This window comes from Nuphar pumila, chromosome 16, assembly GCF_984573655.1.
Source record: "Nuphar pumila chromosome 16, dmNupPumi1.hap1.1, whole genome shotgun sequence".
NCBI classification, from domain to species: Eukaryota; Viridiplantae; Streptophyta; class Magnoliopsida; order Nymphaeales; family Nymphaeaceae; genus Nuphar; species Nuphar pumila.
The window spans coordinates 8,588,946-8,661,034 of NC_143264.1; the positions used below are offsets into that span (position 1 = coordinate 8,588,946).

Consider the following 72,089-nt stretch of genomic DNA (forward strand, 5'->3'; position numbering starts at 1 on the left):
ATTGGATTACGAGGAAATTTGAGATTAGATCACACAAATATCTGAGTTAGTGGAAAAGTGCTTCCTTCCCTCTTCTTCTTCTTTATTATTATTGTTGAGAATAGGTGGTTTTAAGTGTAAGTCTTTTTATATTAGAGTTTTTTTTGAAATTTTGTTTTCATAATGGGCTTAGATGTAATTATTCTTTTTAGCCTCTCTCTATTTAACATAGAGAGAAGCCCTAATCCAAGTTAACGTGTTTTATCTGTGCAGCCGTCTCTCCCTCTCTCTCTCTCTCTACCTAGGGTTCAGTGCTTCTCTCTCTACATGGTATCAGAGCTATCGATCGTGATCAAACTATCGTGGGAGCGTGAACGAAAAGCTTTTTTTTAATAAGGTCAGCTGGTTAGTTTTCTGTGTAAGATCTGATAACAGATCTGGGATTTGACCAAGGTCATGGCTCAGATCTGTCATCAGATCTGAGGAAGCAGGATGCGTGCTGCTGGTCTGGTAGCTCCTCAAATTTTTTTTGCCGTGATTCCCTGTTGCTGAGTTTTATCCCTGCCGTGATTTTCTGCCGTGATGTCGTGATTCCCTGTTGTCGAGTTTTCTATTGTCGTGATGTCGTGATTCTCTCTGCCATGATTTCCTGGATTTTCTGCCGTGATGTTTTGTTGCCGAGTTCTTTTATTGTCTTGATATCCTAATGTTTGGGCCATTCTCCTTGTCGTGGTTTTGGTATCTTCTGTTTTCGTGACTTCCTGTTATTTGGGAGAAACAACAATTGCACTGGTTGTGCTGTTGATCGTGATTGAGATATTATGACTGACTGCTGGTGTTGCATTAGCTGGTTTGCTGGGAGTTGTGAGAGCACAGGGCAAGCCACTAAGTGACTTCGTGAAGCAAAAGATTGTTGTTGTGGGAGCAGCCTCTATTATGATTCAGTTTCTGCGTATGCATAGTTATGCTGTTATGATTCAGTTTCTGCGTATGCAGAGTTATGTTGGTCGTGATTCCCTGCTGTGCTGAAAAAAAAATTACTATTATTCATGTTTGTGGGTTGTTGTCCACTACTGTTGTGGAAACTGCAGGCTTGATTCCCTGTTGTGCTGGGAAAATATTCTTCTTGTGGCCTGTTGTTCCTTACTGTCGTGGTTTTTTTTTGTGTGTGAACAACTGCTGGTTGTCGTATCGGTTGATGTGTGAGTGTAACACACGCTATTTCTTGTGTTGATTGAAGTCTGTCCAGATTTTTATCTCTGCTGAAACAGAAGTATATCTTCAGTATGGTTGAAACTTCGAAATGTGATTCCAAATTGGAACATATTGGAGAATATAAGGCATTTGCCAATCCTTTTTCGTACGACTCTTCTGTAAGGTTGAATGAAGCGAACTATGCAAGGTGGTCCAGAACGTTTATGATGTCTGTATCTGGACATCGTAGAAAACATATCTTGTTGGAAGATGAACCCACTGAAAAAGTGGGAAAATATGTTACCTGGGATGAAGATAATCACATAGTTATGTCGTGGATTATGAATAGTGTTGAACCCCCTATTGCAGATGGTTTAATTTATTATAATACAGTCAAACAGATGTGGGACAATCTTCGAGATACGTACTCACAAGAGACTAATGTGAGTCGTATCCTGCAAGTTGAACAGGAGATATATAATTTACAGCAGGGAGATCAGACATTGGCCCAGTACTATGCCTCCGTCAAAGCTGCCTTTGAAAGACTTAATGCTCACAGACCCCTCTGTTGTTCGAAACAAAAGGATCATCAAGAGCAAACTATGGTTGCTCGATTTCTTACAGGTTTATCTTCAGAATTCTTTGTTGCAAAAGTCCAAATGTTTACTGGTTCAGATGTACCTACTCTTGCTGAGGCATATAATCGTCTGAGTAGACTTGCGGTCTCTCTTCCACAATCTCAGCTTGTGACTCAGTCATCTGCTCTAGTTGTTTCTTCTGGTTATGGGCGTGAAAATCTTCAGAATATCCGAGGACGAGGTCGTGGACGAGGTATGGGAGGCAAAGGAAAGCTTCAATATACATTCTGTGGAAATTCTGGACATTTAGAAGATCATTGCTGGGATAAGCATGGCCGACCAACCTCTTCTTCATCAAAGTCATATGCTCCAAAAGCAAATGTTACCACTCTCGAGGCAACAAAGGTACATGAAAATATCTCTGCAAGTGACAGTAGTATCACCCTCAGTCGTGCTGAATATGATGAGCTGATAGCTCTTCGTCCTTTGAGCTCCACCCCTCCTGTAGCTGATGTTGCCTATTCATCCAGAAATCATCTTCATCCGACTGACAGTAAGTGGATTATTGACTCTGGTGCATCCAGACATTTGTGTGGAAATTCACTTGTTTTCTCATATATAAAGGATATTAATGCTCATCGAGGAGTCTCATTAGCTGATGAGAGTTCCTCCCCGGTTGTTGGTCAGGGAAATATTTCTATATCCTCCTCATTACAGTTGCAAAATGTTCTTCATGCTCCAAACTTTTCTCAAAGTTTACTCTCTGTTAGTTGCCTTATAAGAGAACAAAACTGTAGAGTAATATTTGATCCGATGGGTTGTCATTTTTAGGATTTGCTGACGAGGAAGAAGATTGGTGGAGGCTATGAAGAAAATGAAGTTTACTACCTACATCATCCAATGGGTAATGTTCATGCTGCAGTGGAACACTCATTCAGTCCTGTTCAGTGGCATCGCCGTCTTGGTCATCCTTCATTGTCAAAGCTTCGTTCAGTCTTTCCTCAAATTCCTTCCACCACACCATTTCAGTGTGAAGCATGTCAGTTGGGAAAGCATCATCGAAGTTCGTTCCCTTCGAGTTAGAGTCAGTCTAGTAATAAAGTTTTTGAACTTCTTCATGCAGATATATGGGGTCCTAGTAAGATTCCTACTAGGACTCAGTGTCGTTACTATCTTGTTATTGTTGATAATTTCTCTAAGTTGTCATGGGTGTTTTTAATAAAAGAACGATCTGAAGTTCCAAGTATTATCAAATCCTTAATTCTTGAAATAAAAACTCAGTTTGAATCTATTGTCAAGATTGTTCGCACTGATAATGCTCTCGAGTTTAAATCAAAAGGTCTGTTACAATTTTACCAAGATCATGGCATCCAACCCCAAACTTCCTGTGCCTATTCATCTCAACAAAATGGGGTGGATGAGCGAAAACATCGGCATCTGCTTGATGTTGCCAGGATCATTATGATTCAATCCAATGTTCCTGCGTTATACTGGGGTGATGCGATTACCACTACTTGCTATCTGATCAACCGCATGTCTTCGTCTTCTGTGGGTGATCAAATTCCATTATATATCCTAAAACCTAATGCCCCACTCTTTTCTTTCTCACCAAAAATATTTGGATGTGTTTGTTTTGTACACAAACTTGGCCCTGACCGTGATAAATTAGCTGCTCAAGCTACAAAATGCATATTTATAGGTTATCCCAAAAATCAAAAGGGATATCGATGTTATGATCCTATTTCTCGCCGAGAGTATGTCAGTGCAGATGTATCTTTCTTGGAATCCACTCCATATTACTACAGTAACGATTCCCCGCTGCAGGTTGATCAAGTTGAGTCTTTTCCATTACCTATACCTCCTTTTCTTTTGGAATCTATGCCCTCATTACCGAACCAAACTTCATCTTCTTCCAGATTTAATAATCCTCCATTGGTATATGTGCGTAGAGCTCCACCTCCGCAAGAGCCTTCATCTTCTTCTTCTCCTGAGGTAAGTTCTACTGACAATAGTGATCTTCATGATGATGATAACATGCCTATTGCTCTACGAAAGGGGACACGACAATGTACCTTATATCCCATATCTCATTTTGTCTCCGATGTCAAAATTGGAAATCAGATGAAGTCTTTTATTTCAGCCTTATCTGCTGAAACTATTCCTCTGAACTATCAACAGGTAGAGCTTGATAATCGCTGGAAGCTGGCTATGCAAGAAGAAATGGATGCTTTAGTATCTCAGCATACATGGGATCTAGTTGATTCCCCAGCAGATGCTGACATTGTTGGATGTAAATGGGTATATATAATAAAGTACAAATCTGATGGTTCTATTGAAAGGTACAAGGCCAGATTAGTAGCGAAAGGGTATACTCAGACATATGGTATTGACTTCTTTGAAACCTTTTCTCCTGTTGCACAGATGGGTACCATTCGTCTTGTTCTCTCAGTAGTTGTTCAGCATGGTTGGAGCTTGTGCCAATTAGATGTGAAAATTGCATTTCTGTATGGGGATCTATTTGAGACCGTTTACATGCAACAACCTCTAGGTTTTGAGGTTGAGGGGGAGTGTCAGAAGGTGTGTAGACTGCAGAAAGGCAATTTATGGCTTGAAACAGAGTCATCGTGCATGGTTTCAAAAGTTGTTTGAAGTGATGTCATGCTTTGACTTTAATAGGTCAGCGGCAGATCATACTCTATTTATCAAGAAAACTAACTCAGGCATAGTTGTTATGGTGGTATATGTGGATGACATCATCCTTACAGGAGACAATGTGAAAGATATTGAAAACACAAAGACTCATCTTCAAAAACACTTTGTTACAAAAGACCTTGGTTCACTTAGATATTTCCTGGGTATAGAAGTTGCTAGGAGCCGTGAAGGGATGGTTTTGTCTCAACGGAAGTATGTTCTTGACTTATTAAAAGAAACGGGAATGTTGGGAGCTAAACCAACAAATATTTCCATTTACCATAAAGTTCAGTTGTTTAAAGAAGGGTCAAAACCAGTTGATAGCAAAAGCTATCGCTCCCTAGTAGGGAAACTATTATATGTAACTGTGACCAGGCCGAATATTGCTTTAGCAGTAAGCAAAGTTAGCCAGTTTATGGACAAACCAACTGAGGTACACTGGAATGCAACCATAATGATTCTCAGATATCTAAAATCCTCTCCTGGAAAGGGGTTATTGTTCAGGAAAAGTGGAACTCTGGAGATAGTAGCCTATTCTGATGCTGACTATGCTGGATCTGTAGTAGATAGAAAATCTACCACAGGATTCTGTGTGTTTTTAGGAGACAACTTGATTTCTTGGAGAAGTAAGAAACAAAATGTGGTTTCCAGGTCGAGTGCAGAATCAAAATATCGGGCTATGGCCCAAACAGCTGCTGAACTGATGTGGGTTCGTACTGTTCTTCATGATCTTCAGGTGAAGGTTTCCTCTCCCATGACCATGATGCGGGATAACAAAGCGGCAACATATATAGCGAACAATCCTGTCTTTTATGAGAGAACAAAGCACATTGAGGTTGATTGCCACTATGTAAGAGATATGGTTCGAGATGGTCATATCACTACCAAATATCTAAAGTAGGAAGACCAAGTTGCAGATATGTTTACAAAGCCTCTTGCTAGGCCAAATTTCTCAAAATGTTGTGACAAGCTGAGCATGATTGATATCTATGCTCCAGCTTGAGGGGGAGTGTTGAGAATAAGTGGTTTTAAGTTTAAGTCTTTTTATATTAGAGTTTTTTTTGAAATTTTGTTTTCATAATGGGCTTAGATGTAATTATTCTTTTTAGCCTCTCTCTATTTAACATAAAGAGAAGTCATAATCCAAGTTAACGTGTTTTATCTGTGCAGCTGTCTCTCCCTCTCTCTCTCTCTCCCTTCTCTCTCTCTACCTAGGGTTCGGTGCTTCTCTCTCTACAATTATTATTATTATTTTCCTCTTTTGGATAGTGAACGTAGGGTTACCCTCAGTGTGATTTTGAACTCAAGATTAGTTGATCAAATTGTGCAATTCTAACTGGTGCAGCTATGTTATTACTTTTCATTTTCTGCAATCTTATTTTCAGATGTTTTTAACAGTAATTGGTCGGGGTATTTTCGGGTTCTACTAGTACTTTCAGATTTTCAGGTTCATAGGGATGGAGTTTCTCCATTCCTGTTTCAAAGGGATGCAATTTGAACAATTCTCTAATTATGTTGATGTAGATGTTGGTTTTATCACTTTAACATCTCTGTTGCAATGATTGCATGCATGCTATTCTTTATTAATCCATTACCATGAAAATGATCAGCAGAGATGCTAAGATTGAACCAAGGTTGCCCGACTAGGAAGCGGAAATGAGAAACGATACGGGAAGCTAAAGCAAGAAGCGATGCATTGTAAAATGTATAAGAAGCGTGAAGCGAGGAATAAAAAAAACAATATAAGAATTGAATGGAAATCGAAATGGAACACAAATAAAAACTAAAATAAAAGTAACTATTCTTAAATTACATGATTTTTTAATATAAAAATTAATTTTTTAACAAAATCTAAAAACGATGACTGCCAATTTAGAGAAAACACATGGAAGTGAGTGAGAAGGTAGAGAGGAAACATAAAAAACATGAAAAGTAGATTGAGAAAACATATAATTAGAATAGATGAAGCATGTAGAAAGCATAGGAGAAGTGTAGGAGAATCGAGATTCTCATCAAGTTTCGAAAGTGAGGTGTATTGTGCTTTCGAAGCCAGTTTCCAGGAAACGGCCTTCCCACCTATCTAACAAGCTTCCGGTAACTTTGGATTGAACTTTGTGTACTGTGAAATTTGCTTGTGGCTTTTTGTGGTCTTTGTGAAATCATTGACTAAAGACTTGAGGGTGTAAGAAACATGCAGATTCTTGGTTCAAGACTTGCTGTTGTCCAACAACACAATTCAACAGATATGCATAAAACTTGTTCTCCATTTTATACAGGGTTTTTGGCAAAGTTGAACCATGAAGTTTTCACCAGTCATGGCCTATCCAAGACTGGGCACCAAGTTTGCTAACCATGTGTGCAGACAAGCCAGTTAAAGTCGATCGAAATATCTCCTAATTAGGGTTATATGGGCAAAATAAAACCCTGGCTTGACCTAATCACATGAATTCAAGTTGCAAGTACTGGTTAGAGTGCCTTTGTTTCATGGGTAGGTTCCTAGTCGATATTTTTGCAGGCATAGTCAGATGTTTTAGTGCAAGCAGCTCTTAATCACTAAGGGGCTGTTTGGATGACGGGCCAAAAGCTACTGTTTGGCAAGCCAGGTTTTGCCTCAAACCAGGTTATTGGCAAACATGGCTTGCCAAAAACCAGCCCTGTTGGGCTGTTTGGGTGACCAAAAATCTAGTCACAAAAAACCCCCAAAAAAGGGAAAAAAGGTAGGGCGTTTCTCAGCCAGTCACTGGCCGGTGGTTGCATGGAAAATGGCCGGCCAGCCATTATCTTTGAAAAAAATAAAAAAAGGGGAATGGCTGGCTGGTGGCTGGCTGAAAAAATGGCTGGCTAGCCATTTCCCGGCCCGTTAGCCAGGTCAAAAAATGAAAATATAAACGTAAAAACAAAAAAGAATGGTTGGCTGGCCATTTTGCAGCCAGCCACCACCAAAAACACAAAAAAGTTTTCCAGCAAGTCGCTGGTTGGAAAGTGGCTGGTGTATTGGGAGGTGGGGAGAGGAGAGAGAGAGAGTTGGGAGGGGGGGGGGGGTTTCACTTACCCAAGTTTTAACAAATCTCGGTTTTTGGGCACAAAAGGCAGCTTACACCCAACCAACCTAAAAGATTTTCAGATAATTAGATAAGGAATCGAGGTTTCTGATAGGCGCCACAAAGTTTAAGCGTGTAAAGCAATTGCTTAAGATAATCAAGTTGCTGCTAACTAGTTGGAGGATTGTATCTAGGAAATTGGTTCCTCCATTGTGTGATAACATAGCTTGGTTCTTGATAAGGTGGATTATCAATTTGTTCATCTAGAAAAGAATTGATAAAGATAAGTTTCATATTCAGGACAAACTCATGGTACTGGTCTTAAACCATTCATAATTTCTATTGAATTACAAAAAAAGAAAGACGTGTATGTAAGGTTGTTTGGTTGGACTTGGTAGAAGAATTGGAGTCAAAGTTTGTCATTTTTGCGTAATGTATCAACCTGATGGATGCAGAATGCATCATCTACAGTTCAGAAACATGAAACTACTGAAACAGTTGCAACAGCATGATTCACGCTTTTCAAGTCCTTAACAGACTTGATCCAGTCCCAACTGTTTGCTGTTATATTGTACAAGTAGACTGTATTTGACATTTCAACTCAAGCAAGATACATCAAGTAGCACTTCTTAGCTTAAATTGTACAAAGACCTCAATATGCACTGTCCATATACAATGTTTAACACCAAAAATTAAAGATTCACAGAAGCAAATCCCAATGCTTTTGAATTAATATAGAATATCTTTTGGAGTTCTCTAACACAGTCTATCATCATTGGTCTCTCACTACTGTCAATACGTATGCATCGAGATGCAAGATTTGCATACATTGCAACAGATTCCAAAGTGTATGAACTCTTACTAATGTCGGGATCAATCACCTTAAACAGCTTCTTTCGGTCATTCAGCATGTGTCTAACCTGAACAATTTTCAGTCGTCTTAAGGCACCTGTGAAGAAATCAGCTACTGTGTTTTCTAAGATGCAAAGAAAAGTTGTACCTGTAATACAAGGCTTTGATCATTTGGTCCTTGGTTCATGTCCACTGCTCTTCTGCCTGTCAACAGCTCCAGAAGAACTATTCCAAATGCATATACATCGCTCTGTATCGTAAGTTTTCCTGTCTGGAACAACATGAAGACCAATGAGAACTAAAAGATTTGAAAGGCACCATGTCACGATGTATAGAAGTTTTATCGAGCCCACTAATCTAGACATTTCATTAAAGCGCACATAGGCTTTCAGGTATTTAAGCAGGAAAAACTCCTGTACAAATTTGTTACCTTTGCAACTTTAACCAAGCCACACTTTACAAACTGTAACGTTTTTTTTATGACTAGGAACCCTCGCAGAAGAGAGGAAAAGCCTGGGTGGGGCCCCACGACCACCCTGCCTTATGTGACCCACCTCTGAAAGCAACAAACACACCCATGCACTAGTCGGGTTAGATCAGGTGCCTTCATCTCAGCACCCTCACAACTACCCCACTGGCTTTTCCAATTCTAGTTATCATAGTATTCCCATGTAACAGCGACATGGGTGCCGTACCCGTGTCGACACGGGGGCAGGTGTGCGGTGCAGTGCGGGTACACCATGAGTCGAGTACCGCATTGTGCCAGGTCGGATCCAACACGGACCCGACCCTTTTAACAAAGGGCAGTGGGTATGGGGTCATCCTCCTCATTCTTCTTCTTCACATCCAGAGAGAGGAGAGAGAATAGGGGTATGGACCCTCCTCTCCTTCTTCTAGTTCTTCTTCGCATCAAGAGAGAGAGAGAGAGGCGGTGGGAATGAGGTTTACCAAGTACCCCTTTCATTTAAAAATGAAAGCATAAAAATTTTAAATACCTCCTTGTTTTTAAAATAATTTTATTTTACCCCTCCTCTTTTACATTTAAAATATCTTTTCTTTCCTTTAAAATTGGTTCAGGATTAAATGAGGTTGATTTATAATCTGGGTAATGAGTCTGGATAGATCCAATATAATAAATTTGGATTCCTTAAGATTATATATATATATATATATATATATATATATATATATATATATAGAGAGAGAGAGAGAGAGAGAGAGAGAGAGAGTAATGAGTAGGAGCCTAACCTATTTGTGCCTATCGTATGTCTACCGAGCTTTGAAAAGATTATTTTCTATTTTTTTATAATTTTGTGGGAATCGACTTTTGGATCGTTCGATTCCAACACCAAGTTAGGTTTTTATAAGATTAAAAAATCAGCAGTCTACAATTTTAAAAAAAATATTCATTGCTTAAAAAATCATCTTTTTTCTCAAAAAAACATGATCCAAGTGTGATTTCCTAGCAAATCAATCATGTAGAACACATTTGTAGGGTCATTTTTGAAAAGCAACCTGAAAACCCCTATCCAAGCTCGTTGGACACAAAAAGCATCAGGCACCTACCCATTCCTCTCTCTCTCTCTCTCTCTCTCTCTATATATATATATATATATATATATATATATATATATATATATATATATATAGTCGTTTCCCCATACCCACATTTTTTGAACTTTTGCCGAATGTACACTCCGTACCCACACCCGCACCAGTACCCATACCTGACATTTCATATTCTGAATTACACTTTGGAGATTCTTTGTTGAATGTAAAAGCTTTGATTATCTCTTCACTGGTGAGCAGTATCTTTTGTAACAGAAAATGAGTACCCTCAGAATACCAGTTTGAACAACTCTGTTTGGTATACAAGAGAAAATATGATTTATTTCTGAACTTATTTTACTGTTTATCTGCCCTTTTTTTCTTTTCTGGTTGTTTCGGGGGTGGGGGAGTTGGCAATCTCGGGAATTACTTCCTATCCTCTCTGTTCTTAACCCTTATTTAATTGTAAATTATGTTTAAGACCTCCACGAGCAGGACGTAAATGACCTGTTGACCTCTCAAGCTAAATGATTCTCAAGTAAATTAAAGAGATGGCCATGCTTTCAATGGTCCTTTGAGGCAATTGAACAACAAGTGGAGCTTCATATGGTTCAAGTTTTCTTAATCAGATCAATGATCAATACTCATGTCAACGAATCAGCAGTGGATCTTGAGTGGTCCCTTGCTGAAAGCAGTGGTCTTCTGATTGCCCGTCTCATTGTACTTGGGGAGACCTGGTGGCATATAGCCTGGAGGGCTGAGGTCAAAAGGCAAACTTCCATCTGTTGTCCAGTACAGGGCAGATCTTCCATCTGGTCTGCATGTGTGGGAGCAGCTCAAACGAAGAAGAGCCTGGTTGAGCTTCCCTTCATTCACTTTGCAGGAGCTGCACAACACAATGCTGGAAGTAAGAGGTCCCGTATTACCTACAACACCCTTCACTCTGAGGGACCATAAAATGGAAGCACCTTCTGAACAACTCAGCAGAAGGGAAGCAACTTCTTGGAACGTGCAGAGCGTTTATTTGATAATGCAAGAAAATCCAAATGAAGAGAAAGGAACTGTTCCATCAAACATCCAACGAGGGAGTTGATCATGTCACATGGTCAGGTAGAATATACCAAATTTCAATATTTTAAAAGTTTGTAGGTGAGCTCTGTTTAGTTTCAGATCCAAACCTAGCTAGCAAATCTCTGCAGCAAGATGGTGCTCCTCCAGAATATAGATTACATTTCCACTTTCACTAACAATTAACTATTTCATCAAAATATGTAATTCCTTCGTTTACCACCAAATGAAGAGAAAGGAACTGTTCCATCAAATATCCAACGAGGGAGTTGATCATGTCACATGGTCAGGTAGAATATACCGAATTTCAATATTTTAAAAGTTTGTAGGTGAGCTCTGTTTAGTTTCAGATCCAAACCTAGCTAGCAAATCTCTGCAGCAAGATGGTGCTCCTCCAGAGTATAGATTACATTTCCACTTTCACTAACAATTAACTATTTCATCAAAATATGTAATTCCTTCGTTTACCACCATAACTGTCCAATGTGAGCAGAAAAGTATTGGTCATGTGTTGTAATCTCACCTAATCTGACTTCATGTGTCATGAGGATTGATTTCTTGACGAAAATAGTTAATCTTATATCTTGGTTCATGGTTCAGCTCAGATTTTGAGACATGGCTTAAAAACTTATAGTTAAGAATAACATCATTCAGCCCATAACTTGTGATGCACATGTTTTCCTGGTAAATAGGGTGTCATGAACTCATTTTTTTAATATGAAACAAAAAAGCAAAAAAAACTAGAAAAGAGGAAATAACAGAAAAATCAAGACAATGACAAAAAATAATAACAAAGACCTGATGAAAATAAAATATATCTGCATTGCCTGTTAATTCGTAACAATTAGAATTAACTTATGTGTGTGTCTATGTGTGTGTTTTGACTAAAAATTGTGCTAGGCAACATATGATTATAATAGCACCAAATATTTATGGAAAAAAAAATCTCATTGCAAAAAAAATACAATACAGTATGGTCTGTTCCTAGAAATATAGCAAGCCAAATAATCATCATCATCATTATAATCATAACCATGCCTTGTGCCTCCCACATGGTGCACATAATAAAAATGCTAAATTCTGATAAAGTTCTATTGACAATAAAAGTATGATAAATATCCAGTGAAAGCAAAAGTAGCACTCTGTAAGTCAAACATAATCAACAGAAACTGAAAACAAATGGAATTCACAGGAATACATACTGCTGTATACTCGGGATCAAAATAGCCAAAAGTACCAATTATCCTCGTGACATACATTTCTTGCCCCTCATGCATTAACTTAGCTAGGCCAAAATCTGATATCTGTAAGCAAAGTAACTTCCAATCATATAATTTTTATCCATAGATGAAAATCCAAATACTTATAGCGCCATCTTGTAATTACCTTGGCTTCATAGTTTTCATCTAGAAGTATGTTGGTGGATTTTAAATCTCTATGCAAAATGGGGAATCCCAATGCAGAACTTGAGTGAAGATAGGCAAGACCTCTTGCAGCTCCAAATGCTATTTTCAGTCTCAATGGCCAATCCAACTTTTTTCCTTTAATACCTTTTCCAAAAGAATTATTATGAGCTAAAGTCTTGATAAAAATATGGGAGAGAGCACATTTAAAAAGTTTGAAGATCAAAACAGCTTACCGTTCAAGTGATTTTGTAAGTTTCCATTGTGCATATATTCATAGACCAGAAAACGATGCTTCCCATCTGCGCAATAGCCAATGAGGGCAACTAGGTTTGGGTGATCCAATCTGCTCAAAATATCAACTTCTACACGAAATTCTTGTTCACCTTCTGCTTCCTTACATGATAGCAGCTCCATTTTCTTTATTGCAACAGCCTTCACATGAATGCAGAAGTAGATACTAAAGGAATTCTCATGAATCTATAATTAAGGCCATTTCAGGCACTTCTCAATAGAAATTTGTTTAGTGTTATGAAGCACAAGTTTTCCAATTTGCATCCTTCAGATTGTACTAAGTTTTGTGGACACAACAAAATAATCAAATAAAACCAAAGAGGACAGAAGAAAAGAGTAGGATGCAATTCACCATCTGGAAGCTGAACGCAGGCTAAATGAAAACTAGTATAACAATCGGATATGAGAGATACCAAGAAATTTAAACCATGGAATTTTGGCTTCTGATTGTTTTGCCAGCTAAGTACGCATATTAATGCAGTCTTACATTTGCCACATGGCTTTTGCATGTCCAACGTACATTGGAATGGCAAACATCCTCTTTATTGAGGATCTCTTCAAGCGGTTGCACAAAACTCATCATGGCTGATAACTGCACATCAAAGGCACGCCGACATGACTATGGCTTGCACGCATTCACAGGAGCTGATTACTGTACCATATGACAGTGTGGCTTCCATTTTGGACCCCATATCATGTCCTCTTATATATTAGTCATATTGAAAACTTCATAATAATGGCTGTATCCACAGCCGTATCGATGTGTCATAGCCCAGAGTTTAAGGTCAAATGCAGAGGCTAAAACACACATAAATGGATTAACAGACAGTAAACTGAATGAAAAGAAGAAACAATGCAATCAACTTAAAATTTCCTTTCATGTGATCACTCTCAGCTAATAAACTCATTGAGGAGCAAATGGGATGTGATACATGATTGCAATATTTATATGGTTGGTCCAATGCTTGGTCTTGGTGGATGCATAAACTTGCCATTTATCAAAAAGCTTGTCTTATATGGTGAAGCACAAAACTTTTAACCATAAGGTTTTGTAGCCTTATGATCACTGAATAGATATGGAAGGGAACACAAGCTTTGATCATCCAGATATTACTAAAATCAGCATACGGCATAAAATTAAATGATTCTTTTGGTAGCTACTGCTAACTAGTAAACTCAAACTGCTAGAGATTTTTTATTACCATATATTCTATCTTATAGAAAAAACTACTATGTAACATATGACATTGAATTGCACGATTTTCCATTTAGCTTATTACATACCTGCCCGGACCGCAAGATCCCTTTGTACACACGCCCAAAGCCACCTTTTCCCAGAAAATTTTCATCATTGAATGAGAAGGTAGCTTCTTCCATTTCCTTGAAAGTGAACACAGATGCAACATGTCTGCGCTTTACAGCGGGAACTCCATGATCAAGTTGCCAACATTCCACAGGTTTATATATCCCTAAATACCATAACTCATAACATGATAAAAGTATAAGATTTAAGGACCAAACAAATTTGAGTAAGAGTTGAAAGAGTCTATATCACCTAAACCTTCTTCAAAATCCGGCAGATAGGACAACAAACTTACAGGGGTCATTAAGATCATGTGATTTGCTTCTCCTCCTTTTGTTCCAAGCAGATAAGAACCCAAAAGGCATAATTGCTGTTCCAAAAACCAAAACCTTTGTGGACCTTAAAACCAATCCCAACTTAATCACAAGTCAGCAAAGACTGAAAACTCGTACAGAGTGCCAAACTACAACAAGAATCATGGGCCAGAGTCCAAATTGGGGACTACCCAACATACAAGAAGACAGGAATTTCAATCCAAAATTGGATTTTTAGAGCAAAACATATGACACTTACAGTACAAGGAAAGGAATAAAGTTGGTTTTATAAAGAAATGAGAGAATTTGGCCCTGTGGGTCATCAAGAAAACGAAAGGGAAAGTTGGATGCCTGAAGAGGAGTATGGAGGAAGGGTAGGGGGGGAAGCGTGTTGGTTCTTCTTTGCTGTAGAAGGGAAGACAAAGCAACAGGCCCCATTTTGGGTAGGAGGAGAGAGAGGGAATCATTGCATGAGTTGAGGGGACGCTTTCCATCAACCACACCACAAGCTTGCTCGGTGACAATAAGGATGGCGACAGACAACCTCTCTCTCTCTCCAAGTGGAAGAGGACCTTATACTGAAGAAACTAAACCCACAATTGATTCGCAGACGTCTCTCTCTCTCTCTGTGAAGAGGTCTTATACTTGAGAAACTAAACCCACCATGGATTTGCAGATCCCTCTCTCTAAATTCTATTGATTTGCAGGCCTCTCTCTCTCTCTCTAAACTCCATTGATTTGCTGCTGCTGCTCTCTCTCCAAGTGGAAGAGGCGCTTATATTAGTGAAACTCAACCCACCGTTGATTCGCAGGCGACACCAACTCTCATACTTCAATGGAGGAAGATGATGATTCCTTCGCAACAAAAAAACAAACTCAGGGAAGATAAACATTCAGGAAGATGGTTGGTGATTCCAGCAGCAGTAGGGTATCAACAGATGATCAAACCGTTGGAATGGACAATGCTTTCCAGACACAGACTGGTAGGATGAAATTGGGTTGTATCTGGATCAGATATCCAACAGTCCAACTCGATCAAAGGTTCTGCATGACTGCATATATATGGTTAATAAAAATAGTGTTTGTTGTCCAAGAGGAAGTAGGGCGGGTAATCGAGCCGAACGAACCGACCCGGGCATGTTCGGACTCGGCTCATGCTCGTGTTTAGAACCACTGAACCAAGCTCAAGCTGGGCTTGTCCCTGAGCGAGGCGAGCTAATTACCAACTGGCTCATATAAAAACGTTGCTTGTTATTTATAGATGAAATATATATTTTATATATGTTATACTTGAAACACATATATTTTTATATTACACTTAATAGTTCATATTTTATGTATATATTTTCCATGCATCACTCTTTCTCTATATATTTTATGCATTACTCTCTTTATATATTACAGTTAAAATATATATTACACACAATATATATTTTTTATCTATACAAGCTCACCCGAGTTGAAAACCTTGCATTTTGACCGGACTTGTTTAAGCTAAACGATCTGCTTGTGGCTTGACAAATCGCTGACAAATGAGTTTGTAACGAGCCGAACCGAACCAAACCAAACCAAACCAAACCAAGTCACAAGTTGCTCGGTTCATTTACCAACCTTACCAATAAGGCTCTGCTCATTTGGTAAAGGCGACTGGTGATCATCACCAAGTTAAAGGGATGTCTCAAGTTTGAAACTCTCGGCAGTGAGTCCCTTGTCGCCAGGCTGAAGCAGTGCACAGAGGAAGCCTGAGGTTTTTGCACCAATGAGTCACATGTAAGGTGGTTTTCTCGAGTTAAAATGAAAAGAATAATGGTGTTTGTTTCATAAATGAGTCATTTCAATATCGATGGTCTGCGGACCCACAGGGGTGTCAATGGGTAGGGTTTGGTTTGAATCAGGTGGAACTAAACTTGGATCAGATTTTCAAGCATAGTATCGGGTTTGGATTCGAGTCTAATCGGGTTTACTATAAGAGAAACCATTCCCGGACCTGATAAAAACTATATTCACTACACTCGGTAAAATAATATGTTTTATCATTTTTACATTAAAAATTTGTAGGTCTTAATCGTTACTCGGGTCAGGTCTGAGTCTAGTATAAAATTTCAAAAACTATACCTGGGTTCATGTATTAATCAGACCTTTGGGTCCGAACTCAGGCCATCAGGGTGTTTTCTCCATCCTCTTCTTTTTTTTGTTGCTTATCAGGTGAGATGACAGCCTTTCTCTTGACGTCGATGAAATGATGAAGACGGCGATTTGGTCGTCGCCTTCGGGGAAAGCACCAAGTCCCTAGGGCCTCAAATGAAAAAAATATATATCCCTTATATTTCACATGCTGAGGGCTTCCAATGAAACATGATACATGCTATATATATATATATATATATATATATATATATATATATATATATATATATATATATATATATATATATATATATATATATATATATATATATATATATATATGGCTAAAGCCTCAACTTCTCTTGAGCCACCTCTGCTCCTCAAAGAACTAAATAAATGAGAATTCTTGTTAATTCCAAAGGACTTGCATGCTGAAGATATTTCAAGATTCTGACCTATCATTTTTGGCCTTAAGACTATCAATACTAAATCTGAAGCTCATCACCCCTTTCCAAATGATGTTCACTAAGGGTGGGTATTTACATGATGGTGTCTTCCTTGCTAATGATGTGGTGCATGGTATGTAATGGTGTCAATGGGTCGGGTTTACCTGGACCCGACTCAGACCAAACCCTATAAGGTTCGGGTATGGTGACAAATAAGAAGGTTCGATTATGACCCGAGTTCGGACCCAAAGGTCCGATTAATACATAGACCCGGGTATAGTTTTTGAAATTTTATATCAAGCTCGGACCTGACCCAAGTTCCGATTAAGACCTGCAATTTTTTAATGTAAAAATGATAAAAGAATATTATTTTATTGGGTATGGTTCAGGTCTGGTTGACGTAGTTCTTATTAGATCCCGGTATGGTTTCTCTTATATTAGACTCAATTAGACCGATACTCAAACTTGATACCATACCCGAAAATCTGGTCCAAGTCTGGTTCCACTTGAGTCTGAACCAAACCCGACCCATTGACACCCCTAATAGTATGTCATCAATGGGTAAACCTTTCTTCATGTTCAATTTCTTTAAAACTTTTGACATGGTGAGATGATCTTTCTTGAAGAAATGTATGATGGGCATGAGTATCAATGATTGTTTTGCTAATTGGGTCATGCAATTGATTTCACTGGCCCAAATCGCTATTACAGTCAATGGGGAGCAAGGGAGTCGGGATGGGGTGCAATATGATTGCACAAAATTTTATGCATTAAGCACTGCATAGCCCTCCCTGTCCTTAAGATGAAGGGTGATCAAGTGCTTAATGGACAAATATTTGTGCAATCATATTGCACCTGATATTTTCAGGGAGCAAGGTAGCTATTTCCAAATGAAGAGGGGTTTATGGCAACTAGGGTTTTCACCTGCCAAGATCGATTCTTTTTGCAGGTCCATACTTGGCTAAGCCTGGTAAAGCAACCTTGATTGGTCATGTTCTTAACTGCTTACCTTTGCATCATTAGATGTTATTTTATATGCCCAACAATCTTGAATCATGTTTAATACACATTTTCAATAAATTTTTATGGGATGGTACTAGGGTGGCAAAACCTGACCGGACCCCTCAACCCGCCTGTTCGGGTTTGGAAAAAATGAACCCGTTTAATAAACGGGTCGGGTTCGTGTTAGGGGTATGCCAACCCGCCAACCCGGCTGACCCATTTAATAAACGGGTTAGGCGGGTGGGTCAACCCGCCAACCCGTCTGCCAACCCGCCAACCCGACCCGTCAACCCGACCCGCAAACCTGAGAACCCGTTTACCCGACCCAACCCATTTATTAAATGGGTTGGCGGGTCGTGTCGGATTACCCATTTATTAAACGGGCCGGGTTCGTGTTTGCCATAGTCGACCCGTTTAATAAACAGGTCGGGTTCGGGTTGAGGTATGCTGACCTGCCAACCCGTCGGGTCGACCCGCCAACCCGACACGATTGCCACCCCTAGATGGTACCAGTCCTTCCAAAGTTTTTTTCTTTTAAAGGCAAGCTGGGGTTAGGCAGACCCCTACCAGATATCTCTTATGCCCCATGTGACAGAGGGATTCGAACCTAGATCTCCAGCTTGACACAGGACCCCACTTACCACATGAATTACCAGCTGGGTAGCCAGCCCTAAAGTTTTAGTCAATTGGAATCATGTCACTTGCTCGCGGCAAAGGGGAGGTCTTAGCATTAGACAACATCTCCATTGTAAGAAAGTGGAGGTGGGGGTTGGCATCGAGGGGTCACAACCATAGTGTCAAATATCGCGAGATTTATGAAAATCTCGCGAGAAATTGCATGAAAGTTTAAAACGATAATTTCTTGTGAGATTTTCAAAATATCACGAGATTTATGAAAAAAACATAAATACCATGATTTATTGCTGAGATTTTGTCAAAAAAAAAATGCGAGATTTATGAAATTTTTTCAAATTCTCACAAGTTTTTGAAAAAACAAGATTTTGCCGCTGTGGTCACAACTAGGGGTGTCAATGGGTCTGGTTTACCCGGACCAAACCCTATAGGGTCTGGGTAAGGTGATAAATAGTAAGACCCGATTAAGTTTTGGGTCTAGATTCGAAGGTCCTATTAATACATGAATCCGGGTACAGTCTGGTTTTACCTGAAAATCGGCCCAAAGTCTGATTCTACATGGTTCTGAACCAAACCCGACCCGTTGACACCCTTAGTCACAAATGTGGAAAGGTTTGGTGAAAGATCTTGCTACCTTCTCTCAATTCATTTCTTGGGATGTGACCTCATCCCAAGCCAAATGGACCATAAAATTTTTTGTATAGCTTTTATATTACTTATATTTCCATTTATATGCCTCTATATTTTTATGTATGCTGATGTTTTCTTGAGAAAATCAGTTTTTTTCCTTATATAATGAGATTTTCCCTCAACGAGATTTCTGCAAGAATGAGATTTGTGGCACTGTTGGTACATCATGTGAACCATGCCTTGATGATCCATTTCCATTCGAAGTGCACTTTTGCATTCCTATGTTTGGAAGTCAGCAGTTGGTATGGGAAATGAGGATTTTGGTTGGTGTGGAGCCAAACTCTTCTACCCATGGTCCTTTGAGACAAAGTGGTTGAGGAGGCATTCGAGAAGTTGCCAATTCCATTGAATGAGGCCTTTTCACTTTTCTAACTTCTCAGCTCCCCCGGTAAATATGGGTGTCAAGGGGTCCGATCCGTACAAAACTCTATAGAGTCTAGGTATGGTGATAAATAAGAAGACCCATTAAGTCTCAGGTCCAGACTCACAAGTTCAATTAATACATGTAGTTTGTGAAATTTTATACCAGACCCGACCCCGACCCCAGTTACGAATAAGATTTGCAAATTTTCAATGTAAAAATAATAAAAAATAGCATTTTACCGGGTATGGCCCGGGTCTAGTTCATGTAGTTCTTATCGGGTCTGAGTATGGTTTCTTTATGGTGGGTCCAATGAGAACCAGGTCCGGACTCGATACCATACCCAAAAATCAGGCCCAAGTCTGGTTTCACCTGGGTCTGAACCGAACCCGACTGGTTGACACCCCCTACTCGTAAACCCATTCCCAACAGAGAATTCAGCTTGTGTTTAGATCAGAAGGGCTTGTTACAAAACAGGAACTTAAATTGGAAAAGGCAAGTACCCATTTGGAAGCAATATTGAATCCCAAATGAAAATTTAGGATTTCTCTTCAGCAAGCAGCAAAAAATTCTCAATTACAAGTAGGGATGGCAGTGGACCGGGGAAAACGGTGCCCCACCCTGTTTGGACCGAAGATGGAGGACATAAAACATGGATGGAGGCGGGGATGAAGGTTAAAATTAGGGGTGGCAAAACCTGACACGACCCGCCAACCCACCTCTTAGGCGGGTTCGGGTTTGGAAAAAATGAACCCGTTTAATAAACGGGTCGACTCGCCTAACCCGTTTATTAAACGGGCCGGGTTCGTGTTAGGGGTATGCCAACCCGCCTGACCCGTTTAATAAACGGGTTAAGCGGGTGCGTCAACCCACCAACTCGTCTGCCAACCTGCCAACCCGACCCGTCAACCCGCGAACCCGTTTACCTGACCCAACCCATTTATTAAATGGGTTGGCGGGTCGTGTCGGGTTACCCGTTTATTAAACGGGTCGGGTTCGTGTTTGCCACAGCCGACCCGTTTAATAAACGGTTCGGGTTCGGGTTGAGGTATGCTGACACGCCAACCCGCCCCGATTGCCACCCCTAGTTAAAATCAAAACCCATGCAGGGATGGAGGTGGGGATGAAGGTTAAAATCAAAACTGGTGCAGGGATGGAGGGAGGGAAGGGACTTACGGTTTCCCCCGCCCCCATCCCGTCCCCGATCCGGTTAGTAAAATAACTAAAATGCTTTTAGGGAAATGATCTGACGCATTAAATCCTAAAAAGGCATATTACAATACTTGATTGATTCAGTTCAGTAGAAGTGATCAGGAAGGCCATCCTTGAAGCCTGCAGATTTGGCATCCACGGGATATTAAACTAAAGTTATATATTAAAGTGAGAAATAATTTAAAATATCTAGAAAATAACTGAAAATTAGAAAAAAATGAAAAGTAACTCAATCAATTTTGAACTTCAATCCATCAAATTTTCTAGTTCTCGCATCTATTTCTATGTCACAAAGATACTTCGACACGAGGACACATGATGCAGATTCGACTCGCAAGTTCTTTTTTTTTTAAAAAAAAAAATAGGACACGAGGACATGGATTTTTTAATCCATAAAAACTATTTTTTTGATATTTTAATATTAAAATTGGGTTTTTTATTGAAATAATATTTAAATCATTAAAATATTAAAATATTGGCCATACGTGTCAATATTCGTGTCCGCTCGTGTCATGAGGGAGACACTATTTATAGATGGAAAATTTTAGTTCTAACAGACTCCAACTTCCTAGTTCTGATAAGCCTTCTAATTAAGATAAGCTTATCTTAATCATAAGAATGGATCAGATACAATGACCCAATATCTTAAAAAAATCTAAAAATAGAAAAAAGATCCAGATGGACCCTATGGAACCGGATAGCATCCTGCTCCTGCTCCTGCTCTTTATGAGTCTTGGACATTACTACAAGGTCATGTGGCTGTATTCAATTATACTTATCATGCTTAACATTTTGTGTAATAACTAATGCCACTACTTTTTGGTTAATGGGGACCCTACCATGTGATATTGACAGAAAATTCAACTTGGCAATGACCATCTTGTTTCCCAACGGTGCACTTAATTATGTTTGGTTGAAACATATAAGAAACTATTAGAATTTTAAAAAGATCAAGGACATGTTTGGAAGCGAGAAAGATGTAGAAAAAGTGATGCAAAATGGAAAAAAATTCCTACGATCTTTTCCACCCTTTCAAACGATTAAAAAAGAGACTTTCGCTGAGAGTTTTTCTAAAAAGTGCACTTTTTGATAGGAAACATTCCTCCATGGAGGGTGGAGGAATGTTTTCTACCAAGAAAAAAATTATTTTTACACTCTCCACCACCTATCTCACCACCACCACCCTCCTTCTCCTCTCTCTCATTTTTTTTACATTTTCCCACTTGATTTTTCTCATGCTAAACAAACAAGGGAAAAACTTTATTTTGAAGAACTTCTCATATCAAAAACTCTCATAGGCAAAACTTTATTTTCTTACGAGAGTTTTTCTTTATTCCAAACATGCCTGCAAGAGAAACACAAAGAATCTTCTACGTGAAAAAGAGAGTGAACTATACCTAACAGTAACATCTTCATCACGCCTGTTTTGGTCAAAATCGTGATTTCTCAGCCTGTGATTGCAAGTTCACACCTGTGACCAACTTTCACAGGTTAAAAGGTCTCAATTTTCATAGCTAAAAGTTCAGAATCACAGGCCATATATTATCATGCTTGTGTAGCTTGTGATTCTTCTGTGATTGTGATAAAAAATCACAGATAGCTGAGAAAGTTCAAGAATCATAGGGCAAAGCACCCTTAGAAAATATTTTTTTTGTTCATATTGGAGATAAAACAAGAAGGCAAAATGAAGGGAGTAAGGTATTCATCTTAAGTACACATGTAGGATATAACTGTTGCCATCAATTGCAGGTACAATTGAGCATTTTTTCATATATATATATATATATATATATATATATATATATATATATATATATATATATATATATATATATATATATATATATATATGGTTTTTTGGTAGATCTTTAAGGATGTGATCTATAATATCCATTTATTGGGGATTGATATTTGGCTTTTCAAATTCTAACATTTGAACATGTTTTTCTAACAATTCAAAAATTGGCCGTCATAAATGTATCAAAATTTCATGATTTGATAAACAAATTTTCTCGTCTAAAAGTATGAAACAAGTGAGTCCCAAGCAGACCAACCATACTGAATACATCCACACATGTTATATTGAGTCAAAATAACTTAGTCCAAATTTCATTAAAATCTCAGGTCGATTGTACCTACAATACAAGGGAGTTAATATATATGCACAAAAATATTCAACAGTTCAGGAAAGCACAATCTAAAAAACAATTTGCACAAAAAAGACCCAACAGTAGCCTGAAACCTAACTGAAAATATAAAAATTATTGAAACCAACTGAGAGAGAGAGAGAGAGAGAGAGAGAGAGAGAGAGAGAGAGAGAGAGAGAATTTTATTCTTGGTCCAAACCCATTAGATGAAACATAAATAACCAAGAACATGAACCTCCATGCTAAAAGAAACGACACATGGTAGATGATTTATGGCTAAATTAGGAGTGGGCAATGGGCCGGGCAGCCCGGTGGGCCCAAGCCGACCCAGCCCACCATGGGCCAGGTTTGGGTCAAAGTTTTAGGCCCTGACCCGTTAGCTATTGGGCCAAAACCTGGCCTATTACATACATGGGCTGGGCCTGAGTCGGTCCACGGGCTATCAGGCTGACCTGATGGATCTGAGCTACCTAAATTAATTAAATTAAGTAGCTAGTTGCATAGTAACTTGGTAACTATTAGTTGCATTGATTATATAAGAAATACAAAGACAATTAGATAGGTGCATTAATCTTTCATTTAATTCATTGTTTTTTATATTAATTAGAGGAATTAATTTATGAACTTCATTAAAAAATAACCAACAAATGGGTTTGGGCTGAGTTGAACCGACCCGCTAAACATTGTTCCATTGGCCCAATGAGCTACGTCAAGGGCTGCTCTTCGGCCCTTAAGAACCGGGCCAAAACCCGGCCCATTGATAAATATATAAGCCAGGCCATCTTCGAGCCAACCCACACTTAAAACCCGATGAGCCAAGCTCTAAACGGGCCAGGGTAGGGCCCGTTGCTCACCCCTAGGCTAAAGAGAAACAACTAAAACATATGTATGTTTTATGATAACATTTTATAATCAATCACAATTATTTCTTTATTCTGTTGGAGAAGATTATTACCATAATTACATGAAAGCACAAACAAAATTTTACATGATTAATGCACGTAACTAACTCATGAAATTACCTGTTCCGGTATCATTAGCCTCTTGGCAAAGTTGCAGTTTTACAGACTGGTTTCTTTCTAATGGATCTATTTGCTTCAGTTTTACTCAAACACACCAAAAAAACATGCCATATATTGCAAATCCTATGCACGTGTTCATGGTGCCCATAACTGTGAGGCAGCATAATGTTGTTGATATGAGGTACAAATCACATATCTCAATAATTTTTGCCCCCATGTGGTTATGTTGGTAACTTTAACTTAACTGAAACATGAAAAACACTACACTTTTTGAAACTTCAAATGATGTTTTTCTTTTCCATGCTGTATATAAGTTTAGTTATTTGATCAACAGTTCTCAGATGAAAAAAATACCTTGTTTTTCAAGTACCTATTTCTTTTTTTTTTTTACTTGGATAAACAGATCCAGGCGCGCTGAGACCTAGCCGCGCTGGCTAAGCCTGCCGTACTTACGGTCTCTATCCATGTCAGCGTAAAACGCCGACTGCCCGTCAAACAGTCTAGGCACCAACTCACTACCCCAAACCCCTTGGGTCTTAAAGTATATCTATTTCTTGCTTTTGTCTATGTCCTATAGTTTTCTCCTCAGAAAAAAAGACTACTTGTTTGAATCCTAGTCACAGATATAGCCGATAATTTGAAACTATCATGAATTTAACGTGACATTTTAATGGGTGTTATTTCCCAGTTAAAATCATGATATTTTTAAAATAACTCCTATTTCAAAAATATCACTTTTTAATGAGTTAAAATAATCTTTAAAAACATTTTTTCACTTTTTATATTATTATATGTTTACTATGTCGCTGTATATATATATATATATATATATATATATATATATATATATATATATATATATATATATATATATATTATGTATGTATTGTATATTTTTTATATACAGATATCTTCCTGAGAAAACCCACATATTTGAAAATATCGTGCATGAGGCTTTCCTGAAAACGAGATTTTCGACAATGATTTAAACTTTCTCCATGGATTTTTTTACATTATCTTTTAGCTTATATTTTATTTATCATTATGTATTGTTTGTCTGATTTCTTGGAAGATGTTCTTTGCCTTTTTCTTCTCTTGATGGTCACAACAATTTTTTTTCTATAAAGAAAGCTAGGGTTAGGCAGACCCCTACCACTTATACAACCATACCATTTGGGGTTCGAACTTGCAATGTCCCAACACGAGGTGACTTGCACTAACTGCTCCTGCCAGACAATCGGACCCTCCCCCCTCCCCCCAACCTGGTATGAACAATAAATAAATAAATAAATAAATAAAACAAAACAATGCTATATATTGGGTTACCAAGTGCTTTAACACTAATAACAACCATGAAAGATAAATGTCGGCGACGGGTCCGCCATGGGTTTACACCGTTGGGACAACAACCATAAGTACGACAGGCATAACCAGTGCGACTAGGTCTCTGTTTCGAGGGTGGTTTTCCTGTTATTCTTAAAACAAGAAACCCATGAATGGCAAATGTTGAGGAGTAACTCATCAAACTTGGTAGTTTTTTTTCCCATGGTGTATGGCTTAAGAATCCTCATTTAGTAACGTGGTAGTACTACTATCCATGAAGATAGAGCCCTCACCAAGATTTCTTAAACCGAACTATATTTTGCAAGTTTGATTGATACCAAGCAGCTTTTGCTTTAAATCCAAACATTGTAAAGTGAAGCACCAACCAAGCCTTTTATGTAAAAGCTGGTACTCTTTGTCACATTATCACCAACTCCAACTACCATATATTTTTAATTGAAAGTGACAATAAATTCACACACCTTCTTATGATACTTTGGGGAGACCAGGTCCCTACTCTTTTCAAGGCACACTATTTTAATGCAAATGTGATGGAAAGAAATGAAACAACATAATGGACAGACTGTGAACTTATCTGCACTGTCACTGATTTATCAGAAATTCACAAAAACTGTGATTGTTTTGAATTTTTATTTTCCTGTCATATTCACATTCAATTCTTTTGCTAAATATGGTGTGTGTGTGTGTGTGTGTGATTTTTGAGGTTTTGGAAGGTGTGTGTGTGTGTGTGTGTGATTTTTGAGGTTTAGGAAGGTGTGTGTGTGTGTTCTTTGGACCAATGTTATCAGTACCTGGCTGATACACATCTTATTGGCAGAAAATCGATACGCTTCACCTCTGAATCGGTTATTTTTAATAAATATAAAAATACTAAAATATATTATTTTAATGGTTTTAACACATGTTGCGTTATGATTGACACATAATATTTATTATTATTTTTCGGCCGATATAGAATGATTCACTTGAGTATCGGTATCGTCACGATACGGGTGGCCAAACGATTCATGGCCGATACCGATACTGACAACATTGCCTTGGACTCGATTGCACCACTTGGGCTGCAGGGGCAGTCTATGCTTGGTTCACTATTGAGTCCCCAGCTCGGTTTAAGTTATGATACATCAATTATGCTGAAGAACCCTGACCTATGTCACAAAGGCACGGTATGACCTGACATGCGACTCGAGTTTGGCATATAATTTTTTTTAGTAGGACAAGAAAACATGGTTTTTTTAAATAAATAACAAGGTATTTTTTGATAAATTTAGATATAAAAATGTATTTTAAATAAAATATTATTAAAAATATTGAAAACTATTAAAAATAAACAAATAATATCTATACATGTGAGAGTGTGGTTGCCTGTTAATGAGTATCCAACTTGTGTGATCCATAAAACACACCGAAAATTCGAGTGACGCTATGACATATATATAGGCCTTGACTTACAGCTTGGTTACTCTCTCTCTCTCTCTCTCCATAGTGGTTTACAACAATGTTGTCGGTATCGGTATCGACCCTGTATCGTTTGGCCAAAGATTCAGGTGAATCGGAAAATACTGATACTCAAGTGAATCGTTCTGAACCAGCCAAAAATTGATTTAAAAAATATTACTGTCAATCAGAAAGTGACACTTGTTAAAGACAATGAAATAATAGTAAGAAAATTAATTTAAGTATTTTTTATATTTATTAAAAAATAACTGATTCAGGGTGAAGCATATCGATTTTCTACCGATATGATACGTGTCGATAGATATAGGCCAATACACACCGATACTGAAAACATTGGTTTAAAACAAGATGATAAGGGCAACAGAACTCTTGAAAGAAATTAGATATATTGCATTTTTTTCGTAAAAAATTGGACAAAGATAAATTAAGATTTAGGATAGATAAGTAAAAAGAATAAACAAAATATATTAAGCCTTTCTCCCCCATATATTGCTGATGTAAATGTAAATATCATAATGAAATTATGATAAATATCTGATATTGCTAAAACATCACAGTATTTTGACCGTTTAAAAAGATGCCTAAAATATCTCTTTTTCTTTCATTTTTTATCCGATATTGCTAAAATATCACGATATTTTGACAGTTTAAAAAGATGACTCAAATATCCTTTTTTTTTTCTTTATGCAAGAAGTTTAGAAGTTTCCAATTGAGACGAAAGAAAAGGAAAAAATTGAGGAATGCTGTTGAGGGACCGAATGACTCTTCCCATCATCTACCCTTTTCAACTTTGCACCTCCCCACCATTTTAGGCTGTTAACTTTCAAACTCCCTTCCCTCTTTCCCTTCCCAGAACAGCAAACTCTCTTTTACTTTCCCCAACTCAAACTTTTCTTGTTTCTCTCCTCCTACTAACATACTCTCTCTCTCTCTCGACCCCATTAATCATGCTGTACCAGTATTTATATCCATCACATTTGCTACCCAACTTATAATTTCATCTCCACTTCACACTCCCCTCCTACCATTCCTCGTCTTCCCCCCCCCCCCCTCTCTGTCATGGCATCCACTGCATCAAAGTTCATAAAGTGTGTCACAGTGGGTGATGGGGCCGTTGGGAAGACATGCATGCTCATTTGCTACACCAGTAACAAGTTCCCCACTGTAATCCTCTTCCCCACCTTCTTCTTTCCCTATTTACATGTGTTATAGAAGGTACCCAGTCCTTGTTTCTTGCTGGGGTTTTTGTTTTCTCTCTCTTTCTGCATTACCATTTTGGTGTTTCATTTTTATGTGATTCCCAACAGGATTATATACCAACGGTTTTCGACAATTTTAGTGCGAATGTGGTTGTAGACGGCAATGCTGTGAATTTAGGACTGTGGGATACTGCTGGTACCCTTTTTTTCATCATTTTCATCTTTTTCTGGTTATAGTTTTAGATGCCTTTTTTGTAATTTTTGAATGGGGTTTTGAAATTTGGGTTTATATTGTGAAATCAGGCCAGGAGGATTATAATAGGTTGAGGCCTTTGAGTTACAGAGGGGCTGATGTTTTCGTGTTGGCGTTTTCGTTGGTTAGCCGTGCTAGCTATGAGAACGTTTTAAAAAAGGTGATTTTTTTCATGAATTTTCTATTGTTTTTGTTGTTCAGATAGATTTATTTTCCTTACGAGGTTTTACTTGTGTTTTTTTTTCTTAATATATCTTATTCAGTGGATTCTTGAGCTTCAGCATTATGCTTCTGGGGTGCCAATAGTCCTGGTTGGTACTAAATTGGGTAATTACTTTACCTGATATACTCCCTTTTTTCACTATGCTGGGTTTCATATTGTCAGTATGTTAATTTCCATGGTTCTTTTTTATTTCCCAAAAATCATCATAGTTAACGGCTGTTGATTGTTGGCTCTTTCTCTATTTTGAGCTTTCATTGTTAGATGTAACAGTTCTTTTTTTTTAATTGTTCTAATATATTCTTTGTTCTCATCCACATTCATTCTGGAAATCCTCATGTAATGGGAAAAATGTGCAGAATGTATGAAATTAATTTCATGAACATAGTCTTCTCTTTTGTTATTAAAAGTTTACCATAGAATTAGACAATGTGGATATATAAAGCAATCGTGAATGCAGTGTTTTTTTATACTTTATTTGGTATATCTGATCGGGTCATAGGCTTTGGTCATGTAACATAAAGAGATTAAGTCATAGGGTTGTATTTCTATTTTGTTGAACAACTCAAGTTCCCGTGTAATTATATTCATGGTTCATGTGGAACATCTGGCAATGAATGTGGGACACAAAACTGCAAACGTTCAAAATTTAACTTGGGGAAACATACTGTGAAACAGATTCAATTAGCTCTGGTGCAGAATATCTGAGCATTGTAATTCTGCAGATTGTCACATTTCATGTGTGTTCACTGATTTGAGCAAATTACAAACAAGTTTCATTCATTTTTCAGGATTTAGATATGTGTTGACTTAATCATGCATTTATTTCGATCTTGGGACAATATGTGTTCTGGTTTTCAAATGTTGATACTCACATTATGCATTTTTGCAGCCTGATATTGTTAGGGTTAGAGCACATTTTCATTTTCAACGATAGGCATAGGTTTAAAAACCAGTGACCTATGATTTCTCGTTTGGTCTCACCTTGGGGCTCGCTATGGTCAAACCAGTGACTTGAATGGGTTTTGGACCTTTGGTTAATTTTTATTTTATATATGAAACATGTATTATATAAATAACAAAAGATTGTGTACAATGGAAACAATGTTCATGACATCAAAAGGTTAAAAGTTAAGTGATAATTAAGGAACATTTAGTGATATAACTAGTATTAAGTATCAATGTATGTGAACTACAAAACATAGATTCATCATATTTATGTGTGACTATGCTAGTTGGTCAAGCATCAAAATCGACTAATAACTTCAGTGCATGAACTATCCATTTCCATGAGCAACTACCATGAAATGTGAAATTAGTTTTGCCAACTTGCCACAGGTTTAAATGTTTTCTTAGCTCCAGTGGATCATATGCCATGTCGTTACAACATTTGTGGGTTATGACAATTGTCTTCACAGTTTTTGTCCTAGCAGTCTTTCCTCACATGTACTCAATTTTTTCTGAACAGTATTTTTTATTTCTGTTTTACCAATTAAGACAAGGTTCATGGATAAAGAAGGTGCAAAATAATTGTCAAGATTGAGGATGTTATATCTCTTTTTATTCCACTGTCCATTTGGGCATGACTTCGTGCTGGATAAGCAGTGATTATGTTTCATGAAATGAAGGAGTTGGAGACTTTGCCTTGAAAGCTGTAACTAAAGCATATTATTTTCTCTAATATCATCACCAATTATGTAAGTTTGTAATATCAGCAGTAATTTTATGAATAATGTCTAGCTCATAGTGAATCCTTCTATTCTAGAGTAGTCACTATTTGCGAAATGCACTCTTTTGTCTTTTAACAAGCTCTCTCCAAAGGTGCCTTACTCATGACCCTCAAATTCAAGAATAGAGAACCTGAGGATTGTTCAACGGTACTTAAACAGTTGTGAGTTCAAGGATTTCTGCAAAAACTTCGGAAGTGTGTTTCTTAACATCCTATATGAGTTTGATCAGTAGCAAGTTGTTCATGCCTTAATGGTATGCAGGGCTGATTTCACAAATTATGATGGGATCGGTTTAACATGTAGGTTCTTCATCATGTATCTATTCATGGAGGATGCAGTTTGACCCTTTCAAAGAACTTCAACTTGATGTGTCAATTTTGCTGCTAACCACATAAGGAAGCATAACAGGAAAAAAAAAGAGTGCATGGAGTTGGGTGAGATTGACATATTTTCTTTTCCCCCTTCTTATTTAAGAAAATCATTGTTTTCTTTGTCAGTTTTTTTCTTCGTTCCATTTTAAACTCCTTCAGTTGGCACTTGCCTCCTTTTATTGTCTTTTGTCCCTTATGAGAAAGTCTTGATAAATTCACCTAATTCTTTCTTCATCTATAATTTCTCGTGATTTACCATGAAAGATCTCGCGCCTCATCCTCCATGGCTGTACTATTGGCCATAGTTGGCAAACCTGTGACTCGGAATCGGATCGCCCGACCCCTGACTCGCGGGCCAGCAGGTTGACTTGGTAACTCAGACGGTTTAGGACCTAAATTTTTTAGTGTTTTTTAATTATACTTTAATTTTTTAAATATTGAATATAAAACTATGTTTTCTACAATGTGAATGCAAATAATCAAACTCCAAGCATCAAATTCAGACATCAAATTCAGTAAATCAAAGCATCAAAGGATAGTAAAAAAAGGACAACATAATTTTGGTGTCCTTGTTAGAGATGCCAATATTTTATCACTTTTATGCCTTTGGGTTGGATATCCAGATGGCATGATCTATTTACTGAGACATGGTTATGTTGCCAGATAGAAATAAATAAATGCTCAGACCTATTAAGGGATTTATGACTTATGTCCAGTAAAAGCCTGTAAAATATCTTAATCTGTTAAGGACAACAACATAATTGTAATCATGTGAAATAAAGATATGGTGACCACAGTTTGACACTGAGCCTGCTTGGTGCTTGATGAGATTATGTAGGATCACTGTTGCCAAATCCCATTTTCCACGTTTGAGGAACGACACACTAATCCATGTCCGGTGCCACCAATAAAAATGGGCCCAGACAATGCAGTTTATAGCTGTATGAGGAGAGATTGTTTGGCATCTTCTTACTACTGAACTTGTGCTTGGACATGTGATGGGAGCAAAGTCAATTCTGAAGAAAGGAGTGGAGATAATTGATGTATTTTCATGTCTATTACACAGTACTTTTTTTTAGCTGGAGTTTAGAGATTGCTGTTAGGACAAAGCCTTCTTTGTCCAGCTCTGGAAATCTGCCATTGTTTTTCACTTATTTCACTGGTGCTACATACTTCCATTTTATTTTGTGCATTTCTGAGTTAATTTTTTTTATTCTAGCATCATGCACATCTTGATCATCCTAGTTTTTCTCCTTGCAAGTTGCTGATGCATTTTATTGGGTATGTAGACCTTCGTGAAGATAAGCAATATTTGTCTGATCATCCAGGACTAGTGCCAGTTACAACAATGCAAGTATGATTCTTCTTTACTTACACATTTCTCAACAGACAAGAATTTGTGTGTTTGGACTTCTAAGTACATTTTCGCTTTACTGTTTTGGTTCATATTGATGCCAGGGGGAGGAATTACAAAAACAAGTTGGTGCAGCACATTACGTAGAATGTAGCTCAAAAACACAACAGGTAATAAGCTGTTGATTTATTTTTTTTCCTTGTCAACACAGTGAAAGCTGTGTTATTACCAGTGTAATAGTTTTCAAGCACAGGTCAGGAGCTTTTCATCGATCCAAACTTGTTAGCTTTTGTCAGTTCCTAAGTTATTCCTTGTTTGCAGAATGTTAAGGCAGTTTTTGATGCAGCAATCAAGGTGGTAATTCAGCCTCCAAAGCAAAAGGAAAAGAATAAAAAGCCTCATCGTGGATGTTCACTCCTGTTAGTGCAGTTTATTTATTTATTTCTTCATCCATTTCATAGATATTGAATATCGTTTGATATTTTTAGTTGTACGTTTGTGCTAGCTTTTAATTTACTATTCATTTTAACATTGAATATACTATTTGGTTCAATGTTGTTAAAAATGTGCCTCAAGGCGCAAAAAGTGTGTCTCGCCTTAAGGCAAGGCCCTTTGTGCCTTAAGGTGCCTGTGTGTAGCGTAAAAGGCATATGGCATGCACCTCATAGGCATTGAGGCATGCACCTCTAGGTGACCCGCTCCTCATGCTGAGGTGCATGCCTCAAATTCATTGGGTCAAACGGGGTCAAAGCCCCTATTTGACCCAAATCTACCTTGTAAAAATAAAATAAAAGGGGAGACCCTATGGTTAGGGCACTTCCCCTTCTCTCTCTCTCTCTCTCTCGTTGAAAGAAGTCTCTCGCTCACTGAAAGAAGAAGAAGAAAAAGAAGAGGAGGTATGTAGTCCCCCTCTCCCCTCTCTCTCTCTCTCTCTCTCTCTCCTCTTCTTCTTCTTCCGTTTAACTACTTCTTCTCTTCTTTCTTCTTTATTTATTCTTCCATTCATCTGCTTCTTCTTCCTCTCTTCTTTCTTCTTTTTCTTGTTCCCCCCTTCCTTTTCTTCTTTGGTTCTTCTTCCAGTTGTCTTCTTCTTCTTCCATTCTCCTTCATTTTCTTCTGTTTCTTCTGTTCTTCTTCTCCTTCTTCTTTCAATCTTCTTCTTCTTCTTTTTCGTTCTTCTCCTTCTTGTTGCAGTCTTCTTCTTCCATCATTCTTTCTCTTCCCTGTTTATTTTCTTCTTTCCCTCTTCTTCTTCTTCAAAACGACTGGATTTTTTTACAATTAATTAACTATATATAAAAATTGTATATGTCAATTTTGTTAATTTGTTTATGCGTTAGTTTGTTTATATAAAAACCATACATGTGAAATTGTTACTTTCAGTTTGTGTAATTATTTGCAAATATGCACGTGACTGTATGTAACCATGTATGTACGTGTAATTGACTTAGATCATGGAAATTAAAAATATTTTTTTTGTTAAATGAAAATGTTTGTTTTTTTGTTTGTTAGACTAAGTGTAGATATAGATTATTATGTGTGATTTTAGTAGTTTGATAGAGCTAATTTTTCAAACAAGCATGCATGAAAAATTAGCTTAACTTTAGATGAATTTGTGTGCATTATATGATGATGTTGAGGAATTTGATTGTTAGTGATTTTGTTAAATTTTCTTTGAATGATCATATTTTATTTCTTAGATACTTACATAAATCAAGTTGTTGCATGAATATTACTTTTACATGTTAATCTCATATTTTTTGGTATTTATATGAGATTTTCTATTTTTTATTGGTTGTTCTTTCATCAATAAAGCATTTCTTTTATTTATTTGTATTTTTAGATATTTTTTTAAGTTTTTTTAAGTCTTTTTTTTTTATTTATTTTGAGGCTTACGCATCACTTTGGTTTTTGGTGGAATGCTTCGCTACGCCTCAACACTTTTCACAACATTGATTTGGTTATAAGCATAGTGCACCCCATGATGGCATGTTCCTTCTAGCGTGATGTTTTTGCTTTTGTATACAAGGTGTTTCTTATTCAAGACTTATTTTGTGCTTGTGATGCTGCTCCTTTGGCAAAAAAATGTTTTCCTTGTGGACTTTAGGAACCTCTTTATCTGTCTTCCTTGTGGATTCAAGGACATTTCAAGGAGAAAATAGTATTTTCTTCTTTCATACTCGACATCCATGCTTTCCTCCTGCATCATTATGTGGTATCCTATCTTCAGAAATAGTTCATTTTCATTTGCCATTGTTTCGTAGAGCTGGTGAATTCCCTGTCAATCAACTTTGAAATGTTTCTGTGGTTACAAAGAAGGGTTCTGTATTACTCTTTCTATTTCGGAGAAGATAATAAAACATTTTGCTAATGTTTTAAAGAGGATAAATATGCTGCTCAAATGGCTCTGTAGAGGCAGTTACAACTGTTGTCTTCTAAAGATTGCTCGAGTTATTGCAGGTAGTGGTTCTGTAACTAAATCAGGTGTACTAATCTGCTGTTATTTTGCGTAGCTATACTTTTTTGAGGACAAAGAAAACCTTAGGGTCAGCCTTACAGTTGGGTAGTGAACTTACACTTCCATATTACCTTTATCTTAAATATAACATGGTAACCAAGATTCCAGGCAACTGCCTTCAGGGCTCTAATTGCATGGAGCTGTCATATTTGTTGGTCAGGGATATTTGGGGCTGGCCTTTATCTGAATATGTTCAGATGGGGGGACTAAATGGAATTGGACCTGAAAAAGTGCAAAAACTAGTCCCGACAAGAAAAATTGGAAGTTGGTTTGGGTTGGATGCTGATCCTTCTCTTATACATCCAACTAAGAATTGGATTGGCCCTCTTTTCCCCATTGAATGTCTACTTTGAAATATGGGTACCTGACTTGAGAGATTCTTTCTTTGGTTCAGCATACGGGTCATGGGAAGGGCGATACCTTTGACATTTCCAGCCTCAGCAGAAACCTTTGTACGGGGGACTCCAGTATGTGTGTCCTACTTGGTGCTAAAATTGCCGGCAGTGTTCTTCCTAATGAAACTATACCTCCTAATTTACATTTGCTGCTTATACGATGGTCATGAGCTGTGGTACATGGAATGCTGGTTGCTGGGTTGTGGGTCACTGGGTAACTAAACCTCTCTCCCTCTCTCTCATGTTGATCCCTGGAACTTGATGACCATCAACATAATGGCCTGCAACCCCCATGACCATGCTTATGCATGTTGGGTATTCTATGTGTATTTGTAGACTGGTTATCCACCTAAGCATGATCCTGTACTTTTTGGGAACTTGTGTATAACACTATAGGTAGACGTTATGTTATTGAGATGCATGTGGATGGATATATGGCTGTTCTAAAATATCTCTATTTAGAAAAGACTACATAAGAAAAAAACTGAAACACAAAGCAGCCCCATGACCATGCTTATGCATGTTGGTACTCAAATTGTATATGTAGACTGGTCATCCACCTAAGCATGATCCTGTAATTTTGGAAACTTGTGTATAACATTATAGGTAGTCATTCTTTTATTAAGATGCATGTGTGGATGGATATATGGCTGTTCCAAATATCTCTATCTCGAAAGGCTACATAGAAAAAAAAATGAAACATGAATATATATACATAAATCTTTCTCTCCTTGGAGGTAAAAAGTGTAATTGTTGTTGAAGCCAAATGATTTTCACGTATTTTCTTTTGTTAGTGTGGAAAGTCAATCTTCTTTTGTCTTAAGCTCCTTTTAATTTCTTGTTAATTGCACAAACTACAGGAGTATCTTCTGCGGAAGCATTATCAGGCATCTTGGCTGAATTTCCCTTTTTACTCTTGAAGAAAGTCTACATGCTGTCCACAAATCCGGTGATCTTGTGGTGCTAACTGATTTGTAGTTCATGTTTGAATTGATTAGACATATCTTTGGAAGTGTATTTGTGTTGCTTCCTGGCTGTTACCCTTGTTTGCTGAACAATAACCTGTATTTTAATGGTTTACAGAGTTTGATGTATACCACATTTTGTTTTTCAAGTGTTATTATCAAGTAGAAGCTTTAACTGCTCAGATGCATTTGTATTCAAGTCAGGCCTTGTACATGACAGTGTCATGCCTTCTTCAAACAGTTGATAATTTGATGATGTTAGCGATGGTGCCTTGTTTATTCACTATCTTTATTACCTAATTTTGTAATTAGGAAATGTAATTGTATCTTGTTTTGGTAGTACTTGTTTGGTTTGGCACTTCAACTGAAATTTTGCTTCTTAAAAACAATTTGTCTGAAATAAAGAACTGCAATAGAACAATTGATAAATCAATTAAAAAAAAAACTGCCCATAAAGAGACTGAAGATCAGTCTGCAGTTGGACCCTATACTAAAATGGTGAGGAGCTCCTTGATACAGCTATTAGTAGATCTGAAAAAACCAGAGTGACTTTGTTTAGGCAGAATCCATCTTCATGGAAATACCAATTCAGACCAGATTTTTCAGTGAATATTGGATCTGAGGCCGACGCTAACCAGTAAGCTTGTTGGTACTCTATCTAGGGGTTTAGTTCTAGAATTAGTAAATCAGGATAAGTTGGGATTGAATGAGATAGCTGGATGGAAAATCTACACTATCATAACCGAGGGTTTTGGGTTCAAATCCCATGGTGTGAGCTTATTTTGCCTGAATCAGACAAGTTAGATTCTTTAACTAATGGGCAGAAGAAATGATTCAGAAGGTAGGGAGTGAAACTACAGTCAAGAAAAACAGAAATTGCAACAAAAAAAAAGAAAAAAAGAGAGAGATGGGGCAGGAGAACCAAATTTTACATCAATCAGGCAACAGGTGTCCAGATCATATCCTGGTGGATCGATCCTGATTGGTTTAGTGGATCCATGCTTGAACAGGGCTGGAAATGAGTGCACCAATGTCAGTCCAGAGCAGTCCAACTTGGACGCAAGTTGGGGCACCTTGACAAATCCAAACTGACTGTAGTAGGGCCAGGGGTGTGGCAATGTTAGTTAGGGCTGGGAAAGCCACTCATGACTTGGTTTGTGTTTGGCTCGTAAAGAGCTGGTCCAAACTTGTAAAATAGGCTCTGTAAGTTGATCTCAGCTCAGCTCAGCTCGCCTTGCCTCGTATAGGCTCATTAACTAGTAATAAACATATTTTACATATATTTTATATCATAGAGCATAGATTATTGAATTGTTTTGCTTGCAAGCAAGAAGTTTAGAGTTCGATTCCTATTGCTTACAGATTTGACTATTTATTTTGTAAATGAGTTAATTTGAGCTTGGGTAAGTAGGTTTAGAGTCCAAATTCAATTTTCAATTTTAAAAAAATGTAGTCTTTTAAACGAGCCAGCTAGAGCTCAGCTCATTTAGCCAAGATTCATCATGAACTTGTGCAATGTTTTTGGTCACCCTCTTTCCGCTTTTATAACTTGAAGAAACCAAAAACATTGCACAAGTCATGAGGCATATGGATGTTGTTCTCGGTTGAACAAGATGATGACCTGATGCGAATTCTGTCCAAGTAAAGTTTTCTGAGTGACCCACTGGGCTGCTCATATGCTGGAAGGATTTTACAGATCACATTCAATTCCCACGACCACTACAGGGGTCCCCCTTGTGGCCAGCAGGGTTGTTGAGAGGGTGCCGATATGAAGGCACCAGATCAAAGTCCGCCGGCACGCAGGTGTGTTCTAGCTTTCAGAGGTGGGCCATGTAAGGCAAGGTGGTTGTGAGGCCCCCACTGGGGTTTTCCTCGCTTTGAAGAGGTTTCTTCATCATAAAAAAAAGGAACATCAGTAAAAGTGATGGGATAGTCTGGAACTGTTCTAAAGACAACTTCACTACTTGCTGCTATTTTTTTTTTTTTGCTCTATGCCTCCCGGTTTAAGCTCTTACCAGACCCATGTGTGGGTATGGGCATAAAAGATGCCAACTCGAATATCATTCGGGTTAACCCGAGCCCGATATGCGAGCCAGGTTTGACTTATGATTTTTTTCTAGATATCTGACTCAAACTGACTTTTTTGCTGGATATCAGACCAGAACCAAGCATTTTATTTGTACTTTTAGTAAAAGTAAGCTTATGAAATTATACAATCCAGGTTTAGGATTTTATTTTCTTGACTCAGCAAAACCCAAAACCCCGAATCCAAGAACTTGCTATCTGGGTGGGTTTAGGTACAGCCTGATGGATCGGATAGCTGACCCGTTGGCAGCCTTAGACTGGTGGAGCATGTGGAAGGAGCGTAACACTCGAATGCATAAAAGGTCAGACCAGAGTGACTCAAATTGTTTGTAAGTTTATCCTCATGGATGTCCTCTACAAGGCAACATAGGATAGTCAAGTCAATGCATAACCACATTGATTCATCATTCTTCTTAACAAAGAGTACGGGTGCTCCTTACGATGATACGTTAGGTCGGATAAAATTTTTATTCATAAGTTTCTGCAGTTGCTTTTTCAATTCTTCTAACTCTACATATGCCATCTGATAAGGAGCCTTAGAGATTGGCTAGAACACAGTTTAAAGTGTTGTGGATAGCCATTATTCTCCCTCTTTTTTTTTCTTGCCAAGGGAAAACCAGGTTCTTATATAGGGGTGTCAACGAATTCAGTTTGGTTCAGACCTAGTTGGAACCAGACTTGGACCCAATTTTCGGATATGGTATCAATTCCATATCTAAGTCTAATCAGGTCCACTATAAGAAAAATTAACCATACCCGAACTCGATAAGAACTACATGAACCAGACCCGGACCATACCCGGTAAAATAATAATTTTATCATTTTTACATTGAAAATTTGTGGGTCTTAATCAGAACTCAGGTCGGGCCTAGGTCTGGTATAAAATTTCATAAACTATACCTGGATCCATGTATTAATTGGACCTTCGGGTCCAGAATGGGTCTTAATCGAGTCTTCTTATTGATCATCATACATGGACCCTAGCTATAGGGTTTGGTTCAGGTAAGCCCGACCAATTGACACCCCTATTCTTATGGGCCGGACCAAGATGGTTGTGAACCCAGCTAGCTCTAGTATCGTAGGCCTCCACTGACAAAACCCTTGATTGTGATCTGCCCATCATTTGATGAGTCACACCATGCTGCTGAGTCATCTACTGAATCACCATGCTCTAATACTCCCTGTCAAAGCCGACTGCAAAGGTTTAGTTTGTTTCTCAAAGCTTAAGAATTGAGGTTTTCTTAATGACTTAGTAAAAATATCAGTCATCTTCTTGTCAAAAGCACAAATTTAGTAACAAGATTTTCATAAGCTACCATTTCTCGAACATAATGAAAGTCAATCTGAATATGCTTCGACTGATTGCGAAAAATAAGATTAATTGACATATTTGGAGCACTTATAGTCACAATGAAGAACAGGTGCAGATTTGACCTTGATTCTAATGTCTTGAAGAATTGATAGAAGCCAAGTGATTTCAGCTGCAGTAGAGGCTATAGAGAGATATTTTGTGTTTGCACTAGATCTTGCCACTGTGCTTTGCATTTTATTTTTCCAAGATGTATAGTTGTCTCGGAGATAAGTACACAAACCTGTTGTAAAACTTTTTGTAAGTTGGCAACCTGTTCAATCGGCATCTGAGAAAGCATATAAATCTAATGTACTTTGAGACAATATGCGCAACCCAAAATCAATGGACCCTTTAATGTATCAAAGAATTCTTTTGACATACTGATAGTGTCTCTCTGTGGGCTCATGCCTAAACTAACTTACGTAGTTGATGCTGAATGAAAGCTCTGTTCGAGTAATAGTCAAATACTGTAGAACTCCGACTATACTTTGATATAAGGTTGGATTTTTAAAAAATTTATCGCAAGCCTTAGACCCTTTGATTTTAGTTGCCATAGGAGTATTTATGGGTTGGTAATCAAGCATCTTTGCATACTTTGGACTGTCATAGGAAAAGCCCTTCATTGCTATGGACCACTTCTATCCTGAGAAAGAAATGTAACTTTCTCATGTCTTTAACAAGAAATTCTTCTTCTAACTTTCTTATGAATTTATTTATGATATGAGAATCATTGCCCGTGAGAACCATGTCATCAACGTAGACAAGCAGAAGCAAACAATCACCTTCTTTATGATGGGTAAACATAAATGGATCTAAGAAGCTATTTTTGAATCCATATTCTAAAAGAAAATCACTTAGCCTTTCAAATTAAGCTCGAAAAACTTGTTATACACCATACAAAGCCTTCTTAAGTATGCACACATGATCAAGCAAATTAGGATCCTCATAACTGGGTGGTTTTTGCATAAAAATAACCTCATTTAATGTATCATATAAAAATGTGTTTTTAACATCAAGTTGTCTTATTTCTCAATGTTTGACATGATCAAGCATTTTTATAATAGGTAAACATAAATGGATCTAAGAAGCTATTTTTAAATCCATATTCGAAAAGAAAATCACTTAGCTTTTCAAATTAAGGTCGAAAAGCTTGTTTTAGACCATACAAAACATTCTTAAGTCTCCACACATGATCAAGCAAAATTAGGATCCTCATAACTGGGTGGTTGTTGCATAAAAATAACCTCATTTAATGCGTCATATAGAAATGTGTTTTTAACATCAAGTTGTCTTATTTCTCAATGTTTGACAGTCGCAATAGTGAGAACAATTCGAATACTAGTTGGCCGAATGATTGAAGAAAAAGTTTCTTGAAAATCAATTTCTTCAACTTGTGTAAAACCCATAGCAACTAACCTGGCTTTGAGTTGATCTAAGCTACCATCATATTTCAGTTTGGTTTTGAAAACCCACTTGGACCCAACAATATTTGTAGATGATATTCTTGAGACTAGATCCCAAGTGTGATTCGCTGTTATTTCTTCATCCATGACAACTTTTCACCCATGATGTATCAATGCTTCTTTGATGCTCTTGGGTTCTTTGGGGATAGTATCGCGGAGAACATGGATGCCTGCATATCTAGGATTTGGCTTAAATATGCCAGCCATCCCTCTAATAACCATTGATCTTTCTTGATTAACTATTGACTCATTGGATCCTAGTTCATTTTCAAAATCTTCTTGACATTTTTCAGGTTGCCCATTGCTAGAATTTTGAAGAACATTTTCATTGATGTTTTCAGGTTGCACATTGATGGGATTTTGAAAATCCACGTTATACCCACTATCTTGAAGTTCATAAACATTCATGTGTGTGTCAGAAACTTTATCAACAATATCATTATCAACTTTGGAATCATCCTTATATTCTCAATCTTCAAATGTTGAGAAATCATCGCCAACATTTTCGTCCTTAAAAAGAAATGCAAGATTTTTAATTGGTAAGTTGCTCTCATAAAAAACATGCCTAGACATATATATGAGTCTAGTTTCAAGATGATAATATTTTTATCCCTTGTACCTAGTACTGTAGCCTATAAATATGCATGAAAGCGATTTGGGATTGAACTTGTTGTTTGCATACCCTTTCAAATAAGGAAAACATCACCACCCTAGAACCCGCAGACTAAAATAGTCAAGATTCTTATCAAACAACTTGTAATAAAAAGATTTCATATCAAGAGTTGAGGTAGGCAAACGGTTAATAAGAAAAACCATTGTAGAAAATATTTTCACCCAAATTTTTTTAGGAATTCCTGCATGAAACATCATAGTCAATCCCAGTTCAGTAATAATGTGATGCCTCCGTTCCATAACTCTATTTTGCTTTGGAGTCTTAGGATAAGAAACTTGGTGTTTGATTCTAAGCTCATCTAGATATCTCATCATCTTTTCATTTATAAACCCATTGCTCCATCAATTTGAAAAACCTTGATTTTTCTTTCAAATTGACACTCCACAAATTTTTGAAAATGCACAAAGATATCAAAAAAATCTGATTTTTGTCTTAACGGGTATAGCCAAGAAAATCTGAGTGTAGTCGTCATTAAAGACAACATAAAACTTTAATTTTCTCGAGATCGAATGGGGGCTGGTTCCCAAATGTCTGAGTACACTTTTCATAAAGGCTCACTACTTATCTCATCAGAATCAAGAAAGCTGAAGTCTGCATGCTTTTCCCATTTGACAACTAGAACACATAAAGTTTTTAGCAGTCTGAAATAACATCAATAAAATGATTATTCCTTTAAGGTACCAAACTATATCAAGGTGTGGGTGACCAAGCCTCTCATGCCATTTATTCTCCGAAACTCTCTTGAAGCTATTTGAAAAAAGCGCTGAGTGCCTTGCCTCGATGTAGGGGTGGCAATTGGGTCGGGTTGACCCGACGGGTTGGTGGGTCAGCATACCTCAACCTGAACCAGACCCGTTTATTAAACGGGTCGGCTGTGGCAAACACGAACCCGACCTGTTTATTAAACGGGTAACCCGACATGACCCGCCAACCCGTTTAATAAACGGGTTGGGTCGGGTAAACGGGTTGGCAGGTTGGCGGGTCGGGTTGGCAGGTTGACCCACCCGCCTAACCCGTTTATTAAACGGATCAGCCGGGTTGGAGGGTTGGCATACCCCTAACATGAACCTGACCCGTTTAATAAACGGGTTAGGCGGGTCGACCCGTTTATTAAATGGGTTGGTTTAAGCCAAACCCGAACCCGCCTAAGAGGCGGGTTGGCGGGACGTGTCAAGTTTTGCCACCCCTACCTCGATGGTATAGAGTCCATTATGCTTACTCCCTGTAGCTATTGTCTTGCCTGTCTCGATGCGAAGCAGGTTATATGTCCCCCCCCCCCCCCCCCCCGAACAGGGCAGTTAGCTACATCTCATGATCGGGGGTCCCAAAGAGCACCACGTATGTAAGCATGTGCGTCTCGTATCACCATTAATTAGCATTGGAGTTTGATGCGATTGCAAAGACTTAAGTACCCTCTCCTCCATTGGTGCAAAAAAAATGACGGTTCTTGAAAATGAGTGGTTGTAAAGACTTAAGTGCCCCGAAGATGATTATTTAAGACCCAGTCTCTGCACTGCAGGATTATCCGAGAAAGAAATCTCCCCTGGAGGAGGCCATGAACATCAACCCTCTTACTCTCTCTCTCTCCCTTCTATTTCTGCTTCTGTGCACATCCATTAGAAGATCATACATTGCTCCATCAAGCACCGACTGACCTGCACATTGACTGTTGTGGAGCCTGATTCAAAGTTTTTACCCTTACAGGAGGAGGGTTTGGGGGCTCATCCCAGCGTGGGTAGCATCATTCAACTCTCTCTCTCTCTCTCTCTCCCTTCTATTTCTGCTTCTGTGCACATCCATTAGAAGATCATACATTGCTCCATCAAGCACCGGAACGAGATGAACACCCGTCACCGGAACGAGATGAACACCCGTCACCGGAACGACGGCTCCGCTGAGACCTCCTCGCTAGGGAGAGGAAGACGACGTGGTGGAGCTTCTGCTGGCCATCCTCAGCGCGACTGCACCGACTGGGTTGCTATCGAGGAGGAGGGCGAGAACGGTGACTCTTAGCTTGGGCAATCTTTCTTTTGATGATTGTGGTTTTAATGTATCGTTGAAGTTAAAATAGGGAATGAAATGACAATAGAAATTGTTAAAATTTACAGAAATAAACTAGACTCAATAACGAAGACACCACTTTTTACGGATTTGGAATATGACCTTCGGTTAGGGAGATATGACTCTGACAAGTTGGTCCTAATTTGCGGAAGACACTACAAATCGCTATAGCGATTTGCGGAAGACACTACAAATCGCTATAACGATTTGTGAATCGCTATAGCGATTTGCGGAAGACACTACAAATCGCTATAGCGATTTGCGAATCGCTATAGCGATTTGCGGAAGACACTATAAATCGCTATAGCGACTGGGTTGCTGTCGAAGAGGAGGGCGAGAATGGTGACTCTTAGCTTGGGCAATCTTTCTTTTGATGATTGTGGTTTTAATGTATCGTTGAAGTTAAAATGGAGAATGAAATGACAATAGGAATTGTTGAAAATTTACAAAAATAAACTAGACTCAATAACGAAGACACCACTTTTTACGGATTTGGAATATGACCTCCGGTTAGAGAGATATGGCTCTGACAAGTTGGTCCTAATTTGCGGAAGACACTACAAATCGCTATAGCGATTTGCGGAAGACACTACAAATCGCTATAGCGATTTACGGAAGACACTACAAATACTACAAATTGCTGTAGGAAAGCCCGATAATACTACAAATCATTGTTGGAAGGCCCAAAAAAAATTTGGTCCGGAGGGCGCTGCCCCTCGAGCCCCCCGCCAGGGGCGGCCCCCACTGGACCCCGCCCGCTGACCGCGCAGCGGGATCCGCGCCGGGGGGGAGCCCCCGGACCCCCCTTCTGTAAGGGAAAAAACTCTAAATCAGGCACATAAGTAGAGAGAGAAGGGAGAGAGAGTGAGAGGGTTGGTGTTCATGGCCTTCTCCAGGAGGAACCCTTTACCTCCCTTGATTTCTTCTCTACAGAGAGAGAGGGTTTTACAGTGTTTTACGAAGAAGAAAGAAGAAGAAGATGACGATGGAGCAATGTAGGATCGTCTGTTGGATGTGCACAGAAGTAGAGAGAGAAGGGAGAGAGAGTGAGAGGGTTGATGTTCATGGCCTTCTCCAGGAAGAACTCTTTGTTTCCCTTGATTTCTTCTCTAGAGAAAGAAAGGGTTTTACAGTGTTTTACGGAGAAAGAAGAAGAAGACATGTTTGTCCTTTTTTTGAACAGAAAAAGAAGAAGACTTTGAAGAGTCAACATCATCCTCGACTTTCTGGATGGAGGACATGTTTATCCTTTTTTTGAACTATTTGTTTTTTCTTTTTTGAATGAAGGGCATTTTTGTCATTTTTTCAAACCATCACTTTATGAGAAAAATAGCAATAAAGGGTACTTAAGTCTTTGCAACAACACCAGAGTCCGATGCAAAGTTATGTCAACATACACGGGAATACGAGCCCCATGTGCATGAATACGTGGCGCTCATTCGATCCCCCGAACACGGACGTGGGATTTAGTGAATCATCGGGGGCGAACATACACAACCCTCTCGTCTCGATGGCATAGAGTTTTTCATCTTACCCACATAATGACCGTACATAAGAAGGGTGCAGATTCTATTGAAGAATTTGTGAGAAAGTTCAAGGCAACTGCAGGCAAGCTTGTTATGACAAAGAAAAAAGGATTTTAGCTTCTAGAGGGACTCGGGCCATAGTATGAGTCCTTTGTTACTTCTATGTTAAAACCATCGGGTTTATCTCGTAAAGATCTGGTCACTCTTATTCAGAGTCATGAAGTTAGATCCAAAATCATTGAGTGTAGTGTCCAACCACATATGGTGTATTATGCCCAAGGTGGTCAAAACAAGAGATGGCAAGACAATCACTACCGTTTTAATTCAAAGGTCGTGGTTTTATCCAAGGAGGTCGTGGGAACGAAGAGAGTTCCCAAAATGAAAAACAAACAACTGTAACAAAATGCAACGATTGATCCACAAGATCATTCGTATCCTCCATCTTTCCTTTTCCTGTTTTTATTTCTGTTAACAACTTACATTTTTCTTCCTTCATTTCCGTTAACAAATTTTCTGGGATCTTATATGTCTTATTTGAATTTATCTTCCCATCATTTGAGGAGTCACACTATGCTGCTGAGTCACACCATGCTGCCGAGTCACACCATGCTGCCGAGTCATCTGCTGAATCACCATGCTGCTAATAATTACCATCGCAGCAATTCACTGATGCCAGGTGTAGCTCCCGTCGTTGTCGGTAATGGTGGCAGTTTTCCGACCTACAGTGGTAAGTACAATTGCCATTGTAAGACCCTATAGCAACATTACCATAATTGCAGCTGTTAATCTATGGTGGCATTTAAAACTGCCACTATAAGTCTAACTTTAGGTCTGCTTCCAACTATCACTAGTACCAATAGTGACAGTTTATAGTTAGGAGTAGCAACACTTATAAACTACACTGTTGATTCAACACTGGCAATTGCATATTGCCACTAATGGTGTAACATCAGACAAACAGTGGCAATGAAAACTGCCACTATTTCCAACCTACACATTTTTTTAAAAATAATTTACTGTAAAAAATGTAATACATAAAAAACACAAAAACATAAAAACAAACTACAAACATAACGTTCTAGGCTAGGCGCATTATTTTGGTTCTGGTCATGAAGTAAAACAGAGAAGTTTGAACTGCCATATCACACAGAAAACTAATTAAAGAGTAGAAGATAAAGAACCACCATCTACCACTCCAATGCTTATATTTGTGTATTGTGTGTTGTGTTTTACGATTCTGAGCCATAGTACAGACTGGTTATGAAAACAAATGATGTATATACCAAGATAACAAATTATGTTGCAATACAAATACTAATAATTTATATAAGCACTCTACTTCTGGCTGACTATGTTTAGCTGGCCCAGGCTTCAACATAGACCATTTGACAAAGGCCTCCAGGCCAGTCCATTCTCACCAAGGTAATAGGTTACTTGTCGTTAGTATCAAGTGCCAAAAGACCTTGGAGAATTGCAGTAGCACTACAACAAAGCAGTAGATTAGCGACGACCACATTCCGTCGCTAAGCCGTCGCTAATCCGTCGCTAACATGGTTAGCGACGGATTAGCGACAGCGAGTCCACAGTATGCTTACGTCGCGAATATTTCGACGCTAACTGGCGACGGAATTATTCCGTCGCCAGGTCCGTCGCTAATTGCGACGGAATAACGAGCGCTATATTTCGTCGCCAATCCGCCGGTACTCAACGTCGACCACCGCTTGGCGACGGATTTACTTCCGTCGCTATGCCGTCGCTATATTAATATGAATAGCAACGGATGGTTCCGTCGCTAATCCGTCGCAAACACGAAAAAAAATTAAAAAAAATTTATTTGAAAATTAATTACCGAGAACTGTACAATTTCTATTTCCTGTACAATTTATATTTCCTGTAAATAAAAAACAAACCACACAAAAAAATTCATATAACAAGAATCTACAACAATTAATCGTTCCACCTTAAAATTAAGAAGTTTAATTATTTACAATTCAACAATTACAATTAGGAAAAATAAAAAAAATAGAACTTCTTCAACACAGTCCTCTAATCATCGCCAAGATTTTGTGCGTCTTCTTGTTCATTGTCTTTATCTGTCCCTTCAGCTCCACTACCCTGATTATCGCTAGCAGCCTACACAAGAAAAGAACAGTCAGTATTGATAAACAAAATATAATAAATAAATTACACACTATATGTGATTCTATCATGTGCTCATGTGTGATCTAAGGCAATAAAAAAACTCTATATTTGATTCTATCATGCTCATATGTGCTCTAAGGCAGTCAAAAAATTGAATATGTGATTATAGCATGTTCATATGTGTTCTAAGGCATCTAAAAAAACTCTATATGTGATTCTACCATGCTCAGATGTGCTTTAAGGCAGGCAAAAAACTATATATGTGATTCGATCATGCTCGTATGTGTGCTAAGGCAGTAAAAAAATTGAATATGTGAATATAGCATGCTCATATGTGCTCTAAGGCAGGCAAAGCCAAAAATTTTATATGTGATTCTATCATAAATGATATATAACATGTTCATATATGTTCTAAGGCAGTAAAAAAACTCTATATGTTATTATAGCATGCTCATATGTGTGCTAAGGCAGTCAAAAAACTGAATATGTGATTATAATATGCTCATATGTGTTCTTAGGCAGTCAAAAAACTGAATATGTGATTATAGCATGCTCATATGTGTTATAATGCAGTCAAAAAAACTTTATATGTGATTCTATCATGCTCATATGTGCTCTAAGGCAGACAAAAAGTTATATATATATATATATATATATATATATATATATATATATATATATATATATATATATATATATATATATATATATATATATATATATATATATATGTGATTTTATCATGCTCATATGTGTGCTAAGGCAGTAAAAAAATTGAATATTGAATATAGCATGCTCATATGTGCTCTAAGGCAGGCAAAGCCAAAATTTTTATATGTGATTCTATCATAAATGATATATAACATGTTCATATGTGTTCTAAGGCAGTTAAAAAAATGAATATGTTATTATAGCATGTTCATATGTGTTCTAAGGCATCTAAAAAAACTCTATATGTGATTCTACCATGCTCAGATGTGCTTTAAGACAGGCAAAAAACTATATATGTGATTCGATCATGCTCGTATGTGTGCTAAGGCAGTAAAAAAATTGAATATGTGAATATAGCATGCTCATATGTGCTCTAAGGCAGTCAAAAAACTGAATATGTGATTATACCTGAGAGGGACCTGAAATCGAAGATCCCCTATCCTGAACAACGACCTTGATCTCATTTCGGAGAAAGGGGGCGACGGTGTATTGAAAGTAGTTATTCAGTGATTCATTAATGATCTCGCGTACGTCATCACCAGAAAGAATAGTCGGCTGCTTGGAGCTTATGTCGGCGCAAGAAGTCAGTGAGCCGTAACTGGAAGAACCAATAACTGGTGAAGTGTTCATATTACTCCCAAACCCGAACACGCGACATTTTTTTGGTTCACCTGCTGCAGTCACCCATGCTGTAGGATCAAATGATGGATGTTGAGTAGCGTCTTCGTCATATCGCTCTACCATCTGTTGCTCATATGCCTCCTACAAAATAATGTTTAAAGTATTCATTAATAATTAATGATAACATTATGATAACTTGCATATATATTGCAATGATTATTAATAGAATTAATACATACCGTTGTCATTCTCGCCTTCTCTGATACGAAGACTCCCATGGTCTTCCGTTTATGTGTTTCTACAAACACATCCTTATATGGTACACTGCCTCCTTTTTCTGCTTCCTGCGAAGTTAAATGACAAAAGATTTAGTACACAAGTTTGCAACAATACTTATAAAATTAATATTATATATTGATGAATTACCATTTTCTTTAGGTGGCTCCCAAATGTCTTAGATCCACCTGTGTGTAGATGGGCTTCGGGCATCTTCGATCGATTTTGTGAAGCCTTCGCAGAGCGATTTTTAAATGCATCTCCCGCCCATTTATCGCACATTTCATCCCAGTAATCTCTCCTGATAGTAATAGGACCGTGGCCCTTCCACAGTAATGGATCATCTACTACGCCAGATGTTTTTTTTGCTGCAGTCTTCATAGTGTCCAGCATGTCTGCAAATCGATTGGCAGCCACCTTCTGCCACACCTTCCTTGCATCATTTTCTTTCACCGTAGTTGCGAAGCGATTCGAAGCCTACAAATATTTTCAGAAAGTTAGTAGACATTGCTTAAATAAATTAAATATGAAACACATTAACTATGAGAAACAACTGTATACCATGAATGAGGACCACAATCTGTCTAACACCTCCTTTGGGTACTCTTTCCATTGAGCAACTAGTTCTGGTAGATGTTGAAGAAGTGAATTCCTAATCTCCCGTACTACTTCTTGTGGCTTAAACCTCGTGCTGCACATGAATTGTTACACAGTAAATATCAATATAAAATATTTAAAAGATATGCAATAATTTAAAACAAAATACTTACGGTCGATTATCGATATACACTATTCGAATGAGTCTTCTTGTGCCAGCCTGAGAAGACCCTGTTTCCTGTGTTGGCTGTTGACTTGTGTGATCAACTGGTGTAGGTGGGTCGTGTACAGGCGCAACATCATCTGTAAAAAAATACATTAGAAATTCTCAGAATGTGCATTTGAACTAGTCAAGCATCTAATTAGTTATATGATATACCTATCACAGGAGCCCGTGAAGATGAAGGTTGAGCCTGGCTACTACTGGATGAGCGACCACTATAACCTCCATGAACCATATTCTAACAAATAACATATGTCATAAAATACATTCAAATAATTCACATCAAGTATTACAATGCAATCAAGTCATTCATATCAAGCATTGCAATGCATTCAAATAATTCAAATCATTGGCATCAAGTATTGCACTAATTCAAATCATTCGTTAATTGCATAAATTATAATACATTCAGATAATTCAAATAATTCAAATAATTCACATCAAGTATTATAATGCATTTGAATCATTCGTATCAAGCATTGCAATGCATTCAAATAATTCAAATTATTGGCATCAAGTATTGCACTAATTCAAATCATTCGTTAATTGCATAAATTATAATACATTCAGATAATTGAAATCATTCACATCAAGTATTACAATGCAATCAAGTCATTCACATCAAGCATTGCAATGCATTCAAATAATTCAAATCATTGACATCAAGTATTGCACTAATTCAAATCATTCGTTAATTGCATAAATTATAATACATTCAGATAATTGAAATCATTCACATCAAGTATTACAATGCATTCGAATCATTCGTATCAAGTATTACAATACATTCAAATAAAATTTATGATCATTCACACCAAGTATTGCAATACAACTCACATCAAGTATTACAATGCATTTAAATAGAGGTTTGTAGTATAAGATTTTGCTCACTAGCTTGAGAATTCTTTCTCGTCACTAGTTTGACTTTCTTCTTCTTCTTTTTCTTCTTTTTCTTCTTCTTCTTCTTCTTCTTCTTCATTGTTTGCCCATCCACTTGGTACATCATTTGGATCACATTCCTCTATGAATGTTTCATCGGCCAATGGAGATATGACATGCATATCATGCGCAACATCGTGACCATAAGCGAAGTCATAGACATCATCTGATTGATAGTAATCACTGTCTTCAGCTAACTCATCTTCCTGTAACTGATCATACTCGGGGTATAGTTTGGATTTCACTTTGCAAACTGCCCACCATTCATTTCTATCTGACTTTTTTATACTCGGATATGAAGTATAATAAACTTGTTGAGCCTGCGAGGCTAATATGAATGGTTCATATGTTCCAAACCTGAATTTATGATTCACCTCCACAATGCCTGAAGCTTTGTCGAGTCTTGTTGCAGTTGGATCAAACCAATGACACTTGAATATCGTAACCCTGTTATTCATGCCTAAGTAAGTCAACTCCATTATTTCCTCTATAACACCGTAGTAATCATGTTCATTTTCACCGTAGCTGCTACCCTTGACACACACGCCACTATTTATTATTGATTTGTTTATACCGTAGTCTTTTGTATGGAATCGATAACCATTTACGATATACCCGTTGTAGCATTGCACAACTTTGGTCGGACCATTTTCTAAATCACATATTCCTTGATCTTTAACATCACCATTGCGAACCTACGCACAAACATAAACAATGATTGTGATCACGATCAATTAAGTAACTTAGTGTTGTTTATAAGTACAAAATTTATGTTAGCTTCTTTACCAACTGTTTCAACCACTCCACAAACTTAGTTTCACGTTCTTTTTGTACTTCTGCATCAGTGAGATGTGAAACTTCGTTTTGCAACTCCAGATCAAATCGTCTGCAAACCACAAATACTTATATTACCGAGCCATGTATCCACATATAGAACATAAAAGGATTTATAATTGAGTTGCATATACATATACTTACTCGATGTATGGGTCGATCGCTGAGCAATTAAAAAGAATATAGATGTGTGCTGCATCTTTCTCTCGATCTGTCAATAGCCTTGATCGGCAACTACCAAATGCTTGCCCAAGTGGTTGAAATATCGACAGCTTGTCAGCTACAGTTACTTGTTCTCCATCATCGTTACGGGGCGGGCATGTGTAACGTGTTGAAATATGAGATTCGAAGTACATAGATGAGAAATTTGAAATCTCTTCTAAAGTGTACGCCTCACAAATAGAGCCTTCTACTCTTGCTTTATTACGAACCTTTTTTTTTAGGTCGAACATGCATCTGACAAGAATATACATTTCAAATTTTAAATATCTGTCACTAAAGAGACAAATATAAAAAAACATATACCTTTCAAATGGGTACATCCATCGATATTGCACAGGGCCACCAACCCTTAGTTCATATGGCAGATGTATGATCAAATGTTCCATAACATCGAAAAATGCTGGCGGAAATATCTTTTCTAACAGACAAACAGTGGTGATGAAAGAGTCCTCGAGATTCTTTACATCTGATACAATGACCTCCCGTGCGCACAATGTTCTGAAAAATCCGCTCAACTCAGACAATACCCCCCCATATAGGTTTGTCTAACATATCATGGAATGCTAGGGGTATCAATCGTTGCATAAAGATATGACAATCATGGCTCTTCAACCCATATAACTGTCCATCGTCAATCTTCACAGCCCGAACAATGTTAGAGACATATCCATCTGGAAATCTCAGTTGTCTCAACCATTGACATACATGTTTTATTTGATCAGGTCCGAGCACGTACTTCGCCTTTGGTTTCAGTACTTTGCCATTATACTCTTTGAGTTCCAATTCTGGTCTTTTACATATTAATTTTAAATCCATACGGGCCTTCAGATTATCCTTCATTTTTCCTTTAATATTCATTACTGTATTGAACACATTATCAAACACATTTTTCTCTACATGCATCACATCCAAATTATGTCATATCAATAGGGTCGGCCAATACGGTAGTTCCCAAAAAAATAGATTTTTTCGTCCAATTGTGATCCTTCCCAAATCCACGGAAGAGTGTAGGACTGCGGGCATCTGTTAATACATCTGGAAAGTATCGCAATCTTCTTAGAATCTCTATGCCAGACAATCTTGAGGATGGACCTTCCGTTTCAGTTGTGCCTGCTTTAAATGCATTCTTTTGACGTCGGAACGGATGATCACTGGGTAGAAATCGATGATGACAATCAAACCAGCAAGGCTTCCTTCCATGCCTCAATCTAAAAGCTTTGGAATCCTCCATGCAATACAGACAAGCCAACCTCCCATGTGTGCTCCAACCAGATAACATACCATATGCAGGGAAGTCACTGATTGTCCATAGAACAACGACCTTCATGTTGAAATTTTGTTTTTTGTGGGCATCATACGTGGTAACACCGTCATCCCACAGTACTTTTAATTCATCAATTAATGGCCTTAGATATACATCAAGATTTTGGCCAGGTGAGGTCGGACTAGGGATCAACAGAGACAAGAAAAGATTTGGACGTTTCATACACAAGCTTGGTGGAAGGTTGTATGGAGTTACAAATACTGGCCAGCATGAGTATGGAGTTGATCTACCCCCAAATGGATTAAATCCATCTGTACATAGACTGAGTCTAACATTTCGCACTTCCATTGCGAAGTTCTGATGAATACGATCAAAGTGCTTCCAAGCTTCAGCGTCAACAAGATGTGTGATCTTGTTTTCATCGTGTCGAACTTTATTTGCATGCCATCTCATGTGTTTAGCTGTCTTTGAAGACATATACAATCGCTGCAATCTAGGAGTGATAGGAAAGTAGCAGAGCGACTTGTATGAAACTTCCTTTGATCTCGTGCTACCATTGCCTCTTGTCTTTGGCTTGAACCGAGGATGCCCACATGACGGGCATGATATGTCATTTTCCTGCTCCTTGAAATACAACATGCAGTGATTTGGACAAGCATCAATCTTTTTGTAACCCATACCTAGAGCGTTGACCATAACTTTCGCACGATAAAAATTTTGTGGCAATTTCTCATCTTTAGGCAACATACTCTTCACAATCATGCACAAACGGTCAAAACATGATTGACTCAAATTATACTCGGACTTCAAATTCATTAGTTGAAGAACTGCAGACAAGATAGTGTGACTCTCACAACCGTTCCAAAGTGGCTCATCAACATCTCTAAGTAAATCATAAAATCTACTAGCTGCATCGTTTGGTGATTCTTCATCTACGGCAGTTCTTACATCACTAGAACTCATAGCAGAACCCAGTTCTGTTCCTGCAGCATCAAATATCAAATCCGTATATGGATTATCGTGCACCACATTGACTCGTGCATCAAAATCGTTTCTAAATTCTTCTCCATGAAACGTCTAGTTCTGATAATCACTCACAAAACCCTTCCTGTATAGGTGATGTCTAACGCCATGAGATTCTACAAATCGATTATTCTTACAAATCTTGCAGGGACACCTAATCCGACCTGTGAGATCTACCGTACTGACATTTGTCGTTGCAAAATCAATAAAACTGTCGACACCATCCATATATTCATGCGATAACTCATTATCCACTATCCTACGGTATATCCATTCACGGTTTGCAGTCATTCTGTCGTATGATGTTACGAATAGTATCCTAACCAGTTAAAAGAGAACCATCAGAATGCTATGATAAAGAAAATATCAAATTTATCATGCAATATATGATGTCATACAATCACAAGAATTATGATGCATGCATTGATAACTTAATATTTTCATGTGCAAACTATTCATGACACGATACATTCATTTGAAGCATGCTTTCAGTATACAATTTCACATGGAAGACATAATCAAATTGAAAGTAACTACATGTAAGCATGGATACAATCACATCAAACATTGCAATACATCGAAATAATTCATATCAAACAAATGTCAAACATGTACCTGCAGCAAACACACTTCAATATCCCACTAACTACTACCATGCATAGCATGGACTCCGTACTCCAAAAATAAGAACACTTTCATATTCATACATTAAAATCATGCTCAGCATGATCTCCGAACTCCAACAAAGCAGTCCTAAATATCAACAACTAAGTGAGTGTGTGAACAATAAAGTGTTACATTCAATAAATTAAATAACATGTGATGCGCTTGCCTCACTTACTCACCACGAGTATTTACCCGATTTGCATTGTTTTTGTCACTTACTTACCACGGGTGGCGGGGCACAAGCGAGTTCCGTTGAGAAATCTGCAAAAAAAAAACAATTTTTTAAAATGAAGTCACCACGGAAAAAAAACTGTTCTGACAAGGGGTCGACTCCCCTGCTGTTCCGACAGGGGGTCGACCCCCTGCCCGGGGTCGACCCTCTGCCCGGGTCGACCCCCTATCGGAAAGGCAAGGGGCAAGGGTCCTCTGCCGAAAAATGCAGGGGGTTAGCCCTCTGCAAGAAACGCAGGGGGTTAACCCCCTTCCGGAAAACGCGGGGGTTAACCCTCTACCGGAAAATGCGGGGGTTAACCACCTCCGTTTTCCGGAAGGGGGTTAACCCCCTGCCGGAAACGGGAGGGGGTTAACCCCCTACCGGAAACGGCAGGGGACGCAGGGGGTTAATCCCTTGCGTTTTCCGGCAGGGGGTTAACCCCATGCGTGAACCGGGAGGGGGTTAACCCCCTGCCGGAAACGACAGGGGGTTAACCCCGTGTGAACCGGGAGGGGGTTAGCCCCCTGCCGGAAACGGGAGGGGGTTAACCCCCTGCCGAAAATGGCAGGGGGTTAACCCCCTGCGTGAACCGGAAGGGGGTTAACCCCCTGCCGGAAACGGCAGGGGGTTAACCCCTTACGTCAAAACGGCAGGGGGTTAACCCCCTGTGTGAACCGGGAGGGGCTTAACCCCCTGCCAGAAACGGCAGGGGGTTAACCCCCTGCGTGAAAATGGGGGTTAACCCTCTGCCGGAAACGACAGGGGGTTAACCCCCTGTGTGAACCAGGAGGGGGTTAACCCCCTGCCAGAAACGGCAGGGGGTTAACCCCCTGCGTGAAAACGGGGGTTAACCCCCTGCCGGAAACGGCAAGGGGTTAACCCCCTGCCGGAAACGGCAAGGGGTTAACCCCCTGCCGGAAACGGGAGGGGGAGGGCGTTACCTTTCTCCGGGCGGCGAACGGTGGGACCGGCGGACGGTGGGACCGGCGAACGGCGGGACCGGCGAACTGCGGGAGCGGGACCGGCGCAGGAGCAGCGAAAGAAGAAAAGGAAAAGCTGGTTGGGATTAGGGTTATTCGAAAGTTAGCGACGGCTTAGCGACGGATTAATTTCGTCGCTAAGCCAACGTAAATTCAAATTCGCGAAAATAGCGACGGATTATATTCTGTCGCCACATCCGTCGCTATTTAGCGACGGACTAGTTTCCGTCGCTAACGTCGTCGGTAAATGGTGCGATCGTACCGACAAAACAATCTGTCGCAACATCCGTCGCTAATTAGCGACGGACTAGGCGACAGACTATCTTCCGTCGCTACTTTCATAAGATTCAGTAATAATAGCGACGAATATTTGTCGCTCGCCAATCCGTCGCTAACTAGCGACGGAATCTTTCCGTCGCTAATGTCTGTCGCTAACAACGTATTTTCTTGTAGTGTAGGATCACTTGAATTAAAACAAACCAAAACAATCTCAATCAAAGGATTATGGATTTCAGATTATAGCACAAGTAGAGAAGTTTGTAACTACGCAGCCAGCCATTGAGTGTATCAGGCATGCACGGCTTGATGACCAACCTTATTTATACCAAAAGTGAGGGTCACAATACAAATGCCATCTCAAATATGGAAAGTAAAAGTAAGCTTCATATGTGCAATACTATGCTAATTCGAGGAAAACTTCATTCAAGTATATAAAAATAATAATAATCCAGGAAGTTACAAGCCAAAACTGTAGTGTCTGATTTTAGATCATGTGGTCATAGCAACTCCGAAAACAGAATAGAAGTTATAACGAAACTCATCTATTTGACCCTTTAACAAAGAAGGGTCTGATGAATCCAAAAGGTGAAAAGAATAAAACATGCAACTCATTGTCTGATAATTAAAACATTTTCATGACATTCAAAATTTTGTTTTTAAAGAAAATCCATTGACTCCAGATACCAAACACATTTTTTGAGACCAGTGAAAACGAACCCCATTCTAAGGACTACAAACAAAGGCTTGACCTCAGATAGAATGCAAGTAGCCTGTCCAAGAAATTGCTGATACTCCGGCTACCTTAAATTTTTTGGAATTCTCTCTCTCTCTCTCTCTCTCTCTCTCTCTCTATATATATATATATATATATATATATATATATATATAGGGATGGCAGTGGACCGGGGGAAAGCGGGGCCCCGCCCCGCCTCGCCCCGTTTGGACCGGGGATGAAGGGTATGAAACGGGGATGGAGGCGGGGATGAAGGTTAAAATCCATCCCCGTCCGGGGGTGGAGGCGGGGATGGACTGGCACGTTCCCCCGCCCCGCCCCGCCCCGCCCCATCCCCGCCCTGGCCCCGCCCCGGCCCATCCCCGCCCCGCCCCCGACCCATCCCCGTCCCGGCCCCGCCCCATCCCCGCCCCCAACTCAGATGAACTGTTTACTAACCCTAACTCCCTTCCCTAATTTCCTAACCCTGGAGCCGGGCGACGTTACTGTGCACGTAGGACGCCGGGTTCTCGATAGCGTACCGGACTCCGGCCTGGGCGGCGAGGTGCATCACGTGGGTGAAGGCGACGAGGTCGAAGAGCTTGGCCAGGAGCCGGGCGTCGTTGATGTCGCCGGCGATGACGAAGACGCCGTGGTCGCCGAGGATTCGACGGCGGGCCTTCTTGAGCGAGGGGTCGTAGTAGTCGTTGAAGTTGTCGAGGCCGACGACACCGTCACCGCGCTTCCGGAGGGCGAGCGAGACGTGGGTGCCGACAAAGCCAGCGGCGCCGGTGACGAGCACGCTCATCCCGCGGGGTCGGGGACGGGGGCGGGGTCGGGACGGGGACGGGGCGGGGGCGTGGCGGGGACAGGGACGGGGCGGGGACGGGGACGGGGACGGGGCGGGGGTGGAGGACATGAAACGGGGATGAAGGCGGGGGTGGAGGATAAAATCCATCCCCGCCGCGGAGGCGGGGCGGGGGTGGAGGATAAAATTTTGAGGCGGGGCGGGGGTGGAAACCTTGTCCCCCGCCCCGCCCCGCCCCACTGCCATCCCTATATATATATATATATATATATATATATATATATATATATATATATATATATATATATATATATATATATATATATATATATATATATATGCAAAAAAGTTTAACTCACCATAAAGAAAACCTACTCTAAAAAAGGTATAAAATTAAAGACATGCCAAATATTATCATCTCAAGTTCTATGTTCATGGCAATAACAACAAAAGTAGCAGTAGTAATAGTGGTAGGCTGGTCACAGAAATCCTAGCTGAATTCTTACAGATGCTTTCTGGTTGAGTATTTTATTCATGGTTAAATGAGATGAGTGATGCAAGATTTCAGACATGTAAGAGGGTTACAAGCATGCATAAAGCCCACCAAGGACTAACATTTCAAGTAAACCTTCAAGGTGGTCATTTCATATCCAGACATCACAAAAAACTTGTCTGCTATAAATTATAAAAGGAAGAAAAAGGACTTATTTGCATATCCATTCACTTCAAATAGCCATAATTATAGCAAATCACGAACCACACCAGCCCAGTACTCAACTAAACATCTGATTTTATATGATAAAGGTAAAAAGCCATGCAAAGAGGAGTTCAATGAAACAAGTCACAAAATCAATGCCACATCACATCAGAAATTCTGAAACTTATTTATACTATTACCCTCTCTGCAAGGCTATAACTATCAGTTGCTTGACCCCTCCTTGCTCTCACATGAATATAGCCTTTGTTGGACTCTTCAACTTCAATGGAATATCCCCATATGCAATTTTAAAGAAAGTGAAGTTTCCATGATCATGTATGGATAAACTTTAGAGCCACTATTTAAAGTTTATCCAGGCTTGAGCTTGGGCAAGTACCCCAAAAAAATTCAAACAATTGAAATTCCACTAGAGGGGGGTTGAATAGTGAAATTCGCTGCAGATCGATAATATAAAAATTAAATACAATAAGACACAACACAATAAACACATGATTTATACTGGTTCGGTCGAGTTACTGACCTACATCCAGTCCCCAAGTAAAACACTTGAGCCTTTCACTATAAAATCCGTGTTACGGGATAAATAGTACAACACCTTCTTCCTCAGAGGTCTACTTCTCTCAACAGAGAAGGAAAAACACCCTCTTTCATAGAGGTCTAATTCTCTCAACAGAGAAGGGATACAACAGTAAACAGAAAGTTACAATACTTTCCTATAGAACCTTCAGAATGATATGCAGAGTATGAATGTACATATGAAGATTCTCAGAATGTTCTCTCTTTTTGAAAATGGGCAGAATAATCTCTCAGAAGAACAGAATGTTCTTTTTCTTTTTCTTCACACACTTGATTCTTTTGTCAGAGAGCTTTTCTTGTTTTTTTCTCTTTCTTTTTCTAAGCTCTTTTTCAGTGTGTCGAGTAGGAATTTTTTTCTTTGAAAGCTCACTTGTCTTTTTGAAATATTATTTTGTCTGTATATATATAGGTATTCAAAAACAGTCGTTGCTTTTTGAAATGCTTTTGAAATAATTATCCTTTTGTGATGTGAGACGCCAAGTCATCTAAAAAACAACTTTCTATGAGAAAATGTGTGAAATGATATATGTAATATATGTTGCTTTTTCAAAAAGTCGTCATTCCATGAATTTAAATAATTGTTAAGTAATAAATGTTTGGTGTATTAAATAATAATAGTTTCTTCAAGTCGTCATTTCTAAATTAAATATTTGACGTACACTATACGTTGGTGTATTATAAATGAGTTTTTAATTTGTAATGTGTCTTTTCTTAAATTAATGTTTTATAGTACATTAGACATTGAGTTTATTTTTATTACAAATCGTCACTTCTTTGTTTAAATGTATGTAAGTATAATAAATGCTTGTTTAGTACTTCATTTTGCAAATGGTCATTTCTTGAGTAAATGCTTTTGATATACCATTAAATGCTTACTAAAAGAATGATGTTCTTAAATATAAGTCGTCATTTTTTGAATAAGTGTTTTTGAAATACATTTAGTGCTTTGAATAATACATATATTAAAATTGTCATTTCTTGAATTAATTGCTTTGAAATACAATTATTGCTTGAGTATTTTAAATAATGTTTTCAAATACAAGTCATCATTTTTTTTAAATAAATGTCTTTTTCAACAATAAATGTTTGTATAAAAATAATGTTCATTTTCTCAACTCGTCATTTTTCAAATGAATGCTTGTGTATTATGAACCAATATATCTTTTCACAATTTGTCTTTTCTTACATAAATGCTTATGTATTATGAACCAAAATTTCTTACGTAAATGTTTGTATATTATGAACCAATGCGTTTTGTCTTTTTCTTATATAAATGCTTTTGAAATCATGAGCTTTTATATCTTTTCAAATTACCTTTTTCATAAATACTTGTAGGAAGTACAATTAATGCTTTTGAAATCATGAGCTATTATATTTTGTCAAAATGTCTTTTTCATAAATGCTTGTAGGAAGTACAATGATTTATTTTTAAAAGGTGTTTTTGAAATACTACAATGTACATAACATATATTTTTATGAAAGCTTAACTTTTTGTAAATAAATGGCTTGTATGATTTCAAAGCCTATAGTCTAATATGAAATATGCATGCTTCTGAAGGTTCTGTTACATATGACTCTAAAGAAGAAAAAATCTTCATCTTGAAGTAGCCGATCTTCTTGGATAATCTTTAATGCATTTCTTTGGCTCATCAAGCTTTTTCTTCAAAGAAGTATGATCGCATCACATTGTTGCACTTGATCAAGTTGTCTTCACTCTTCTTAAGTGAAATAACCTTGCATCAAATACACGTTAAATACATAGCACGTCATATCCAGTCATAATATAACATATCCAATTTCAAATATAAAAGCATATCATATTTATCACATCTCATGAAAGCATATCATATATTTATCATGTATCATATATATGCATCATGAAAGCATATCATATTTATCATGTATCATCAAAACATAGTTTCTCAACAACAATGTCCCAAGCAAGGTTGTAAGTAGCATATAGTTACCCATATCAGTGAGACCCAAAGTTAGATAAGTATCATAGTATATCGTAAAAAATCATAAAATTTTAATAATTTTTTTCTAAAATTTTAAAAAAATCAAGAAAAAACAAAAAAATAACAAAAATTCTATAAAATCATAACACATGAAACAATGATGAATTGCACAAAATACAATCATAAAATCAAATATGAAACATTTATGTCTATATGAACTACATAAGTCATATCTCACAAGAACAATGCAAAACATTAAATATCTTGCAAAATTAGAACATGCCACAAGACTCATACTTTTATATTACATAAACTAAAACAAAATAACTAAATTTATGAATACCTAAGTGTTAAATAATCATATTTTTTTAAAAAGATAACCTCAATCATCAACATCATCATCATTATCTTCTTTTCCTCCTTCAACGTCAAAGGTTCAATATTCAAGATAACATGATATAAATGTCAAGCATATCTCACAAGAAAAATACAAACTATGAAATAATATGCATATTAAATAATGAATCTAAGCTAATAAGTCACAACATTCATAATAATGTGTGTTTATATAAACAAAAAAAACCATAAATTGTTTTTTTCAATACTAAAAAAGTTTACAGAGCCAAAGTTATTTAAAATTTAAAAAAATAAAATACATAACTTCAATCATGAGTTTCATCATCATCATTCTCTTCACTTTTTTATAAAAAAACTTTCTAAGTCACTCTTAAGCACTTGAGGGATGAATATGAACTAGTATTTTCATCATTCTCTTCATTGTTTTTAATTAAATTTCTCTTTTGAACACTACCATTTGCACCATTAAAGCATTCAATAATGTAATTAGTATTTTCATTGAATTTCTGTTTTGAGCAATACCATTTGCACCATTAATAATATAACCATAGTAACCAGGAAATGAAATGGATACAAGAAGCAACATGTGAAGTGGAAGCAAGAGAGTACCAAAAATTAGTATGAAGCAAGAAGAGGGATATGATTTTGAAGTGATTATGCAAGTACATGAAAAATGAAAAAGAAACCCATAAAAAGCAATATGAAGTGCAATCAGAAGCAAATGAGAAATGACACAAAGATAAGTATAAAATGATATAAAACTAACATGCAAGCTTGTTATAAAAAAATTTATAATTTTCTAATATGAAAAACATAGGAAGTGAAGGGGAAGCCAGTGGAAAGTGGCAAAAAGCAAGAGGAAAACTTTAACGAAGTGGAAGAGAATTGATTTAGGAAAAGAAGGGGAAGTCGGCTTCTCACTAAATAAAAATGAGTTTTCCATATTTTGGAAGTGGGTTTATCAATGCTTGCCCACTTTTTGGGGATGTGAAGAGTTTCACACTTTCAAAGAAGCGAGTTTCTCCATGCAGCAAGAAGCTTATGGTAACTATGAATACAACTATTGTTTTCAATGAATTTCAAAATTCTTTCTCTTTCTTGACCCTACTTTCTCCTTTGCTACTTTTAGAAAAGCTCTCTCTCTCTCTTTCTCTCTCTCTCTCTCTCCGATAGTGCTCATGTTTAGCTTGTGAAAATCAAATCACCTTTTCAATTTCATTGTGCTATTGTCCTTTAGTGTCAGCCGCCATTCTATGTAGGGATATAAACAAGTCCGAATTCGGTTTTCATGCAGGCCTCACTGAATCCGACCTAATCAGATACTGCCTAACCAAATTTGGATTCAAATTCAGGGCCAGATCAAAAATTTTGACAATGAATTTATATCCAACTAGCTAATCATATATATTTTTCACTATGAATTATTCCCAAGATTATAATTGCAATGCATACTGACTCTGAATAAAATTATCATTTCGATGTTATTTGCTCTATCGAATCCAACCAAATGGTTTTGGACTCAGTTGGATACGTGACCCAAATCGATCCACTGGCACCCCTAATTGAATGGCAAACTCGGACTAGTACGGAGCATGTATGTAGAATATTTGTAGTCCATCCCAATAATTAAGTGCTGATTATTCATTTTGTGATTCCAAATTCCCTCATCACTTCAAATAATTGCTTCCAGTTGTATTAACCTCAAAAAGGTACAAAGAATAGTAGCCACCTCGTGAAGTACATGTTCTTCTATGTGTGTGTTTTTTAGGGATCTGATTGGAGAAATTATTGTGTTTTGTAGGGATATTTAATTATGAATACTAATAAGAGAATGAATTATCAAAATCCAATTCATATTTAGATGCATTATAGGCAGGGAGGTAATTAGAATTGGTTTTGATAAAGGGACCTTGCAATACCAACCTGGTTTGGATTTTGATTGGTTGGTACTAGATGCAAGTAGTTTGCATTTGGTCAATACTTAGACTTGATCCAAACTTGTCACTGTTATTTAAGAAAATCATAATATTTCCCAAGGCAAATATAGTACCAAAAGAATTTGATGCTTTTATGAATGTTTTAGTGATTTCCTGAACTCTGTCAAAGAGAACTAGTCATTATTGTTTTAAGCACAACTCCTTCATTCATTGTCAAAATTCTGCATGGCTTAGCTTGTTGGAAAGCTATTGAGCACGCCTATAAATTTTGTGTTTTGATCATTTTCTAATTCTGGTGTTTGCTCTATCAAAAATGATCTGGAACGGAGTAGACAGTCACTTGGGTGACTGTCAGGGACTACATCTTTATATATGCCGATATTTTCCTGAGGAAAACCAGAATGTTCAAAATAGTATGAGATTTTCCATTGCCTAGATTTTTTTGAGAATGAGATTTGTGAGATTGATTGACCTGAACCTGAACTATGTAATGAGTTCACCAATACTGGTTGGGATTTTGATTGGATAGTGATTTGGGTTTGGTCAGTACCAAGACTTCATAAACTCAGCCTATTCGTTGAACTTATCAACAGAACTAACTGCATTGCTATGTTGGATCTCATGGTTTTTGAACTGTTCTATATAATTGTAAGCATTCTGCTAAACTTATAAATTGTTGCAGTGGCATATCTCTGATAAATAAACCAAACACTTTTCGATCTAAAATATATATACAATTTATGATTATTACTTAATGAGCCTATACAAGCCTAACTGAGTCGAACGCTCATTTGTTTATCTTCAATTTTCCAAGCCTATTTCTCGTGTTTGAATGAGTTGTTAATATTGTACATGAGCTGAGCCATGAGCAGCTCGTCGCGTTTGTCATCTCTGTGTTATCATCACACTATAAGAAACCTGTGGATTAGCGACGACCTAAATTCGTCGCTAATCCAATGCTAATTCGTTGCTAAACGGTTTAATGACGAATTAGCGTCGGATTAGCGATGGATAACTTTCATTGCGAATTTTTCGACGCTAAGTAGTGACATAACTTATCTGTTGCTACTTTTGTCGCTAATTTGTGTCGGATTAGTGACGAACATGATCTATCGTGAGTCCTTCGCTATTTTAAATTAGCGATGGATAATATCCGTTGCTAATCCATCGTTAAATTTAAAAAAAAAAATTTTAAAAAAATTGCTCTCTGCCGGCGCATTCTCCGGCAGGGAGCAAATTTTTTTGAACAGAACCGGCGCGTTCCGTCGTCGGGACGCTCTTCCACAGCGAGCCAATCACGACGGGAGAAGGGATGCGGGCAACCGCAAGTGGTTGATCGGGCGAGGGAGAACGACTCTCCCTGGAAGGAGACCGACAAGCTCTGTGTCGACGACCAGAGGACCTCCGACCCCCACTTCACGGAATAAACTGTCGGCGAAGGAGTGGACGCGCGGGAGGAGGTAGAGGAGCGATGTCGATCGGTCGACTGTGAGCTTTTCGGGGTCGTAGTGGAGACGGGATCCGACGAGGGAGAGGTGGGACGGGCGGTGGAGACTGGCGAGGGGCACCGCCGGGAGGAGGAGGACAACAACGGGGAGAGGTAGCGGGAGGAGGAGGACGGTCCGGGGGCCTTAGGCGGGTCCGGGGGCCTTAGGTGAGGGAGAGGCAGAACGGGTGGTGGAGACCGGCGAGGGGCACCGCCGGGAGGAGGAGGATGGTGCGGGAGAGAGGTAGCGGGAGGAGGAGGACGCTCGGACGGTCGACGCCAGTGTCACGGCTTGGGGGGCCGCTGCGCGTCGTCAGAGGAAGGGCGGTTCAAATCGAATGGGGGGAGGAAAAAACGGAGGGAGGAAAAATTTCGCGTCTCAGGTGGGATGGTTTAAATAAAAATTAGTGACGAAATTAGCGAGGAAATTTTTTTGTCGTTAATCCGTCGCCAAATAGCGACGGAAAAATTCTCTCGCTAATTCCATCGCTAATTAGTATTTTTTTGTAGTGTTTTGGCGACGGTATCGCTAATCCATCGCTAAGTAGCGACGGATTTAGCGAGAGAAATATTTTCGTCGCTACTTTTACAAATATTTCGAATATTATCGACAAATAGTTTTCTCTCGCTAATCCGTCGCAAATTTGCGACATAAAAAATTCATCGTAAATTTTCGTCGCTAATTAGCAATTTTCTTGTAGTGTCAATCTTTCAGATCTATGATTAGTTTACTGATAAATGTCCAGTTAGTAAGATTTACATATAAGGATCTATCTTTTACTTCATAATTCAGACCTTGACCATCTCCTTCTCTGTTTGCCTCCATCTACAATTGTGAGAACAGTAACTTTATGTACTTGAGCCGATATTCTTTTTATCTTTTTTAACCCAACAAGCAGTTTTAGCATTATGCACAAGTAAACACTAAGCATCTCATGACCACATTTTACACCAAATCGAGTGACAATAAAATGAAGATTTTATTTAAAATCTCTCTCTCTCTCTCTCTCTCTCTCTATATATATATATATATATATGTTCCCCACCACACGTTACGTGAATGCGTTAACATTAATGAAAGCAAGCAAGGTGCTTATGAATGCCATTGAGTTGATTTAAAGAAGGAATCAAACATTAAAAAAACCAGATTATCACATGGGGGCACCCTACTGCAATTTGTCAACCACAAGAAGATCATTGAGACCATTTCTTTGCTATATTATGCACCAAATCTGTGTTTTGATTTGCCTCCTGGATCCATTGTGGCCAAGATAATAATTATAGGGCTATGAGAAGTTGGTAGGGGTGCCCTAAGCTTTGGTATTCACATGTGTGCACCAACCTTGAACTGTCTAATCAAATTATCAGGTGGCTGAGAAGCCCCCACAGGTGTGACTACATGGCTTGTTTAGCAAAAAATGAGCTTTGAATCGCGTCAGATAAGAATTTTCATGGGCTTCAAAAATCAACTGGCTACAATGCACCAAAACCAAAATTTTAAAAGTTTAAAAAAAAATCAGAATTACGATTTCGAGTAGACAAACTATCCTGAATACATGACCATGCACGTACGCTGAGACAAACATCGGCATGTATGGATATCATTTTAATATTGTTAAATGTTATTTCAAATAAAAATGCATTCTTAAATATTAAAATGTAAAATATAGTTTTTATTGATTAAAAAATTTTATATCTTTGTAACAGGCTGGTATATGAAGTTGGATTGAGGGAGAGGGAGGTTGTTGACCCGAGTGCACATTACGTGCACACCTCCCAATCACTCATAAACTAATCTCAGTCTCACATATACAAGTCCTAGTATATCTCTTATACCTAAAACGGGTCGGGGTCCATTCTGATGGCTACCAACTTGAACACATATTACTGTAGGTCAACTTATTTAATCAAAGTCTAGTGTCTTGGTCTCTTTAATTTTCTTGTTCTACCCTATCCAATGACAACATGTACACACGGATATAATCAATTTTTATAATTTTTAACATTTTCAATTGCATTTCTCTCTCTCTCTACCATATAGATCCAAATTATTCTTTGTCGTTATTCTTTTGTAGTCTCCATAGGCATTATTGCCATTTAAGGCACGTGTGTTTTGTGTGTGAAAAGCCAAAAATAATTCAAAAGCCCCATTTGCTCATTCAAAGCAGGCTCCTTGAATTTGTGGATAGAGTTTTGATCATTTTCCCCTGTTTGAAAACTGGTAGTTGGGATGGGAGTTCATGCATTTGGGTCAAACTACTTTAGCGGTGCCTGTTTGGGAGTCATGATGTTGAGGAGATAGTTTATGCATTTGCAAAAGGAGAAGAGAAAGCCTTTCTTTTGTATTTACATTAAAAATTGGATTTAGTAACTACCACCTCCTCCTGCAAGTAGGGGTTGTCAACGGGTCGGGTTTGTTTCAGACCCAGGTAGAACCAGAATTGGACCAAAATTTTGAGTATGGTATCATGGCTGGACCTGGGTCTACTATAAGAGAAAACATACCCAGACCTGATAAAAACTACATAAACCAGACCCGGACCATACCCAGCAAAATAATATTTTTTTTACATTGAAAAATTGTGGGTCTTATAATCGGAACTCTGGTCGGGCCCGGGTATGGTACAAAATTTCACAAACATTACTCAGGTCCATGTATTAATAGGACCTTTGGGTCTATACACGGGTCTTAATTGAGTCTTCTTATTTGTCACCATACCCGGACCCTAAAGGTTTGGCCCGGGTAAACCCAACCCATGGACAAGCACTGATTTCCAAATCCAGACATCCCCAAGCAATAACTTTCACCAGTGAGAGAACTGTCATTGAGATCCAGAAAATTGGAATTTCTTGATTTTGAGAGACATTTATTTATTTCAAGGAAAATGGAAATCCAGAATTTGTTAAAAAGATTGGATTGACAACAATGGTGTACATGCAAACTAGAATCTAGCAATGGGCACGGCAAAATAATTAACGAGAGATAAATTTAAAAAATGACTTCCATGACCTAATAAGAAAATATACCAAAATAAAAACCTTTATGTAAATGTATAGAACCAAGAAAAACGGATTTTGATGCTCAAAAGTTGAATTGGGTCACCCCTAATTTCGATAAACTACATGATGGGCAATACCTAGTGCAGTCCTGCATTTCAAAGTGAGGGGTGGAGTGAAGATGATGCTAACATTTTGCTTTTTGCTAGACTGACTTGAAACCTTGATTCCTCACTGACGGCTCAAGCACTTTACTATCGAACCCTATGATTAAGGGATGTCAACAGGTCGGATCTGGTTTGGACCCAGGTAGGTTCAAATCTGGATCCAACTAAAAGTGCGAGCATTGGGTCTGGAACGGGATCCTATCTGGTCTGCCACATAAAAAACTATATCTGTACCCTATAAGAATTACATGAACCAGACCTAGTCCATACCTTGTAAAATATTACTTTCTTTTATCTTTTTTACATTTCAAAAATCACGGGTCTTAACCAAAACTTGTGTCGGGCCCAGGTCTGATATGAAATTTCACAAACCATACCCAGATCCATATACTACTTGGACCCCTTAAGACTGATCCAGAATATAATCGAACCTCATTCTTTATCACCAACCCTAACCTTATAGGGTTAGTACGGGTCAGGTCCGGGCCAAACCCAACCCATTGACACACCTACCTATAATATTAGCTTGCACCAACTACATGACTAAATTCATTTGATGCACTCTTTGGGAGCCTTGACTGGAGGTACGTTGCAGTTTCCCTAGTGCTCTGAATGTTTGGGAGCAGTGGTGTTTTGCCAAACTACTGCATTGATAATGAAAGTTCGCAATCCCAGCACCATATTTCAACACATTTCATAAAATGATGCTTTTAGCAACTCCATCCTTAACACCACATTTTGTCAAACCATATATTTTGACAATACATGGAAATGGTGTTCTCATCCCACTGCAAGGTTCCCAAACAGAGCCTTATAGTAGTATTTAGTCCATTTATGTGAGGATCAAGAAAATAGGGTATTGTCCATCTGCAACAATTTGTAGATGCTGAATTACCTAAAGATGTTCCAAAATGGATATTTTTATGAAACATCGATAAAAATTTATTAATTACAAAATGGATATTGAATAGATTCAATCCTTTGCCGATCCAATTCCTATGTTTTAGTATCTAGATTCCGGTTTCAACTATGTATGGAGTAGGGAGAACATTTTTGATGGATCAGAGCCTCGGAGGACGTTACCATTTGTTGTTTTAATTTACATCATAAAATATGGTCCCGTCGACATTTCTAATAAGCATCATGTTGCTCTCGAACGTGCTATCTCCAAATGATTTTATATATATATATATTAAAAGCCGAGCTTGCTAAACTAACCCCATATATATATATATATATATATATATATATATATATATATATGTGGGGTTAGTTTAGCAAACTCGGCTTTTAATGTCTGATTACAACATGTGAGCAGGATTTTATAAGGATTAAAAAATCAACGGTTAAGAACTTTTATAAAATTTAAAGCTCATAAATTCATATTTTTCATCCAATAATGTGAACCAACAGTGGATTTCTAACAAATGGATCATGCTAAACACGCCTGTGGGGTTAGATTTACCAAACATGTCATGAAAAATAAAAAATCAGCATTGTTCACGCCATATTGATGGATAGGAAGGACCAGTTTTCATATATATATATATAGAGAGAGAGAGAGAGAGAGAGAGAGAGAGAGAGAGAGAGAGACTACTGCTATCCCTGCCTGTGAGCCAGTGCGCTTGCACATCAAAGCCTTAAAAAGACTTTTAGCCCACTGTGTTTTAACGTGCGCTCACGCTGTGCTCACCACGCATGCGTGTTGCAACACTGCATGATAAGTATGCTGCCATAAGCAGCTACTCCCTTATATATATATATATATATATATATATATATATATATATATAGAGAGAGAGAGAGAGAGAGAGATGGTAGTTCCTAATTACTTTGATCCGTGCCTACCACTAGCTTATGGTGCTTTTGGAGATTTTTTTTTATGTTTTTCTCAAATCTACACTGTACAAATGTGTTCTACAGTGTTGAAATTGGGTGATTTAGATCGATTCAATTCAGAATCGAAATAAATCGATTCTTTAAATTGTTTTGAAAATTGATTCACGAATGATATCAATTTTGGCAACATTGGTTTACATTTTAGAGAAACATTGTTTAAAATTCGATAATCTATTTTTTTCATAAATATTCAAGTTTAAAAACTAATATTCTTATTGTGAAAACATGATTCAAGTATTGTTTTCTAACAAATCAATCAGGCCGAACACATCTACATGGTCAGATTTGCAAAAAACACCACTAAAAGTCCTGTTTACTCAGGGTAGACATCTATTCTCCATTACAAACACGAAACAGCAAAAAAGTGTCATTAATCACACGTGATCAGCGGGCCAGCGTTCGACAGGGGCGTTTGACACTGGGACGCCCACTGTTACACCTCACTCATATATATACACGAAAAGTCGTAGGTGCATGATCACTTAAGAACATGACCAAAACAAACTCGCGTAGAGCGTCCATCGCGCGCGTGATGGACGCTCCACATGCGGTTCCGCTAATGCTCTGTTCGGCGTGGCAGAGCGTCCATCACGCACGCGATGGACGCTTTGCGCGAGTTCCTTTTCATCATGTTCATAAGTGATCATATATATATATATATATATATATATATATATATATAGAGAGAGAGAGAGAGAGAGAGAGAGAGAGAGAGAGAGTGAGTGTTGTGCGTATGGTTCCCACATTCACTTCTAGGATTTTTTTTATTTGCTTTTAAGAGCCTCACCTTTAACTGTTTTTATTTGCTGTTAAATCTAACAAAAGAGACATAATCCACGTGATTGATTTATTGAGAATCCGCTTTAAGATTATTTGATTATGACATGTAAGACTTTTCAAGGACTGAAAAATCAATAGCTTACAAATTTTCTAAAACTTTTTTTTGTTTTTACTCCAAGAAATCGATCGAGGCACAGAGACCTAGTCGCACGTAGGGGTGGCAATCAGGTCGGATCGGCGGGTCACAATACCTCAACACGAACATGACCCGTTTATTAAATGGGCCGGATGTGGCAAACACGAACACGACCCATTTATTAAACGGATAACCCGACACGACATGGTTAACCCATTTAATAAACGGGTCGGCACGACACGATTACATGACACGGCGACCCATTTATTAAATGGGTCAACCCGATAACATAGTCATTTTTTTTTACGATTTGGTTTGGTTTGAACTATTGGTCAAACAGGAGTTAGGGTTAGATATATATATATATATATATATATATATATATATATATATATATATATATATATATATATATATATATATATATATATATATATATGGGTTGCGGGTTGACGGATTCATGTAAACGGGTTGACCCGCCCGCCTAACCTGTTTATTAAACGGGTCAAACGGGTTGGCATACCCCTAACACGAACACGACCCGTTTAATAAATGGGTTAGGCAGGTCGACCCATTTACGACACGAACCCGTTTAAGCCAAACCCTAACCCGGCTAAAAAACGGGTTGGCGGGTCGGGTCAGATTTTGCCACCCCTAGTCGCACGGGGTAAGCCTGCCTTACTACGATCTTTGTCCATGTCAGCGTAAAACTCCAAGGGCTTACCTCTCGACCACAGGGAGTCGCCAAACTTAAGGTTACGCAGAGGGGTAAGACCGATGGGATTTGAACCTAGACCGATGGGATCACACATGCAGTACCGACAGTCTCATTGTTTTTGTATCTTTTAGTAACAGACCATACAGATATGATACACATGGGTTTTTTTTAGTAAGAATAGGTTTTTTTTCACAAGCAGGCTTTTATTATGCTTCAAAAACCAACTATTTTAAGACTTATATAAATTTAAACTCACAAAATTATATTTTCATTAAAAAGACATGATCCAATTGACAGATTCCTAGGAAATTGATCAAGCTTAGCACATTTGTAGAGCTATGAGGACCGAATTTCTCTCTCTCTTTGTATTTAGCATTAAATAAATTTAACCTTATTAAAATGACTGAAATACTTTTAAAGGACTGATATTTTAAAAAATATGGTTGCTTTTTTAAGATAAAAAAGTAACTTTGATTGATTCATAAAGTTACTTTTTTTAAAATGTGTTTTGACATTTCATTTCTTTTTAAGTTCCAAAGACCTAAAATGCCCAAAAAAATAACCACATAAACAAGGGTATCAACGGGTCGGGTTTGGTTCGAACGTGGAACCAAACTTGGACTATATTTTGGGTATGGTATCAAGTCCAGACGCTCTAATCAGGTCTACTATAAGAGAAACCATACAAGGATCCAATAAGAACTACATGAACCAGGCCCAAACCATACCTGGTAAAATAATATTTCTTTATCATCTTTACATTGAAAAATTGCGGGTCTTAATAGAAATTCTGGTTGGGTCCAGGTCTGGTATAAAATTTTACAAACTATACCCGGGTGCATGTATTAATCGGACATTCAGGTCTGGACCCGAGTCTTAATCGAATCTTCTTATTTGCCACCATACTCGTCCATGTCGGGATAAACTTTGACACCCCCACATATATATATATATATATATATATATATTATGAAATAC

The 72,089-nt window shown here is 38.1% G+C and overlaps 2 protein-coding genes across 2 annotated transcripts; one reads left to right on the forward strand and one right to left on the reverse strand.

Annotated features, from left to right (window-relative positions):
- Positions 1–8,273: 8,273 nt before the first annotated feature.
- LOC149812865 (Protein kinase superfamily protein) lies at positions 8,274–14,542 on the reverse strand. Its single transcript, XM_089991482.1, has 7 exons — positions 14,247–14,542; positions 13,933–14,117; positions 12,591–12,789; positions 12,338–12,501; positions 12,154–12,255; positions 8,484–8,606; positions 8,274–8,398 (listed from the first exon to the last, which is right to left on the reverse strand). The coding sequence occupies exons 1-7, from the start codon at positions 14,314–14,316 to the stop codon at positions 8,384–8,386; spliced, it is 858 nt and encodes a 285-aa protein (XP_089847608.1). The 5' UTR covers positions 14,317–14,542; the 3' UTR covers positions 8,274–8,383.
- A 13,224-nt stretch (positions 14,543–27,766) lies between these two features.
- On the forward strand, positions 27,767–35,647 carry LOC149812866 (rac-like GTP-binding protein 5). The gene is made up of 8 exons (XM_089990997.1): positions 27,767–27,871; positions 28,015–28,102; positions 28,210–28,319; positions 28,423–28,486; positions 31,770–31,834; positions 31,939–32,004; positions 32,156–32,253; positions 35,608–35,647. Exons 1-8 carry the CDS (start codon positions 27,767–27,769, stop codon positions 35,645–35,647), a joined length of 636 nt encoding a protein of 211 aa, XP_089847123.1.
- Positions 35,648–72,089: the final 36,442 nt, after the last annotated feature.

Coding starts and splice junctions, on each gene's coding strand:
- LOC149812865 (XM_089991482.1), bottom strand. CDS start 14,316: ATGCCTTTTGGGTTCTTATCTGCTTGGAACAAAAGGAGGAGAAGCAAA. Junction 14,118..14,246: donor ACATGATCTTAATGACCCCT/GTAAGTTTGTTG, acceptor TATGGTATTTAG/GGATATATAAACCTGTGGAA. Junction 12,502..12,590: donor CTTACAAAATCACTTGAACG/GTAAGCTGTTTT, acceptor CTTTTGGAAAAG/GTATTAAAGGAAAAAAGTTG.
- LOC149812866 (XM_089990997.1), top strand. CDS start 27,767: ATGGCATCCACTGCATCAAAGTTCATAAAGTGTGTCACAGTGGGTGAT. Junction 28,320..28,422: donor ATGAGAACGTTTTAAAAAAG/GTGATTTTTTTC, acceptor TATCTTATTCAG/TGGATTCTTGAGCTTCAGCA. Junction 31,835..31,938: donor TGCCAGTTACAACAATGCAA/GTATGATTCTTC, acceptor TATTGATGCCAG/GGGGAGGAATTACAAAAACA.